Source organism: Zea mays, chromosome 8 (genome assembly GCF_902167145.1).
Source record: "Zea mays cultivar B73 chromosome 8, Zm-B73-REFERENCE-NAM-5.0, whole genome shotgun sequence".
NCBI classification, from domain to species: domain Eukaryota; kingdom Viridiplantae; phylum Streptophyta; class Magnoliopsida; order Poales; family Poaceae; genus Zea; species Zea mays.
In genome coordinates, this window is record NC_050103.1 from 172,424,487 (window position 1) to 172,495,319 (window position 70,833).

At 55.3% G+C, this 70,833-nt stretch overlaps 1 protein-coding gene across 1 annotated transcript; it reads left to right on the forward strand.

The window, feature by feature from the left end:
- Window positions 1–32,579: 32,579 nt before the first annotated feature.
- LOC103636440 (zinc finger MYM-type protein 1-like) lies at window positions 32,580–35,764 on the forward strand. Its single transcript, XM_020542725.3, has 4 exons — window positions 32,580–33,698; window positions 33,805–34,958; window positions 35,043–35,235; window positions 35,477–35,764. The coding sequence occupies exons 1-2, from the start codon at window positions 33,043–33,045 to the stop codon at window positions 34,553–34,555; spliced, it is 1,407 nt and encodes a 468-aa protein (XP_020398314.1). The 5' UTR covers window positions 32,580–33,042; the 3' UTR covers window positions 34,556–34,958; window positions 35,043–35,235; window positions 35,477–35,764.
- The last annotated feature ends 35,069 nt before the right edge of the window (window positions 35,765–70,833 follow it).

The following is a 70,833-nucleotide window of genomic DNA, read 5'->3' on the forward strand; positions in this document are numbered from 1 at the left end:
ATCCCGCTCGCGAGGAATCTCCACAACTTGGAGTCTCTCGCCCTTACACTTTGATGTTCACAAAGAAGCACGGAGTAAGGGAGGGATGAGCAACGCACACAAGACACAAGAATCACAGCAAATACGCACACATAAGACCCAGACTTGAGCTCAAAAGAGTATCACGAGGTTCTCACTAGAACAGAGCTCAAATCACTAAGAATGTCGAACAAGTGCGCAAGAATGAGGTGTGAGTGATCAACAATGCTCAAAGGATGCTTGGTGTGCTCCTCCATGCGCCTAGGGGTCCCTTTTATAGCCCAAGACAGCTAGGAGCCGTTGAGAGCATTCCAGGAAGGCAATTCTTGCCTTCTGTCGCCTGGCGCACCGGACAGTCCGGTGCACCACCGGACACTGTCCGGTGCGGATCTCCTTCCTTATTTGGCGAAGCCGACCGTTGCAGATTCAGAGCCGTTGGCGCACCGGACACTGTCCGGTGCCCCCTTCTAGCCGTTGGCACGACCACGTGTCCAGCGCGGATCGCGCGACCGACTGTTGGCCTGGTCGACCGTTGGCTCACCGGACAGTCCGGTGCACCACCGGACAGTCCGGTGATTTATAGTCGTACGCCGTTAATCACTTCCCGAGAGCGACGACTTCGCCTGTAAATGGCTCACCGGACAGTTCAGTGCACCACCGGACAGTCCAGTGATTTATAGTCGTACACCGCCGTCGAAGTCCCGAGAGCAGCAAGTTCGCCAGAGCCAGCCTGGCGCATCGGACACTGTCCGGGGCACCACCGGACAGTCCGGTGCACCCAGACTAAGCAGACTTTGGCTGAACGAGCCAAGTCATCTCCAAATTGATTTCTCCTGTTTCCAGCACTTAGACACAATACATTAGTTCTCAAAACAATGTACTAAGTCTAGAAACATACCTTTAGACTTGATTTGCACTTTGTCCATCAATTGGCATAGATTTACACTTAAGCACTTGTGTTGGCACTCAATCACCAAAATACTTAGAAATGGCCCAAGGGCACATTTCCCTTTCAATCTCCCCCTTTTTGGTGATTTATGCCAACACAACAAAAAGCAACTAAAAGAAGTGCAACATCAATACAAATGAGAACTCAAAATTGTTTTGATTTAGATTTGGCATATATGGATCACTCTTTGCCACCACTTGGTTTTGTTTTTGCAAATCAACCTCAATTTCCTATCTCTAAGTCAAACACACTTGTTGAGACATAAAAAGAGTTGTTCCAAGAGAAATTGATCAAAGATTTCAAAAACTCCCCCTTTTTCCCATAATCGACTATTCTCCCCCACAAGATGCCAACTTTTGACAAGAGAGACAATAAGAGAGTTTTGACAAACCAAAAGCTCTATTCTACTATTTTCAAAATTTCTCAAGTGGTAGCTGATCCATTTATTGCTTTGGCCTTATTTTCTCCCCCTTTGGCATCAAGCACCAAAACGGGATCAATTTTGGCCCTTTAACCCTATTGCCTCACCAAAATCTTCAAATAAGAGTACAAAGGCAATAAGGATATTGAGATGGACTTGGAGTAAGTTACCCTCTCATCGGAGTGCAGTGGAAGTCTTTCATGGTCCAAGTCCACCTTTCCCTTTCAATCCACCTTTGAGACTAAATCAAGCAAACTCAAACACACGGTTAGTCTCAAAGGGTCAAGTTGTAGCACATCTCCCCCTAAATATGTGCATCACTCACACATGGACTTTTGAGGTCCAGGGAGTGTTTGTACAACTTGAGCACCATAAATAAACACAAAATGCATAAGGAACATGATCAAAGCATAATACACATGTATGCTACAAATCAATCCAAGTTCCACGAATCTAAGACATTTAGCTCACTACGCAGCTTGCAAAAGGTCTTCTCATCTAAAGGCTTGGTAAAGATATCAGCTAGCTGGTTCTCGGTGCTAATATAAAACACTTCGATATCTCCCTTTTGCTGGTGGTCTCTCAAAAAGTGATGCCGGATGTAAATGTGCTTTGTGCGGCTGTGCTCGACAGGATTGTCCGCTATGCGGATAGCACTCTCATTGTCACATAGGAGTGGGACTTTGCTCAAATTGTAGCCAAAGTCCCGGAGGGTTTGCCTCATCCAAAGTAGTTGCGCGCAACACTGTCCTGCGGCAACGTACTCAGCCTCAGCGGTGGATAGGGCAACGAAAGTTTGTTTCTTAGAACTCCATGACACCAAGGACCTTCCTAAGAATTGGCACGTCCCCGATGTACTCTTCCTATCGACCTTACATCCAGCATAATCGGAGTCTGAATATCCAATTAAGTCAAAGGTAGACCCCTTTGGATACCAGATCCCAAAGCAAGGCGTAGCGACTAAATATCTAAGAATTCGCTTCACGGCCACTAAGTGACACTCCCTTAGATCGGATTGAAATCTAGCACACATGCATACACTAAGCATAATATCCGGTCTACTAGCGCATAAATAAAGCAAAGAACCTATCATGGACCGGTATGCTTTATGATCAACGGACTTACCTCCTTTGTTGAGGTCGACGTGTCCGTTAGTTCCCATCGGAGTCTTTGCGGGCTTGGCGTCCTTCATCCCAAACCGCTTTAGCAAGTCTTGCGTGTACTTCGTTTGGGAGATGAAGGTGCCGTCCTTGAGTTGCTTCACTTGGAACCCAAGGAAGTAGTTCAACTCGCCCATCATCGACATCTCGAATTTCTGAGTCATCACCCTGCTAAACTCTTTACAAGACTTTTGGTTAGTAGAACCAAATATTATGTCATCGACATAAATTTGGCACACAAATAAGTCACCATCACAAGTCTTAGTGAATAAAGTTGGATCGGCTTTCCCAACCTTGAAAGCATTGGCAATTAAAAAGTCTCTAAGGCATTCATACCATGCTCTTGGGGCTTGCTTAAGTCCATAGAGCGCCTTAGAGAGCTTACATACGTGGTCGGGGTACCGTTCGTCCTCGAAGCCAGGGGGTTGCTCCATGTACACCTCCTCCTTGATTGGCCCGTTGAGGAAAGCGCTCTTCACATCCATTTGGAACAACCTGAAAGAATGGTGAGCGGCATATGCTAGCAAAATACGAATGGACTCTAGCCTAGCCACAGGAGCAAAAGTCTCCTCAAAGTCCAAACCTGCGACTTGGGCATAACCTTTTGCCACAAGTCGAGCCTTGTTCCTTGTCACCACCCCGTGCTCGTCTTGTTTATTGCGGAACACCCACTTGGTTCCCACAACATTTTGCTTGGGACGAGGCACCAGTGTCCAAACTTCATTTCTCTTGAAATTATTGAGCTCCTCCTGCATGGCCAACACCCAATCCGGATCTAGCAAGGCCTCTTCTACCCTGAAAGGCTCAATAGAAGAGACAAAGGAGTAATGCTCACAAAAATTAACTAATCTAGAACGAGTAGTTACTCCCTTGCTAATGTCACCCAAAATTTGGTCGATGGGATGATTCCTTTGAATCGTCGCTCGAACTTGGGTTGGAGGTGCCGGTTGTGCTTCTTCCTCCATCACATGATCATCTTGTGCTCCCCCTTGATTACACGCCTCCTCTTGATGAACCTATTCATCATCTTGAGTTGGGGGATGCACCATTGTTGAGGAAGAAGGTTGATCTTGCTCCTTTTGTTCCTGTGGCCGCACATCTCCAATCGCCATGGTGCGTATTGCGGCCGTTGGAACGTCTTCTTCATCTACATCATCAACATCAACAACTTGCTCTCTTGGAGAGCCATTAGTCTCATCAAATACAACGTCGCTAGAGACTTCAACCAAACCCGATGATTTGTTGAAGACTCTATACGCCTTTGTATTTGAGTCATAACCTAATAAAAACCCTTCTACAGCTTTGGGAGCAAACTTAGAATTTCTACCTTTCTTTACTAGAATGTAACATTTGCTCCCAAATACACGAAAGTAAGACACATTGGGTTTGTTACCGGTTAGAAGCTCATACGAAGTCTTCTTGAGGAGGCTGTGAAGGTAGACCCGGTTGATGGCGTGGCAAGCCGTGTTCACGGCTTCCGACCAAAACCGCTCGGGGGTCTTGAACTCTCCAAGCATCGTCCTCGCCATGTCTATGAGCGTCCTGTTCTTCCTCTCTACCACACCATTTTGCTGTGGTGTGTAGGGAGTGGAGAACTCGTGCTTGATTCCTTCCTCCTCAAGGTACTCCTCTACTTGAAGGTTCTTGAACTCGGACCCGTTGTCGCTCCTTATCTTCTTCACCTTGAGCTCAAACTCATTTTGAGCTCTCCTTAGGAAGCGCTTGAGGGTCCCTTGGGTTTCAGATTTATCCTGCAAAAAGAATACCCAAGTGAAGCAGGAAAAATCATCAACTATAACAAGACCATACTTACTTCCTCCTATACTTAGATAGGCGACGGGTCCGAAGAGGTCCATATGAAGCAACTCCAAAGGTCTTGATGTGGTCATCACATTTTTGGTATGATGAGAGCTTCCCACCTGTTTACCTGCTTGACAAGCTGCACAAGGTCTATCTTTTTCGAAAGTTACATTAGTTAGACCTATCACGTGTTCTCCCTTTAGAAGCTTGTGAAGGTTCTTCATCCTCACATGTGCTAAATGGCGATGCCACAGCCAGCCCATGCTAGTCTTAGCAATTAAGCATGCATCTAGACGGCCTCCTCTTTTGCAAAGTCAACTAAATAAAGTTTGTCGTCTAGTACACCCTTAAAAGCTAATGAACCATCACTTCTTCTAAAGACAGACACATCTACATTTCTGAATAAACAGTTATATCCCATATTACAGAGTTGACTCACAGACAACAAGTTATATCCAAGCGACTCAACTAAGAAGACATTAGAAATAGAGTGCTCGGATGAAATAGCAATTTTTCCTAACCCTTTCACCTTGCCTTGGTTCCCATCACCGAATATTATTGAATCTTGGTGTCGGCGTTTCGAGACAGGGGGGTCCCTAAGCCGACGAGTGAGTGTGCTGCGTGCCCCAGCCCAGATGGGTCGAGCGCGTGGGCGAGCGCGAAGGGGGGAGAGGCGAGGTGGCCGGAGTCGAGCGTGAGAGAGGTGTAAGTCCCGCGGCCTTCGTGTTCGTCCCGCGCCCAGGTCAGGTGCGCTTGCAGTAGGGGGGTTACAAGCGTCCACGTGGGTGAGGGAAGCGAGCGGCCCCAAGAGAGCGCCTGTCCCGTCCTCGGTCCCGCGCGGCCAACCCTCTCTGAGAAGGCCCTGGTCCTTCCTTTTATAGTCGTAAGGAGAGGATCCAGGTGTACAAATGGGGATGTAGCAGAGTGCTACGTGTCTAGCGGAGGGAGAGCTGGCGCCCTAGGTACATGCCAATGTGGCAGCCGGAGAGATCTGGGCACCCTGCTGGCGTGATGTCGTGGCTGTCGGAGGTGCGGCGGAGCCTGATGGAGGGACAGCTGTTGGAGCGGTCGAGTCCTTGCTGACGTTGTCCTGCTTCCGTAAGAGAGCCGGGGGCCACCGTCGTCACAGAGCTTGCGGAGCGCCATCATTGCCCCTCCGGCGGAGCTGGCCGGATGGGACGCCGGTCTTGTTCTCCGTGACCCGAGTCGATTCGGGGTAGGATGATGATGGCGCCTCCTGTTGACGTGGCGGTCTATGCCCTAGGCAGGGCGACGTGGGGGTTCCTCCGAAGCCGAGGTTGAGTTTGCCTTTTGTTGCCGTGGCCGAGCCCGAGCCAAGGGGTCGGGCGAGGCGGAAGTCGTTCGGCCGAGGCCAGGACGGAGTCCGAGCCCTGGGGTCGGGCGAAGCGGAGTTTCGTCGTCTTCCGGGTGCTAGCCCGAGTCCGAGCCCTGGGGTCGGGCGGAGCGGAGTTCGCCGTCTTCCGGGTCTTAGCCCGAGTCCGAGCCCTGGGGTCGGGCGAAGCGGAGTTCGCCGTCTTCCGGGTCTTAGCCCGAGTCCGAGCCCTGGGGTCGGGCGGAGCGGAGTTCGCCGTCTTCCGGGTCTTAGCCCGAGTCCGAGCCCTGGGGTCGGGCGGAGCGGAGTTCGCCGTCTTCCGGGTCTTAGCCCGAGTCCGAGCCCTGGGGTCGGGCGGAGCGGAGTTCACCGTGGCGCCTTTGGCAAGGCCTGACTGCCTGTCAGACTCACTCTGTCGAGTGGCACTGCAGTCGGAGTGGCGCAGGCGGCGCTGTCCTTCTGTCAGACTGGCCAGTGGAGCAGTGGAGTGACGGCGGTCACTTCGGCTCTGCCGGGGGCGCGTGTCAGGATAGAGGTGTCAGGCCACCTTTGCGTTAAATGCCCCTGCAATTTGGTCAGTCGGTGCGGCGATTTAGTCAAGGTTGCTTCTGAGCGAAGCCAAGGCCTCGGGCAAGCCGGTGATGTGTCCGCCATAAAAAGGGGGCCTCGGGCGAGACGGAAGTCTCTCGAGGTCGGCTGCCTTTGGCCGAGGCTAGGCTCGGGTGAAGCGTGATCGAGTCACTCGTGTGGACTGATCCCTGACTTAATCGTACCCATCAGGCCTTTGCAGCTTTATGCTGATGGGGGTTACCAGCTGAGAATTAGGCGTCTTGAGGGTACCCCTAATTATGGTCCCCGACAGTAGCCCCCGAGCCTCGAAGGGAGTGTTAGCACTCGCTTGGAGGCTTTTGTCGCACTTTTTTGCAAGGGGACCAGCCTTTCTCGGTTGCATTTCGTTCCGGTGGGTGCGCGCGAGCGCACCCGCCGGGTGTAGCCCCCGAGGCCTCGGAGGAGTGGTTACACTCCTTCGAGGTCTTAATACTTCGCTTAACGCTTCGGCTGGTCTGGTCGTTCCCTCATGCGAACTGGCCGTAGCCCGGGTGCACGGTCGGGGCCCAAGCTCTCGGGCTGGTATGTTGACGCTGTCAACGATTTGGCCGGAGCCGGTTTTTGCGAGAGCAGCCCCCGAGCCTCTGCACAGGGCGAGAGGACGATTAGGGACAGACTCGACTTTTTACATACGCCCCTACGTCGCCTTTCCGCAAGGAGGAGGGGGGGAGTGCGCCATGTTACCCTCGATGGGCACCGAACATGGTGTCTCCGGTGAGCTGCAAGCGGGTAATCCGAGTGGACGTCCGTGCCCCGTTCATTGGGGGTCGGCTAGGGGCCCAGAGGCACGCCCAAAAGTACCTGCGGGTGATTTGCCGGACCCGGTCCCCTGGCGACGGGGTCCGAGGGCTCGATGCCTCCCTCCGATGGGATTCCGTTACAAGATCGTTCCCGCTGGTCTCGGAAATGTCCTAGGGTACCTCGGGAGCGCAGCCCGAGCCTTGGTTATGTATCGAACGTACCCCTGGTCATCCCTCGCTCGGTGTCTGAGGCGACTGTGAACCCTTCGGGGGCCAGCCTTCGAACCCCTGATCAGTAATGGGCGCGGAGCCCGAGTAGCCTGAGGCGGCCATGGAGCCCTTCGGGGGGCTGGCCTTCGAACCCCTGACCAGTAGTGGGTGTCGGGCCCACGCGATCTGAGGCGACTGTTGAACCCTTTGGAGGGCCAGCCTTCGAACCCCTGATCAGTAATGGGGGGCTCGGAGCCCGGTTCCTTCGCGGAGAAGGATCCCTTTCGGGGTATCCCCCTTTCCTGGTCCCTGTTGCAAGAGATAGAGAAAGAGGAAAACGGAAAAGGATACGAAATCGGACGACGTGGCGTACCTTTTCTGACGTGGTTATTACGGCGAAGGTGAAGCGTCGCGCGCTCCTCCTGCCAGAGGCGCCGCGTGTCCCGCCGCGGAGTTAATGTGACGGGGCGAGTGGTTGGCGGGGCGGCCGTTACGCGTGTGCGAGCCGTTTCGAGGAACGGCTGTGCCGCTTCGCGCTTTTCGAATCCTGCGTCCGGTCCAGGCGGCGTGCTGGAAACGGTTTCGCCCTGGCCTTCATATACTTGAGAGGGGGTCCGGTGACGGTTCTTCGCTCTGCTCCCTTCTTTTCCCTTTAGGTTTTTGCAACCCGGGAAACTTTAGTCGGAGGAGAGAGAAACCGCCCTCCCTGCCCCCCACGCAGCCATCTTCTCCATCTTGGTGATGGCGGATCGAGTGACCATAATTCCCCCGCGCGATCCGTGGCCCTTCTCCACGGTGACGGCGAGTGATCTGGAAGAGCTGGTCGGCGAAGGTTTGCTCCGCCCCCTCACCGACAAGCAGCGGCCAGAGTGGATTCCTCCCGTGGGCGGAGCCGCTCCGTCCCCGCCGCCGGGGTATGTCGTGAGCTTCGTCTCCTTCCATGAGCGGGGATTTGGCGCGCCGACGGGCCGCTTTATGCGGGCCATTCTATTCCACTATGGGGTGGAGTTGCACAACCTCTCCCCCAACTCCATCTCGCAGGCCGCTATTTTCGTAGCGTTATGCGAAGGGTACTTGGGGATCGCTCCTCATTGGGATTTGTGGACTTACTTCTTTCTCGCCGAGCCATTCGCCTTGTCGACGGGGGAGAGGAGGATCCGTGCGGCGGTGCGGGCCGGCGGCTGCATTCTCTTGTTGAGGCAGTCGCGGGCGTTGCAGTACATTCCTGCCATTCTCGCGTCTTCGAACAAGGGGTGGCAGCGCCGGTGGTTCTACCTCCGGAATGACGGTGAGTTGCTCCCACCGTTTTCCCAGCGAGTAGTTACGGCTGCCACCGACGCCTGGCGCCACGGGACTCCACACGAGAGGCAGAAAAATCTCGAGCCCCTTCTCCAGGCCCTGAAGGAGTTGCGGGAGGGGGGACTTACCGCTGCGGGAGTGATCGCCGCCATCCACCGTCGGAGGGTGCTCCCATTGGCGGAGCGGCGGCTGTCGCTTTGGGAGATGACCCCGGAAGCCGACTGGGAGGGCTCACGAATGTCCCCTGATCCTCTCCCCTTCGACGCCCTCCAATGGCGGGTGTCGGCCGCGATGGGGAAGCCGGACCCCCACGCATACTCCCAGCTTCGGATGCGCCCCGACCAGGGGTGCGTGACTTTGGTGAGCGTTTGCTCCTTCTATCTTCGTATACCTGGTTGCTCCGGGTCCTTATGATCGGGTTCCTTTCTCCCCTCCTTTTAGGATGTGGGGTGTCACAAACCTTCCCTGCCACGGGTCCCGGAGGACGCGGTGGACCGTGCAGCGCGGCGGGTCGCCGCGGAGGAGAAGAAGAAAAAGAAGGACGCGGAGAAGGCCCGGGCCCGCGAGCGGAGGCGGGCTCGGGACGCCTTGGAGAAGCGCCGCCGCCAGCAGGAGAGGGACGGACTCCCGAGGGAGCCGTCGCCGGAGACGCCCGACGACGATGACGACGACGATGATGATGATGATGATGATGATGACATGGCCGCCCGTCTAGGCCTCAGCCTCGGCCTGGGGCGTGGCCAGGAGCCGTCGAGCCAGCCCCCGAGCGAACCGACTCCGTCAGCCCCCGAAGTCGGGGTTTCGGGCTCCCGACCCGAGGCGCGGGGGCGAACCAAGAGGCCACCTGACCCCTCCGCCGGAGGAGCTGAAGTAGTTCCGGAGGTCCAGACCAAGGCGTCTGTTCCCCAGAGGCCGCCGCTTGTGCTGGTGGCGGATGGGAGTGACCCTCAGGTCGTCGCGGCCGTGCCCGGGGAACCTGCCTCCCGGGCACCCCAAGCGCCGGCGAAGCGGACCTCGGCGGCCGTTTCGAGAGCCGGGATCCAAGAAGGCTCTCCCCAGGCGCGGTGGATCATGGCCCGGAGTGGGTGAGTACCTCGGAATGTCTTCGTCTTGGCCTCCCATTCGTATGTTTCGGTTGTGATCCCCTTCCTTTTTTATCCAGCAAGCGAAGTCACGGCCAGACCGACCTGGCACCCCGGAAGGCCCTCAAGACGGCGCCGGACCGTGTGGCCAGCGCCATTCAGCCGACCCTTTCGCGGGGTACTCCGACATCAGGGGCTCGGGAGTCGCCAATCTCGGAGGAGCGGGCTCCCGAGGCCGGCTCTTCAGCCGAGGCGGCGATCGTGGTTGAGGAGGCGGCTGACGCCCACGCGGCTCTGAGTTCGCCTGTCGTGCCGGTCATGCCGGCGCCTGCCACCGCCGAGGTTGCCGCCGTCCTTGTCGAAGGGTGTCCAGCCGCCGCCAGCGCCGGGATGGCTGATGCGTCGGTGCCCAAGACCCCAGGAGAGGTGGGCGCGGTCGCGCAATCCGTCCAGCCGGGCGACAGCCTCATCGCTGTGCCGCGGAGCCCCGAGGCCCGGCGCCCGTTGCTCCGATTCCGGACCCGCGAGGTCTCGGACCCCGTCTTCGTTCTCGATGATGAGCAGGAGGACCAGTCCTGGGGTGAGCTCCGCGAGTGCGCAGAGGCGACGGTGGGGTCGCTCCGGTCGTCGCTGGAGGTTTTCTGCAGAGACGTCCCCAAAATCCTCCAGGTAGCGGTTTCGGGCATACCTTCTTTCCTTCTGTGTGATACTCGCTGTGACGCCCTGTTTCCTTCTCCCAGGATCTGACGGACCGGAGCGCCGCTAAGTCGTCGTTCATCCGCCGTGAGGTTGATGTCTGGGGCTCGCTGCGATCCCTGAGGTCTTCGCTCGCCGGGGCTACCACGCGCCTTTCTCAGCAAGATGCCAAGGTGGCGGACCTCCAGCTGCTATGCGCCGACCTGAGAGCCGAGGCGGCAGCGGCGCGTGCGGAGGCGCAACGGCAGCGATCAGAGCTCGCCCAGGTCGTCGAGGAACGGAACCGACTTCAAGGCCGGGCTGCCGAGGCCGAAAGCCGAGCCGAGACCCTCGCGGCTGACTTAGCTGCGACCCAAGTCGCGGCCTCGGAGCACCGTGCCCGAGCCGGAAGTACGTCTTGGTCCTTCCTAGTTCTTTTTCTTATCCGTTTCCCTTGCTTGTGCTTGAGGTATTTCTCCTGGCTATTTGCAGAGCTTGAGTCCGCCCTTGACGAGTCCGCCAAGGCGCTTGCTGAGGCGCTTGTCGGAGCCGCCGAGCAGAGAGAGGCGGACCTCGCGGCCATGTCCGAGGCTGTCTCGGACTTTTATCGTGCCCTCGGCTCCGATGACGTCCCTTCAGGAAGCTCCCCTCAGAGCCGCCTTCGAACCTTGGGTGGTCACGCCCGCGGCAGAGTCCGCGAAGCGCTACACCACGGCGTCAGGCGGGCCTTCGCCGTGCTCGCTTCTCACTACGTTGTGGATCTGGAGCGGGTTAGTGAGGGGTACTGTCTTCCTGACGAAGACGATGCTGCTCTGGCGGAGGTGCAGCGGCTTGACGCGGTTGCCGCCGGCCCTAGCGCGGTGCTGGCGACCACCTTTGAGGCGGAGGTCCTTCCCCCTGCGACGTCACCGGAGGCCGAGATGGACCCCACCGATGGCGGGGGTGGAGCTGAAGGCGCGGCTCCTTCCCAAGGCGGCGCCTGATTCTCGTTTGAACAGTTTCTTGTTGAACGTGTGTCTCACCACGGCCGCTGAGGCCTGAACACTTTTGTCTTTCTTGCATGGAGTCGTACTCTCCTTTCTTTCCATCTGCATGTTCGTCCTAGCTCGTCAATAATAGAGTGGCTTCTCGAGTTGGGCCATTCTTCGTGGCAGGTGATGAGTGAGGTATCCCTAACCCGGAGGTACGGGAGTTCCTCGGCTCAATCGGCCTTGCCATTTTCATGTACCCGCGTTCGCTCCTCGAGACCCGGCTTCTGACATAGCCAGGAGAACGTAGCTGGGAGAACGCAAGAGGCCCCCTTTTTTGATTTAAAAAAGATCTTGACGCAGAGGGGTTCCCCCTTTTTAGCCCCCGAGGGAGGGTCGGGCTCCGCCATGGCGAGGCCGACCCTTCCTTGATGATCGAGGCGCAGAGGCTGCCTGACGGATCGGGCCCCGGCCCGAATATCCAGCGAGTGCTCGGCGACCTCCCTCGGTATGCCGGGCATGTCCGAGGGACTCCACGCAAAAACGTCGGCGTTTGCGCGGAGAAAGTCGACGAGCACTGCTTCCTATTCGGGGTCGAGCCCGGAACCGATCCGGATCTGCTTGGTGGTGTCGCCACGGGGGTCGAGGGGGACGGCCTTGACCGTCTCCGCTGGCTCAAAGTTGCCGGCATGGCGCTTCACGTCTGGCACCTCCTTGGAGAGGTTCTCCAGGTCGGCGATGAGGGCCTCGGACTCGGCGAGGGCCTCGGCGTACTCCACGCACTCCACGTCGCATTCGAACGCGTGTTTGTACGTGGGGCCGACGGTGATGACCCCGTTGGGGCCCGGCATCTTGAGCTTCAGGTAGGTGTAGTTGGGGACAGCCATGAACTTCGCGTAGCATGGCCTCCCTAGCACGGCGTGGTAGGTTCCTCGGAACCCGACCACTTCGAACGTTAGGGTCTCCCTTCGGAAGTTGGAGGGTGTCCCGAAGCAGACTGGGAGGTCAAGTCGCCCGAGGGGCTGGACGCGCTTCCCAGGGATGATCCCGTGGAAGGGCGCAGCGCCTGCTCGGACGGAGGACGGATCGACGCGCAGGAGCTTGAGGGTCTCGGCGTAGATGATGTTGAGGCAGCTGCCCCCGTCCATCAGGACCTTGGTGAGCCTGACATCGCCCACAACGGGGTCGACGACGAGCGGGTATTTCCCGAGGCTCGGCACATGGTCGGGGTGGTCGGCCCGGTCGAAAGTGATGGGCTTGTCGGACCAGTCTAGGTAGACTGGCGCCGCCACCTTCACCGAGCAGACCTCCCGGCGCTCCTGCTTGCGGTGCCGAGCCGAGGTATTCGCCGCATGCCCTCCATAGATCATGAAGCAGTCGCGGACCTCGGGGAACTCTCCTGCTGGGCGATCTTCGTTCTTGTCGTCGTCGTGGGCCCTGCCACCCTCGGCGGGTGGCCCGGCCCTGTGGAAATGACGCCGAAGCATAACGCACTCCTCGAGGGTGTGCTTGACGGGCCCCTGATGGTAGGGGCACGGCTCCTTGAGCATCTTGTCGAAGAGGTTTGCACCTCCGGGGGGCTTCCGAGGGTTCTTATGCTCGGCGGCGGCGACAAGGTCCGCGTCGGCGGCGTCGCGTTTCGATTGCGACTTCTTCTTGCCTTTCTTCTTGGCGCCGCGCGGAGCAGACGCCTCGGGAGCTTCTTCCGATGGGCGGCCCTGGGGCTGCTTGTCCTTTCGGAAGATAGCCTCGACCGCCTCCTGGCCAGAGGCGAACTTGGTGGCGATGTCCATCAGCTCGCTCGCCCTGGTGGGGGTTTTGCGACCCAGCTTGCTCACCAGGTCGCGGCAAGTGGTGCCGGCGAGGAATGCGCCGATGACATCCGAGTCGGTGATGTTGGGCAGCTCGGTGCGCTGCTTCGAGAATCGCCGGATGTAGTCCCGGAGCGACTCCCCCGGCTGTTGCCGGCAGCTTCGAAGGTCCCAGGAATTCCCGGGGCGCACGTATGTGCCCTAGAAATTGCCAGCGAAGGCTTGGACCAAGTCGTCCCAGTTGGAAATCTGCCCCAGAGGCAGGTGCTCCAACCAGGCGCGAGCAGTGTCGGAGAGGAACAGGGGGAGGTTACGGATGATGAGGTTGTCGTCGTCCGTTCCACCCAGTTGGCAGGCAAGGCGGTAGTCCGCGAGCCACAGTTCCGGTCTCGTTTCCCCCGAGTACTTCGTGATAGTAGTCGAGGGTCGGAACCGGGTCGGGAATGGCGCCCGTCGGATGGCCCGACTGAAGGCCTGCGGACCGGGTGGCTCGGGCGAGGGACTCCGATCCTCCCCGCTGTCGTAGCGCCCCCCACGCCTGGGGTGGTAGCCTCGGCGCACCCTTTCGTCGAGGTGAGCCCGACGGTCGCGTCGATGGTGCTCGTTGCCGAGGTGGCCCGGGGCCGCAGGCGCGGTGTTGCGCGTGCGCCCGGTGTAGACCGAGGCTTCCCGCATGAATCGGGAAGTCGCGGCATGAGGTTCCGAGGGATATCCTTGCCTTCGGGATGCAGTGCTCTCGGCCCGCCGGGCCGCAGCGCCTTCCAGGAGATTCTTGAGTTCTCCCTGGATTCGCCGACCCTCGGTGGTTGACGGCTCCGGCATCGCGCGGATGAGCATTGCTGCGGTTGCCAGGTTCTGACCGACCCCGCTGGATGCGGGTGGCGGCCCGATCCTGACATCGTTGGCGACGCGGTGCTGGAGACCTTGGGGCAGCTGACGTATTTCTCCGGCCAGGGGTTGGCCCACCCATGCCTGTCCGACGTCCCGACGGATCGGCTCAAGCGCTCCTGTTCCCTCGTTGAGCCTGGCCTGCGCCTCGCGGACTTGCTCGAGTTGTGGGTCGTAACCCCCCGCCGGAGCGGGGACCACAGCTAGCTCCCGTGGGATGTCGGCGCGAGGCACCGGCCTAGGGAGATCACCATCCTCCGGCATGCCAAGATGGTTGCCTTCGGTGGGATCCCCTAGCTCGATGTGGAAACATTCGCGGCTTGGGCCACAGCTCTCGTCGCCAAGGCTGCGGCTTCCATCGGAACAGTCGGATAGGCAGTAGTCACATGCGGTCATGAAGTCCCGCACGGCACTGGGGTTGCCAAGTCCGGAGAAATCCCAACCGATGTCGGGATCGTCATCTTCCTCGGACCCAGAGGGCCCGTAGGTCGAGACGTCCGTCAGTCGGTCCCAAGGCGACCGCATACGGAACCTCAGTGGGGTTGCACTCGCCTCAATGAGAGCGCCCGCCAAAACGAGGTCGTTTGGCGGGTTGAGGCCGAGTCGAAATGACGCAAGATGGGAGTTAGTCGTTACCTTTTGGTCGACGAGGAGCGATGTAGTCACATCGGGGACTGGTTGCGCCATCATCTCCGGTTCGAGGGTGACGTCCTGCAGGCTTTCCGCGAGCGCGCCGGCGTCGTCTTCTTGCTCGGGGTCAGCGTGGCGCGGGGGGACGGCGCTTGCCTCCGTCTTGAACGCGAGGTCGACGTCCGGCGTGCCTTCCGTCGGGGCGTCGGGGGCGTCGATTCGCTCGACGGCCGACGAAGCGCGGCCTCCCGTCTGGCCTTGACGGCCCCGCCTCCTCCTCCGTTGGCGGGGGAGGGAACGGAGCGAGCCCGAATGTTGCTCTTCCACCACGCGGGGAAGACGTCGTCGATTCCGCCGCCGGCGGGCGGGTTGTTGGCCGCCATTGTCGTAGTCGCGCGGCGGTGGAAGAAGTATCATGTCGTAGCTGCCGTCGAAGGACATGAACTCAAGAGTCCCGAAACGAAGCACCGTCCCGGGCCGGAGAGGTTGCTGGAGACTGCCCATCTGGAGCTTGACGGGGAGCTGTTCGTCAGCACGCAGCAGGCCCCTATCTGGCGCGCCAACTGTCGGTGTTTCGAGACAGGGGGGTCCCTAAGCCGACGAGTGAGTGTGCTGCGTGCCCCAGCCCAGATGGGTCGAGCGCGTGGGCGAGCGCGAAGGGGGGAGAGGCGAGGTGGCCGGAGTCGAGCGTGAGAGAGGTGTAAGTCCCGCGGCCTTCGTGTTCGTCCCGCGCCCAGGTCAGGTGCGCTTGCAGTAGGGGGGTTACAAGCGTCCACGCGGGTGAGGGAAGCGAGCGGCCCCAAGAGAGCGCCTGTCCCGTCCTCGGTCCCGCGCGGCCAACCCTCTCTGAGAAGGCCCTGGTCCTTCCTTTTATAGTCGTAAGGAGAGGATCCAGGTGTACAAATGGGGATGTAGCAGAGTGCTACGTGTCTAGCGGAGGGAGAACTAGCGCCCTAGGTACATGCCAATGTGGCAGCCGGAGAGATCTGGGCACCCTGCTGGTGTGATGTCGTGGCTGTCGGAGGTGCGGCGGAGCCTGATGGAGGGACAGCTGTTGGAGCGGTCGAGTCTCTGCTGACGTTGTCCTGCTTCCGTAAGAGAGCCGGGGGCCGCCGTCGTCACAGAGCTTGCGGAGCGCCATCATTGCCCCTCCGGCGGAGCTGGCCGGATGGGACGCCGGTCTTGTTCTCCGTGACCCGAGTCGATTCGGGGTAGGATGATGATGGCGCCTCCTGTTGACGTGGCGGTCTATGCCCTAGGCAGGGCGACGTGGGGGTTCCTCCGAAGCCGAGGTTGAGTTTGCCTTTTGTTGCCGTGGCCGAGCCCGAGCCAAGGGGTCGGGCGAGGCGGAAGTCGTTCGGCCGAGGCCAGGACGGAGTCCGAGCCCTGGGGTCGGGCGAAGCGAAGTTTCGTCGTCTTCCGGGTGCTAGCCCGAGTCCGAGCCCTGGGGTCGGGCGGAGCGGAGTTCGCCGTCTTCCGGGTCTTAGCCCGAGTCCGAGCCCTAGGGTCGGGCGGAGCGGAGTTCGCCGTCTTCCGGGTCTTAGCCCGAGTCCGAGCCCTGGGGTCGGGCGGAGCGGAGTTCGCCGTCTTCCGGGTCTTAGCCCGAGTCCGAGCCCTGGGGTCGGGCGGAGCGGAGTTCGCCGTCTTCCGGGTCTTAGCCCGAGTCCGAGCCCTGGGGTCGGGCGGAGCGGAGTTCGCCGTGGCGCCTTTGGCAAGGCCTGACTGCCTGTCAGACTCACTCTGTCGAGTGGCACTGCAGTCGGAGTGGCGCAGGCGGCGCTGTCCTTCTGTCAGACTGGCCAGTGGAGCAGTGGAGTGACGGCGGTCACTTCGGCTCTGCCGGGGGCGCGTGTCAGGATAGAGGTGTCAGGCCACCTTTGCGTTAAATGCCCCTGTAATTTGGTCAGTCGGTGCGGCGATTTAGTCAAGGTTGCTTCTGAGCGAAGCCAAGGCCTCGGGCAAGCCGGTGATGTGTCCGCCATAAAAAGGGGGCCTCGGGCGAGACGGAAGTCTCTCGAGGTCGGCTGCCTTTGGCCGAGGCTAGGCTCGGGTGAAGCGTGATCGAGTCACTCGTGTGGACTGATCCCTGACTTAATCGTACCCATCAGGCCTTTGCAGCTTTATGCTGATGGGGGTTACCAGCTGAGAATTAGGCGTCTTGAGGGTACCCCTAATTATGGTCCCCGACACTTGGGGATCCTTGTTCTTGACGTAGGAAGAGAACATCCTCTTTTCCCCCGTCATATGGTTTGTGCATCCGCTGTCGATAATCCAGCTTGAGCCCCCGGATGCATAAACCTGCAAGGCAAATTTAGGCTTGGGTCTTAGGTACCCAACTCATGTTGGGTCCTGCAAGGTTAGTTACAATAGTCTTAGGGACCCAAATGCAAGTTTTGTCTCCCTTACATTTGGCCCCTATCTTCCTAGCAATTACCTTCTTATCCTTTCTACAAATAGCAAAGGAAGCATTGCAAGCATAATAAATTGTAGAAGGTTCATTCATTACTTTCCTAGGAGCATGAACAATATTTCTTTTAGGCACATGATGAACAGCATTTTTCCTAGTCAAATTTCTATCATACATAATAGAAGAACTAGAAGCAATCATGGCATGAGAGTTAAAAACATCATAACTTCTATAAACATTCCTAGGATGTCTCCTGTCATGATACATGAAAGCATGGTTCTTTTTAGCACTACTAGCCATAGGGGCCTTCCCTTTCTCCTTTGCGGAGATGGAAGACTTATGGATTGTTAAGTTCTTGACTTCCCTCTTGAAGCCAAGACCATCCTTAATTGAGGGGTGTCTACCAATTGTGTAGGCATCCCTTGCAAATTTTAGCTTGTCAAATTCACTCTTGCTAGTCTTAAGTTGGGCATTAAGACTAGCCACTTCATCATTCAATTTAGAAATTGAAACTAGGTGTTCACTACAAGCATCAATGTTAAAATCTTTACACCTATTGCAAATTACAACATTTTCTATACAAGATGTTGATTTACTAGCTATTTCTAACTTAGCATTTAAATCATCATTAACACTTTTTAAACTAGAAATTGAGTCATGGCATGCAGACAATTCACAAGAAAGCATTTCATTCCTTTTAATTTCTAAAGCAAGAGAATTTTGCGCCTCTACAAATTTATCATGTTCTTCATACAAAAGATCTTCTTGCTTTTCTAATAACCTATTCTTATCATTCAAGGCATCAATTAATTCATTAATTTTATCAACCTTGGTTCTATCTAGGCCCTTGAATAAACATGAATAATCTATTTCATCATCATCACTAGACTCATCCTCACTTGAAGAAGCATAAGTAGTATTCCGAGTACATACCTTCTTCTCCTTCGCCATGAGGCATGTGTGACGCTCGTTGGGGAAGAGGGCCGATTTGTTGAAGGCGGTGGCGGCGAGTCCTTCGTTGTCGGAGTCGGACGACGAACAATCCGAGTCCCACTCCTTGCCAAGGTGTGCCTCACCCTTAACCTTCTTGTAAGCTTTCTTCTTTTCCATCTTGTTCCCTTGTTCCTGGTCACTATCATTATCGGGACAATTAGCGATAAAATGACCAATCTTACCACATTTGAAGCATGAGCGCTTCCCCTTCGTCTTGGTCTTGTTAGGATGCCCCTTGTGACCCTTTAGCGCCGTCTTGAAGCGCTTGATGATGAGGGCCATCTCTTCATCATTAAGCCCGGCCGCCTCTACTTGCGCCACCTTGCTAGGTAGCGCCTCCTTGCTCCTCATTGCCTTGAGAGCAATAGTTTGAGGCTCTTGGATTGGACCATTCAATGCATCATCGACGTATCTTGCCTCCTTGATCATTATCCGCCCGCTTACAAACTTTCCAAGGATCTCCTCGGACGTCATCTTCGTGTACCTAGGATTCTCACGAATATTATTCACAAGATGTGGATCAAGGACAGTAAAATACCTTAGCATTAGGCGGACGACGTTGTGGTCCGTCCATCGCGTGCTTCCATAGCTCCTTATTTTGTTGACGAGGGTCTTGAGCCGATTGTACGTTTGGGTTGGCTCCTCGCCCCTGATCATTGCGAATCTCCCAAGTTCGCCCTCCACCAACTCCATCTTGGTGAGCATGGTGACGTCGTTCCCCTCATGTGAAATCTTGAGGGTGTCCCAAATCTGCTTGGCGTTATCCAAGCCGCTCACCTTATGGTATTCGTCCCTGCACAAGGAAGCTAGAAGAACAGTAGTAGCTTGTGCATTCTTGTGGATTTGATCATTAATGAACATGGGACTATCAGTACTATCAAATTTCATTCCACTCTCTACTATCTCCCATATGCTTGGATGGAGAGAGAACAAGTGACTACGCATTTTGTGACTCCAAAATCCGTAGTCCTCTCCATCAAAGTGTGGAGGTTTGCCAAGAGGAATGGAAAGCAAATGTGCATTTGAACTATGCGAAATACGAGAATAATCGAAAGAGAAGTTTGAATTAACCGTCTTCCTTTTCTCGTAGTCATTGTCGTCGTCCTTTTGGGAAGAAGAGGACTCGTCGCTGTCGTCGTAGTAGACGATCTCCTTGATGCGCCTTGTCTTCTTCTTCTTCCCATCTTTTCGTTTATGGCCCGAGCCCGAGTCGGTAGGCTTGTCATCTTTTGGCTCGTTGACGAAGGACTCCTTCTCCTTAAAATTGATCACAATCCCCTTGCCCTTAGGATCCATCTCTTCGGGCGATTAGTCCCTTTCTTGAAGAGAACGGCTCCGATACCAATTGAGAGCACCTAGAGGAGGGGTGAATAGGTGATCCTGTAAAAACTTGAAACTTAATCCACAAAGCTTGATTAGGGGTTAGCACAATTAAGCCAAGTGGCTAGAGAGGAGTTCTTGCAAAACACACCAACCACAAGAAGATCAACACAGATAGACTCAATGGTTTATCCCGTGGTTCGGCCAAGTACAAAACTTGCCTACTTCCACATTGTGGCGTCCCAACGGACGAGGGTTGCAATCAACCCCTCTCAAGCGGTCCAAAGACCCACTTGAATACCACGGTGTTTTGCTTTGTTTACTATATCCCGCTCGCGAGGAATCTCCACAACTTGGAGTCTCTCGCCCTTACACTTTGATGTTCACAAAGAAGCACAGAGTAAGGGAGGGATGAGCAACGCACACAAGACACAAGAATCACAGCAAATACGCACACACAAGACCCAGACTTGAGCTCAAAAGAGTATCACGAGGTTCTCACTAGAACGGAGCTCAAATCACTAAGAATGTCGAACAAGTGCGCAAGAATGAGGTGTGAGTGATCAACAATGCTCAAAGGATGCTTCGTGTGCTCCTCCATGCGCCTAGGGGTCCCTTTTATAGCCCCAAGGTAGCTAGGAGCCGTTGAGAGCATTCCAGGAAGGCAATTCTTGCCTTCTGTCGCCTGGCGCACCGGACAGTCCGGTGCACCACCGGACACTGTCCGGTGCGGATCTCCTTCCTTATTTGGCGAAGCCGACCGTTGCAGATTCAGAGTCGTTGGCGCACCGGACACTGTCCGGTGCACACCGGACAGTCTGGTGCCCCCTTCTAGTCGTTGGCACGGCCACGTGTCCCGCGCGGATCGCGCGGCCGACCGTTGGCCCGGCCGACCGTTGGCTCACCGGACAGTCCGGTGCACCACCGGACAGTCCTGTGATTTATAGCCGTACGCCGTTAATCACTTCCCGAGAGCGACGACTTCGCCTGTGAATGGCTCACCGGACAGTCCGGTGCTCCACCGGACAGTCCGGTGATTTATAGCCGTACACCGCCGTTGAAGTCCCGAGAGCAGCAAGTTCGCCAGAGCCAGCCTGGCGCACCGGACATTGTCCGGTGCACCCAGACTGAGCAGACTTTGGCTGAATGAGCCAAGTCATCTCCAAATTGATTTCTCCTGTTTCCAGCACTTAGACACAATACATTAGTTCTCAAAACAATGTACTAAGTCTAGAAACATACCTCTAGACTTGATTTGCACTTTGTCCATCAATTGGCATAGATTTACACTTAAGCACTTGTGTTGGCACTCAATCACCAAAATACTTAGAAATGGCCCAAGGGCACATTTCCCTTTCACCAGGGCGCCTGTGCAGCCGCCTGATAGGGCGCCGACGGCCCCTGGAATGTCGACGGTGAGGGCACAGCTCCCCCATAGACATACGGTGGGGGCGCAGTGTAGCCGGTGCCGTAGACGCCGCCGTCGGGAGCGCTGCCGAAAGATCCGCCGTACTGTGGAAAGACGGTGAAGGCCGGCTGAGGCGGAGGGCGACCATATGGCCACATCTGCAGCGAGCCCGCCCAAGGCTGTGCGAAGGACGGGTGCATGCCCGAGGGTGCACCGCCCTATCCGGCAGAGGGCGTACCCCTTCCAGGGGGCTGTTGGCCACCACCACGCCCGCCGTAGCCACGACGACGACCATTGGTGCGCTGGCCACCAGTGGGCACACCGTGGGAACGCTGTTGTGTAGCTGACGGGTTCCCATGGCGCGGTGTGGAGGAGGGACCAGACGCGGCCTACTGCTGATGCACGACGAGTGTCGTGGGCGGTGAGGGCGGGTGAGCGTCAATCTCCATCTCCTCCAGTAAGAGGTGCATTCAGGCCTCGGTGAACGTCGGGAACGGACGGTGCATCTCGAGAATTGACACCATGTGGCGGAACTTTCCGCTCAGCCCACGAAGAAGGGTGAGCACCATCTGGCGATCACCGATAGGGTCGCCGAACTCGGCGAGAGACGCGGCCATGGTCTCCAGACGACGGCAGAACTCGGTAATCGTCATGGAGTCTTGGCGGAGATTACGGAACTGCGTCTCGAGCAACAGGGCACGGGACTCCTTCTGGCCGAGGAACTCGTCCTCGAGATAGCACCACGCCTCACGTGCGGGGCGTTGACGGATCAGGAGCGACTGCTGCAGGTCGCCGGAGACGGTGCCGTAGATCCACGTCAAGACGACGCAGTCCGCCTGGAGCCACGCGGGGCGCTCGGGAAACACCTCATCGTCGAGAACGTGGCGAGTCAGCGCGTACTTGCCGAGGACGGTGAGGAATATCCCGCGCCACTTGGTGTAGGTGTTCGTGGCCTTGTCGAGGATGATGGGGATGAGCGCCTTCACATTGACGACGACGGTGGCCTGCGCCCAGACGGCTTCGTGGGCGGCTTCGTACTCGGCGAGGCGACGGTCCTCGGCAGCCTTGGCTGCTGCGGCGGCGGCCTCGTCCATGGCGGGGGCGAGCAGGTCAGTCGAGCGAGACACGAAGCCCGGGAGTCGCCACTCGCCAGGGGACGTCGCGTTGGGTCCGCGCCGATCGCTCAGGAGGGCACGCGCGCGAGGAAGTGGGGGCGAGGAGGGAGCCCGCGGGGTCTGCGAAGACGAGGAGGCCCGGCGGCGCGCGTGGATCCGGGGGCGAGCAGCAGCGGACCAACACGATGCAGACCAACACGAGGTCGGCCTCGAGCTCCACGGACGCGGCGTAACGGAGGGGAGCGAGCCGACGAGGTCGCAGGGGGTCGCAGGGAGGGGAAGACCGCGCAGGCCTCGAGCTCCTCGGGCGGGGAAGACTGCGCGGGCCTCGTGCTCCTCGGACGCGCCGCGACGGAGGGGAGAAGGATCGGCAGCCGCGCTGGCAGGGCACGGCGTGCGATCAGGCGCGGCGATCGGCTCGGCGGCGCTCCAGGCAAGTGAATCGGTGGAGCGGCGAGCGTGGACCGGCGGCGCGCGAGGGATGCGGAAGCGGATCGTAATCCTCTGATACCATGTAAAGTATGAGAATGTTGATTGTATTCCATCTCAATGTACAACGGTATATAAATAGACACCACACAGGCATACATGCCACTAATCAAGGATTGGCTACTATAATTACACATTCTATAATTACAGCAGTCTAACAATTAGAACCCCCCTTAAAACCAAAATTAAAAAAAAAAGAAACAGAGACATGAAACCCAAAAACTACTCAAAACACCAACTGCAGCCTCGTCTCGTCGGAGGGGAGGAGGAGAGCCAGCTTGGCTAGGTTTCTCTTTTGGCAATACCCAAAGTCGATCTCGCCGATATGCAGGGCTGGCCTAGCTGATGTTAGCGAAGGCCAAGAACCGAATCCAAAACAGCCCACCAACCGCGAAATGAAATGTTTCTTTGCATTCCTAAAAGAAAAAAAATCAACGTGCAGTACAATTCAGTGAACGGCTTCTTGTTTCAGGAAACTTTTCTTTGTTGGATTTTTTAATCGGCAACATGTCCTAATCTGCCAATAATCCAACCGTCGTAAGCAATAATCGACATCCATGATGAGAGAAGAATATATATAGAATCCAGCGGTAGGTATGAGGAATGGGAAGCCCATAACCACCTCGTCTGTTGCCAATACTCTTCTATTCTTTGCACTGATCTGGCAAAAAAACAAAAAAAAAACATGCACGAGCAGTTTACTCTCATATCGAAACCAGCCACGCGGTATCTGAAACATTTCTAAGTTTTCTTCCCCTGTTTCTTCTTCTGTCCCCTCATCGACGCTTCATAAATAACGACCCCACTCAACTCTGCGTGCAGAACAAGTCCTGCCTGACTCGTGTAAATAAGAAAAAAAATACGCAGATTAGACTTCCATCCTTACAAAAAAAATTAAAATAGACGGGAATCTGCTAGCCCCTCCTGTGTTCGCAGCCATTAGGCAAGCATTTGACTTGCTCAACCGCTGCACTGACGTAGCTTTCGTCGCATATTCGCGTCGTCCAAATTGCTACGGTTCGGCCATGGCTTTCGCCGCCATTGACATCGACGGGTTTGTTAAGAGTAAGACTCTACCAAGAACAGGTACCACCGTGGCAACGTGCGCAGGTATGCTAAAAAAAAATGTTTGGTATTGCACTGCATATCCGCCGCGTCGAGCCGTATGGATTTCCCTATCATCCTACGTGCGCGCGACTGCGATTGCAGGACTGCAGGCGCATGCAGCTGAATGCCTTGCGGTGATAGTCAGATCCCGCCGGCCTAACCGGACTGACCGCTTCAGCGAGGCCACGGCCTCAAACAGCTGATGGAGATTGTCGTGCGTGATCAAGGGTCAGTTCTGCTGTGCTCTCTCTCTCTCTCTCTCTCTCTCTCTCTATATATATATATATATATATATATATATATATATATATATATATATATATATATATATATTGTATATTAGGAGCTCTGGGCTTCCTTTAGTTATTGTAAGCACAGGCCAGACAGTGCAATCCGGTCGAGCCGGACCAGGTCCAGACGTCTATAAAAGAAAATCCGTAGTGCTAGGGATCAGTTTTTACGCCTCATCTCGATTCATTAGCGGCGGTTGCCAGGCCGGCGGTGGCGACGGTTCCCAGGCCGACGGTGGCGGCCCCCGATCCAGAGGGCGAGCGGCGGCGGCAGCGCCCTTATGCGGTGGCGGCGGTTTCCAGGCCGGCGGTGGCGGCCCCCGATCCAGAGGGCGAGCAGCGGCAGCGCCTTTGTGTGGTGGCGGCGATTCCCAGGCCGGTGGCCGCAACTCCATTACCTCGACGCGCGGTGGCGGAGGTTCCTCGATCCGCAGCGAGGCTCTTGTGCAGGCAAGCGGCGGCGTCCCCGAAGCCCTGAGGAGGCGGCACTTCCAAGGCCGGCGAGCAAGTGACGCCCGTCGACGTGCGAGTAGCGACGGCGACGCATGAGGCGCGATGTTCGAGCGAGCGATGTCACGGAAGGGGCGAGATGCGCGCAGCGATGATCGCGCGTGACATCCTCTGATCCGGCGCATTTTTCTTTTCGTTTATTGTGTTTTATGCCTACCACGTGTATTATTTACGCTAAAAACTGTATGTTTTTATGCTTTAACACAGAGTTCGTATATCAGTTTACTGCATGCACATTTGAAAGACAATTCCTTGATTTATGCTGTTCTTAATTTGCGCGCATGCAATGGAAACTCCCACGATTTTGCCATAATTTTTGGATCTGTATAAAAATAGAAACCGCATGCATGTGGCTGCCATGTTTTTCGGATCTGTCATAAAAATAGGATCGTAATAACAACCTACTAAAGCTATCAACCTCTAATTGACTCGGTATTTACGCTTATAATTGAGGGATTTTATGCTCAAAACTTAAGGTTTTTACGCTCCACCCGGAGATGCGTCCACCAGTGAACAACATGCCAGATTTTTTACGCAGTGTAAGGAATTGCATAAATACCTAAACCGTGTAGTATAATTTGTTTCAGTATACATCATAAACTAGTTCTAATGCGTTTAGTTGCATGACTGTTGGAGGGATCCTATATTTATGAAGGAAATAAAACATTAAATGTGATTTTTTGTTTCTATGCATGCAATTCATTTCCTTTCATTGCATATTCTTTTCATCATAAATTCGTGTGCATGCAGCCTGTAGCAGATTTTTACGCAGTATACCGAATTGCATAATTATCTACACAGTGTAGCATATTTAGTATCAGTATATAGCATAAAATGGTCATTACGAGTTTTAGTTGCATGTCTGTTTCAGCGATCCTAAATTTATGGAGGAAATAAAGCATTTAAAATAGAAACCGCCACACATATCTTTCCTAAATTTACGCGCATGCAAGGAAACGTGATTGACTCATGCATGTATTTTGCCATAATTTTAGGATCTGTATAACCGCATGCATGCGACTGCCATGTTTTTCGGATCTGCCATAAAAATAGGATCGTAATAACAACCTACTAGAGCTATCAACCTCTCATATTGGCTCGGTATATACGCTTATAATTGAGGGATTTTATGCTCAAAACTTAAGGTTATTACGCTCCAACCCGGAGGTGCGTCCACCAGTGAACAACATGCCAGATTTTTTACGCAGTGTAACGAATTGCATAAATACCTACACCATGTAGTATAATTTGTATCAGTATATATCATAAACTAGATTTAATGTGTTTTAGCTGCATGACTGTTGGAGGGATCTTATATTTATGAAGGAAATAAAACATTAAATACGATTTTTTGTTTCTATGCGTGTAATTCATTTCCTTTCATTGCACATTATTTTTATCATAAATTCGTGTGCATGCAGCTGGTAACAGATTTTTACGCAGTATATCGAATTGCATAATTATTAACACAGTGTAGCATATTTGGTCTCAGTATATATCATAAAATGGTTCTTACGCGTCTAGCTGCATGGCTGTTGCAGCGATCCTAAATTTATGGAGGAAATAAAAGATTTTAAAAACAGAAACTGCCGCACATATCTTTCCTAAATCTATGCGCATGCATTGGATCGTGTTTGACTCATGCATGCATTCCTTTTTTGCGCTAACAGACGTGGGGCAGGTGGCGCACCTGACAGCCTGTTTGGGCGCGCTGGTTGAACCAGTTTGCAGGGGTGATCGGCCTGAGCTTCCTTTGACTATTGGAAGCCCAGGGCTCCCGTTATACCTACCCTATATATATATATATATAGATTGTATATTAGCAGCCCTGGGCTTCCTTTAGTTATTGGAAGCCCAGGCCAGACAGTGCAATCCGGTCGAGCCGGACCAGGTCCAGACGTCTATAAAAGAAAATCCGTAGTGCTAGGGATCAGTTTTTACGCCCCATCTCGATTCATTAGCGACGGTTGCCAAGCCGACGGTGGCGGCCCCCGATCCAGAGGGCGAGCGGTGGCGGCGGTTTCCAGGCCGGCGGTGGCGGCCCTCGATCCAGAGGGCGAGCGGCGGCGGCGCCCTTGTGCGGTGGCGGCGATTCCCAGGCCGGTGGCCGCAACTCCATTACCTCGACGCGCGGTGGCGGAGGTTCCTCGATCCGCAGCGAGGCCCTTGTGCAGGCAAGCGGCGGCGTCCCCGAAGCCCCGAGGAGGCGGCACTTCCAAGGCCGGCGAGCAAGCGACGTCCGTCGACGTGCGAGTAGCGACGGCGACGCATGAGGCGCGATGTTCGAGCGAGCGATGTCACGGAAGGGGCGAGATGCGCGCAGCGATGATCGCGTGTGACATCCTCTGATCCGGCGCATTTTTCTTTTCGTTTATTGTGTTTTATGCCTACTACATGTATTATTTACGCTAAAAACTGTATGTTTTTATGCTTTAACACAAAGTTCGTATATCAGTTTACTGCATGCACATTTGAAAGACAATTCCTTGATTTATGCTGTTCTTAATTTGCGCGCATGCAATGGAAACTCCCACGATTTTGCCATAATTTTTGGATCTGTATAAAAATAGAAACCGCATGCATGCGGCTGCCATGTTTTTCGGATGTGTCATAAAAATAGGATCGTAATAACAACCTACTAAAGCTATCAACCTCTAATTGACTCGGTATTTACGCTTATAATTGAGGGATTTTATGCTCAAAACTTAAGGTTTTTACGCTCCACCCGGAGATGCGTCCACCAGTGAACAACATGCCAGATTTTTTACGCAGTGTAAGGAATTGCATAAATACCTACACCGTGTAGTATAATTTGTTTCAGTATACATCATAAACTAGTTCTAATGCGTTTAGTTGCATGGCTGTTGGAGGGATCCTATATTTATGAAGAAAATAAAACATTAAATGTGATTTTTTGTTTCTATGCATGCAATTCATTTCATTTCATTGCATATTCTTTCCATCATAAATTCGTGTGCATGCAGCCTGTAGCAGATTTTTACGCAGTATACCGAATTGCATAATTATCTACACAGTGTAGCATATTTAGTATCAGTATATAGCATAAAATGGTCATTACGAGTTTTAGTTGCATGTCTGTTTCAGCGATCCTAAATTTATGGAGGTAATAAAGCATTTAAAATAGAAACCGCCACACATATCTTTCCTAAATTTACGCGCATGCAAGGGAACGCGATTGACTCATGCATGCATTTTGCCATAATTTTAGGATCTGTATAACCGCATGCATGCGACTGCCATGTTTTTCGGATCTGCCATAAAAATAGGATCGTAATAACAACCTACTAGAGCTATCAACCTCTCACATTGGCTCGGTATGTACGCTTATAATTGAGGGATTTTATGCTCAAAACTTAAGGTTATTACGCTCCAACCCGAAGGTGCGTCCACCAGTGAACAACATGCCAGATTTTTTACGCAGTGTAACGAATTGCATAAATACCTACACCATGTAGTATAATTTGTATCAGTATATATCATAAACTATATTTAATGTGTTTTAGCTGCATGGTTGTTGGAGGGATCTTATATTTATGAAGGAAATAAAACATTAAATACAATTTTTTGTTTCTATGCGTGTAATTCATTTCCTTTCATTGCACATTATTTTTATCATAAATTCGTGTGCATGCAGCTGGTAACAGATTTTTACGCAGTATATCGAATTGCATAATTATTAACACAGTGTAGCATATTTAGTCTCAGTATATATCATAAAATGGTCCTTACGCGTCTAGCTGCATGGCTGTTGCAGCGATCCTAAATTTATGGAGGAAATAAAGGATTTTAAAAACAGAAACTGCCGCACATATCTTTCCTAAATTTATGTGCATGCATTGGATCATGTTTGACTCATGCATGCATTCCTTTTTTTGCGCTAACAGACGTGGGACAGGTGGCGCACCCGACAGCCTGTTTGGGCGCGCTGGTTGAACCAGTTTGAAGGGGTGGTCGTCCTGGGCTTCCTTTAACTATTGGAAGCCCGGGGCTCCCGTTATACCTACCCTATATATATATATCCTGCAGTCGCTTTGCCCCAGCTTCACGGCCCTGATCCATGCGGTCAGATTGGGAGGAAGTCGGGAACGTACGAAAGGCTCTGGGCTCTGTATGTAATCTTTGTTACTAGGAAACATCGTCGTTGTGTTAAGAAAATCTCACCAAGGATTATGTAGTCTAATATCAAACGTACTTCTAAATGACAATGTGAAGGATTTTTCATCGGTGCCACAATAACCAGAGGAAAAGAGAGGAAAACGTTCAAAGCCATAACTATTTTAATCGCACAATTCTTTGCGGTAGAGGTAGTAATATACTTAGGTCCTGTTTAGGACAACTACGGCTCTAAAAAATTTGGTGGAGTTAGTGGAACAGGTCATTAGGCGTTACAGAAAATTATGGAGTTAGAGCTGTAAGTCTGTAAGCCTTTAAAAAATATTTAAATAAATCATTTTGTCTATTATTTAGATCAAAAATATTTTTAAAACTATTTAAACTAATATTATAAATCACAGCTCCACATAGAGCTGGGACCTAGAGGCATCCCAAAAACCCCTTAGTTAAAACCGTAGTTACGTTATAGATAGTTTATCTATTATATATGTTTGACTAGAGCAAAAAATGCATACCATAATTTGATAAGTAAATGTTAGGTTATCATACAATGAGAAAAAAAAATCATACACGCCTATTTAGTCTTGAAACACACGCTGAGTCACGCAGATGTTTGTAGCCCTTCTTCACGTTCTTAACGAGAATTCTTCAAGTCCTGCTTGTCAGCAAAGGAGCATAATGCCTCCATTCTTCAAGTTAAACCTTCTGTTCAACACTGCAGAAATGATCTTCAGGAAATACTTTGCTCAGAATATCCTTAGAGTAAAACAAAAATATAAGCCTATTATCAGTTAATAGCAAAAAGCTTTTTTTTTGTAATCCTGTTAGTTCCTTTATCTCCTTTTTGTTTCATGATTTGTTGTAAGACCATTTATAATTTTCTAAAATAAATTTCAGTAGGGAGCAACCTCTCCTGTTTCCTTAAAAAAAAAACTCTGCAAAATCGTAGCAAACGTTTCGTCAAACACAAGCCATGCTTCCCCAGAAGAGTCTCGGAGACGTCTGGCCCATATGAAAAAGCCTTCCAGCCCAGGGAAAGCGAAGAGGCCTGGGCCGAAATTACCAACGCGACCCACAACACTAACTGGAGTACTGGACCACCAGTCCACCACCGCATCACTCTTGTAGTATGGTCAAATCACCCAGACAAAGTCACAAAGGGGGCTAAATAAGTTTTATCTAAATTATAATTATTAAAATGAAATTCAATTCCAATAAAACAAACAGGGTCTTAGTTTAATGTCAATGGATACTCTCACGGTTCAATCAATAAAAAAGCAAAATAATATAAATAATATATTTAATGTAAAAAAGTAAACAGATAATAAGAATGAGAAAAAAACCATCTGCCCACGCTATTTGTTTTTAACAGTATAGTGTGAGCGCGTGCGGGACAATGGCGCCGGCTAAACGCTGAGGTGCGAGAAGAAGCGGATTGTAAATTTAGGGTGCGTTTGGTTGCAATGACAGGATAGAATGGGATAGAACGATCCCTTGAATTAGGTTGTTTGGTTCTGGGTCAAAATTTGGGGCAGGACTATCCCAGTGTTGTCTCCTGTTGTCCCTTAAAATTGGAGGGACGAGAGAGAACGCCGGGGGACATCCCTGTCCTAGCTGTCCCACAACCAAACACACTCTTATAGTCGGCTTAGACACAAGAACTAAGGGTGTGTTTGGTTGAGGAGCAAAGAGGATTGGAACGACTCCATTCTTATTTTTTTATGTTTGGTTTTCAATAGAGAAGGGCGGAGCGGCTCCTAGAGTCTATATATGGCAAATATTTAGAATGCCCTCGCTCCACCAAAACGACCGGATGCGAGCGTGTTGGAGCGAAGGCAGAAACGCCACCCTTCGCTCGAAGTCTCCGCTGCTTAGCCGCTGCTCCGACAGACGAAGCAGGCAGGGACACCCTTCGCTTGATCGGCACCAGACGAAGACCGGCGACGAAGGCATCCCACAGTGCGGCTTCGTCCAGCTCAGAGGCCCACGTGCGGTCCGGCCCATTGTAACGGGCCCTGCGTGGCCGCCGCTTGTTACAGGCCTAATTTGTAAAGGCATCCCTGTAATTACAGTCTGTAACCCTGCTTTATGGGAATATTCTGGGGATAACCTAGGTAGCTAAGGGCACATGCGTCCTTAACACAAGGCGCTGGGCGTTCAGGTACCTATAAATACCCCCGCACAGTGCCCGTGAGAGGCCTAGTGAATAGAGCTATTTGCCATCTCACGCGTAACCCTACTATCCACACTGTTCACCCCTGTTGGCTTTCTTGCGACTGATAGCAAGTTCCAACATTTGGCGCCCACCGTTCGTGCTACGACAAAACCACCCGCGATGGCACCCAAGAGAGCTAACCCGAAGGCTGACGAGGCTGCGAAGGCAGCACTGCTCGCCGCAAGAAAGGGCAAGGCCCTCGCCCTCACCCAATCCACCCACCAAGAGCCCACTGAAGACAATGTTCCCCGCACCTGCGAAGACGACACCTTCCGCACCTGCGGGCCCGAAGGACAATCGCAGCCGCCCCCAGGTTTCGCCCCACTGGAAGGCGCGGATCTCACGGAGGACGGCGAGGTCCTCGGCGTCTCAACAGAAGAACAGCTACAGCTGCGCGCCCTGTGCCTCAAGAACCGCAATCTCCAGAGGCAGAAAGAGATACTGGAGGCCAAGCGCCAGCGTGTGTCCGCACTAGCCAAGGTGCGGCAAATGATACGCGACGAGGAGCAGAAGGCCCAAGACCTCGAGCGCGAGATCGCGCTGATGCAGCGCGAAGGCCACCTCGGTCTACAGCAAGAGCCGCCCCTCCAGCAGCGCGTGCAACCGGAAGACACGCGCGAAGGCCACCTCGGCCTGCAGCATTGCCCACCCCTGCAACACCGAGCGCAGTCGGAGAACCCGCGTTTCCCCCAGCATGACTACACCTTCCAGCACGGCGCGCCATTCCAAGGGGTCAACTACCTCGACGAGCGAAGTCCCCTGGCGCCACACCTGCAAGTGACGCCTTGGCCAGCTAACTTCCGAGCAGGGACCTATCCCAAGTACAACGGCAGCACCGACCCGGCGCAATACATAATGAGTTATCAGGTCGTCGTTGCATCCGCCGGAGGAGACGACGCCACAATGGCGAAGTCTTTCATCATCGCCCTAGAGGGCCCAGCACTCACCTGGTTCACCAGATTGCCTCCGCTGTCCATTGATTCATGGAGAAGTCTCAGGGACAAGTTCCTGCTCAACTTCCAAGGGTACCGCCCAGACACCGACGCCTTGGCCGAGCTCTCGCTTTGCAAGCAGCTGGAAAAGGAGACTCTGCGGGAGTATTACCGCAAATTCTTAACACTCAAGTCACAGCTGCCCTCCGTCGATGATCAGATCGCTATCCACTACGCCATCAGTGGCCTTCGTGCCGGCGTCCTCTACAGTCATTGTATCAGAGATCCACCCAAAAACCTCCAGGAGCTATATCAGCTCTTTGAAAAATATGCCAAATCCGAAGAGCTCCACCAGCGCAAGGTTGAGTCACAGCGGAAGCCCAAAGATGCCCCGCAGTCCAGCCGCACATGGACGAGGACTCCGCAGCCAGACTCCGGTCGAGACGGCCGTAGTCAGCAGCAAGTGCACAACATCGCCAACCAGCATCCCGCTGCTGACCCCCTCGCCGCCAGGAATATCCCCCCAAGGCCGCGGAAATGGAACTCGTGGCAGGGGCCGGGGGCGCGCACAGCCGCCGCGCCGATTCTACTGCCTTTTTCACGGCGAAGATCCACTCTGCACTCTATTCTACTAACCAAACAACGAACGGAGCGCTCTCCTCCCTCTCCTCCACTCCGCACTCATATGGCTCTCTAACCAAACAAAGAACGGAGCGCCTCCACTCTATTCTACTATTGAACCAAACAAAAAATAGAGTGGTTCCATTCTGATCGCCAAACACAGAATAAAATGACTCAATTCCTAGAAACGGGAATGGAGCCACTCTATCCCAGTTGGCTCCTCAACCAAATGCACCCTAAAAAACTCTGTAAGAGAGATAAGTAGAGTCATACATTAATAACGATGAGCTAAGTACTATACTAATAGATTAAATCAGTGGCGAAGACACAGGGGGACCGGGTGGGCCGGGCATCCTCCAACAGCCCAACCAAGTTAGACCAATACCTAAAGCCCATTATCTTGCTGCCAGTTTATTAAACCCTTAATTTTTCTATCAGCTCACGACAGTCGCCGGACACCGCATCGAGTGAGCCGCGAGGACCATAGAACGCTACCAGAAAATTCTGGGAGACCGTTCCCTAGCAAGAAGAAGAAATCGACTTCGGCACCTGGGCGGCTGCCGGCTGGGCACCTAGCGCAGAGCGGTAGAGCCACTTGAGGTCGTTTTGGTCGACGGCGTCCTTGAGCAGTTGAGCGGGCCGCAGCAGCCAGCAGGTATCCGACGACGTCCCTTCATGTACGGCGATCGGCGAGCACGGGATCAGCTTCTCCGCGTAGTTTGGGGCCGGCCTCCAGTGAGTAGAGCGCCAGGCGCTGCTCGATTCTTTCACCCGTTCTTTGATCCAGCTAGGTGCCTAGGTAAAAGAATGAATTACATAATTAGGTAATTACCATTTACCAGCCGTCAATTGTGTTTATTTAGGGCATTGTTATTATGTAATTTTGCATCTACTTAATTTCAACCTAGATGAAGAGAAAATTCAAGACAATTGATTGTTTTTTCCAACGTGATAATCCTAGAGTTACTCCTGTCGAAAGTCCTAACCTAACCAATGTGCAAGATTCAGATCCAATTAATTTGCATACTGAGGCAACTGAGCTAAATCAACAAGAGACTTTAGCCACGACATTTGAGAGAGACCCAGGTAAACGTGTTCAAATTTTGAGGCTACCTTTTGATCAACAAGATGAAGCTCGGAGATTTTATATATCTGAGGACCCATATCAAGTTATATTAGATGAGTACCCATTGAATGATGCATCTCATGCTCGTCGGTTCCAGAGCAATTGGTTTAAACAATTTAGTTGGCTAGAGTATTCACCTCATACAGATCGTGCTTATTGTCTCCCATGTTTTCTTTTTTCAAAGAAACCAATTGGAAAGTATGGATTAGATACATTCACAGTCAAGGGGTTTAACAATTGGAAAAAGGTTAATGAAGGAAAGGAATGTGCTTTTCTAAAACACATGGCAAATTCTGGTTCTGCCCATAACTATTCTGTTGGCTGTTTCAATAATCTGAAAAATAGTATGGCTCATATTGGCAAGGTGATGGTTAAAGAAAATGAGAAATTAGTTGCAGAAGCAAGACTAAGGCTTACGACTACCATCAATTCCATTAGGTAAAAAAACAGTTTGTTTTTGTATGATGTTTATACCTATGTATACATTATTATCATCATCATCTTCTTAATAATTTAATATCTTACAACCTTGCATGCTGTGTAGGTGGCTAACATTTCAAGGTTGTCCATTTAGAGGCCATGATGAATCTCAGAATTCATTAAATCAAGGTAATTTTCTTGAAATGGTCAAGCTTTTGGCTTCATATAACAAGGAGGTGAAAGGAGTTGTGTTAGAAAATGCTCCAAGAAATTCCAAATACACTTCATCTGATGTCCAGAAGGAAATTCTAAGCATTGTTGCACGGAAAGTGCAAAAATTAATAAGAGAAGAAATTGGCAGTAGCAAGTTTTGCATCATGGTTGATGAAGCTCGAGATGAATCTAAAAAGGAGCAAATGACAATAGTCATCCGTTTTGTCAACAAAGAAGGACTTATCAAGGAACGTTTTCTTGACCTCGTTCATGTGAAGGATACTACTGCATTGACTCTTAAGAACTCAATTTGTGCTGTCTTAACTGCTAATAGGTTGAGTATAGAAGACATCAGAGGCCAAGGTTATGATGGTGCAAGTAATATGAGAGGGGAATGGAATGGATTGAAGGCTCTAATTCTAAACGAGTGTCCATATGCATATTACATTCATTGCATGGCTCATCAACTGCAATTGGCTCTAGTGGCAACATCAAGGGAAGTGCAAGAGGTACACAACTTCTTTCAGCATGCAACTTTCATCATAAATGTTGTTAGTTCATCTACTAAGCGCAATGATGAGTTACTAGCTGCACAAGCTGAAGAAATAGCTCATGAATTGAATTGGGAGAGCTTGACACTAGACAAGGTGCAAATCAGGTGAGCTCTCTACAGAGGCCAGGGGACACTAGATGGAGTTCCCATTACAAGTCAATTCAAAGCTTAAAGAAGATGTTTAGCGCCACAATTTCAGTCCTACGTAGTATTGCAAATGATCGTTCAGTTTCAAAGTATTCTCGTGGTGATGTTGCAGGTGCACTACAAATTATTATCAAATTTGATTTTGTGTTTATTTTGCTCATGATGGAAAAGATTATGAAGATTACTGATGTGCTATGTCAAACACTCCAAAAGAAGTCAATTGATATTTTAAATGCGCTAGATTCAGTTTCCAATACTAAAGTATTACTTGGTAACTTGCGAAACGATGGTTGGGATCCTCTTCTTCAGGAGGTCAATTACTTTTGTGAAAAGAATGACATCGATATTTTGGATCTGAATCACAAGTATGTTTCCTTTGGCTAAATTATTGCACAATTATTATTCATATCATATAAATTGATTTTATTTGCATTTTATCACATTTGTAGGTTTGTTGATGTGACCAAATCTCGAAATAAGAATGATAACACCGGTTTTCATCATTATAAATTTGATGTGTTTAATGTTGCAATTGATCAACAACTGAATGAGATAGAAGATCGATTTGGTGGCCAAGCGACAGACCTTTTATCACTTTGTGCTTCCTTGAATCCAATACTTGGCTCTTTTGACATAGAAAAGGTATGCTCTCTAGTGGAAAAGTATTATCTTGCAGATTTCTCAAATCAAGAAAGAATGCAATTAGAGTGCCAATTGCCACATTTTCAACTTGATGTTTGCAACCATCCAGAACTAAAGGGTTTATCATCTTTGGCCGATTTAACAAGTGGATTAGTTAAGCTGGGTAAATATTCTTCTTATCCGATGGTAGATAAATTATTAAGATTACTCTTGACTCTCTCTGTGTCAACTGCGACCACAGAGAGAGCCTTTTCAGCTATGAAATTTGTGAAGACACGTATTCGAAGCAAAATGGGAGATGCCTATTTACGAGATTATCTGGTCGTTTATATTGAAAGGGAATTAGCGACAATGATTAGTTCTGATGATATTATCAAGGCCTATGATCTAGCTAATACACGCAGAGCTCAATTCAAAATAACTGAGATGTAATTTTATTTTGTTTGACAAAATAGATGCTATTTTATTATACTGTTTTTGTAATGAAAATTATATATCAATATATGCATTATGGTTGGTTCTCTTGTCATTTTTATATTGTGTCCTTGCTGGTTTGGTCGCTTGGAGGCTAAGGCTGCCCCCTCTGTCTTCGGATCCTGGCTTCGCCCCTGGATTAAATGGCAGTCTATAAAGACCCTTACAACTAACATCTAGCTTTATTATTGAACTTGCTCTTATCGATGAACATAGAGCATCTCTAAGTGTCACGTATCACAGGTGTTGTGTCTGGAGTGGTGTGGATCCTTGTGCTGCCAACGGTCCACTCTACCACCATAACACCATTGCAATTTTGCTCTTACATTTAGTATATATAGACTCATTATTATTTACGATCATTATTATTTACGACGACGATGATTCAAGACGGTGCTCACGGAGGCAGCTGGAGGCCGCCGATCGTTCGATATATATAGAGACCGTGGATCGTGTTGCCACCTCCAAAATGTTTCTGACTGGGTCGTCTAACGGGCCCGTAAAACAATGGAGGAATGCCAAGTACGTACGTCCATGCATGTGTCCGAAGCATGGAAATCGAACGGCGTGTACGCCGGTCCGGCCGGAGAAAGACGGAAACTGCGCAGCTGGCATGAAGCGATCGACAACCTCCGGATAAGAGAAGAGAAGCGCCGTGTCGTCGTTTCTGTGGCCCCACACGGCCATGGAGCGCGGTTGGCGGTCGAGTCGTGGCGCCATTGGCCCTCTTTGATTCAGTTTTTTCTGACCAGCTTTTTAAAAAATCTGTCTGCGAGGAGAATCTAACTGTAGAGAGAATCTGAGTATCATTACGATTACGTGTGGAGGAAGATAAAATTGTTCGTAGGGCTCAGGATCTAGAAAGTGATGGATTCCTACTATCGGGGACCATAATTAGGGGTACCCTCAAGGCTCCTAAATCTCAGCTGGTAACCCCCATCAGCACAAAGCTGCAAAGGGCTGATGGGTGCGATTAAGTCAAGGATCAGTCCATTCGAGGGACGCGATCACGCCTCGCCCGAGCCCAGCCTCGGGCAAGGGCAGCCGACCCCGGAGGATCTACGTCTCGCCCGAGGACCCCCTCCAGCAACGGGCACACCTTCGGCTCGCCCGAGGCCCAGTCTTCACCAAGAAGCAACCTTGGCCAAATCGCCACGCCAACCGACCAAATCGCAGGGGCATTTAATGCAAAGGTGGTCTGACACCTTTATCCTGACGCACGCCCTCCAGTCGACAGAGCCGAAGTGACCGCAGTCACTTCGCCGCTCCACTGACCGGTCTGACAAGAGGACAGCGCCGCCTGCGCCGCTCCGACTACTGAGCCACTCGACAGAGTGAGGCTGACAGCAGCCAAGTCCGGTCTCAGGCGTCATAGGAAACTCTGCTTCGCCCGACCCCAGGGCTCGGACTCGGGCTCAGCCCCGGAAGACGACGAACTCCGCTTCGCCCGACCCCAGGGCTCGGACTCGGGCTCAGCCCCGGAAGACGACGAACTCCGCTTCGCCCGACCCCAGGGCTCGGACTCAACCCTGGCCTCAACCGACGGTCTCTGCCTCGTCCGACCCGGGAGCTCGGACTCGACCTCGACCTTGGAAGACAGACTCGACCTCGACCTCGGAGGAGCCTCCACCTCGCCCAACCTAGGGCACGGACCGACCACGTCAGCAGGAAGCGCCATCATTACCCTACCCCGCGCTGACTCAGGTTACGGGGAACAAGACCGGCGTCCCATCTGGCTCACTCCACCATACGAGTAATGATGGCGCCCCGCATGCCCTGTGACGACGGCGGCTCTCAGCCCCCTTACGGAAGCAAGAGGACGTCAGCAAGGACTCGACAGCCCCGACAGCTGTCCTTCCGCCAGGCTCCAGCGCTCCTCCGATGGACACGACATCACACGAACTGGGTGCCAAAACCTCTCCGGCTGCCACGATGGCATGTACTTAGGGTGCTAGCTCTCCACCGCTAGACACGTTAGCACATTGCTACACTCCCCATTGTACACCTGGATCCTCTCCTTACGCCTATAAAAGGGAGGACCAGGGCCCTCTTACAGAGGGTTGGCCGCGCGGGGAAGCACGGGACGGCGCTCGCGCAAGGCCGCTCGCTCCCTCCCGGGTGGACACTTGTAACCCCCTACTGCAAGCGCACCCGACCTGGGCGCGGGGCTAACACGAAGGCTGCGGGTTCCACCTCCCACGCATGTCTCCCTCCGGCTGCTCTCTTCTCCCCCCTTCGCGTTCCGCCTCGTGTCGACCCATCTGGGCTGGGGCACGCGGCGACAATTCACTCGTCGGTCCAGGGACCCCCCGGGTTTCGAAACACCGACACTTGGCGCGCTAGGTAGGGGCCTGCTGCGTGTTGACGAACAGCTTCCCGTCAAGCTCCAGATGGGCAGTCTCCAGCAATCTCTCCAGCCCGGGACGGTGCTCCGTTTCGGGAGTCTTGAGTTCATGTCCTTCGACGGCAACTACGACATGATACTCCTTCCCCCGCCGCGCGACAGCGACAATGGCGGTCGACAACCCGCCCGCCGGCGGGGAAATCGACGACGCCTTCCCCACGTGGTGGAAGGACGACATTCGGGCTTATCCCGTCCCCTCCCCCGCCGACGGAGGAGGAGGCGGGGCAACCAAGACCAAGCAGGAGGCGGCAACTCGTTGGCTGTCGAGCGAGTCGACAGCGCCGGCGCCCCAACGGAGAGCGCGTCGGGCATCGACCTCGCGTCTGAGACGAAGACGAGCGCCATCTCCCCGCAACACACCAACCTCAAGCAAACGGACGACGCCAGCACGCTCGCGAAGGACTTGCTAGGCGTCACCCTCGTACCTGAGACGACGGTGCAGTCAATCCCTGACGCAACTTCGTTACCGCCCGTCGACCAAAAGGTACCGACCGATTCCCATCTCGCGTCTTTTGGATTCGGCCTCGACCCGCCAAGCAACTCCGCTTCGGTGGACACTCCCATAGAGGCGAGTCCAAACCCTCTGGGGTATCGTGTGCGGTCACCCTGGGACCGGCTGACGGCCGTCTCGACCTACGGGCCCTCGGGGTCCGAGGAAGATGGCGAGCCCGACCTTTGTTGGGATTTCTCCAGACTTGGTAACCCTAGTGCCATGCGGGGCTTCATGACCGCATGCGACTACTGCCTTTCCGACTGTTCCGGCGGTAGCCGCAGCCTCGACGACGAGGACTGCGGCCCAAGTCGCGAATGTTTCCACGTCGATCTAGGGGGTCCCGGCGAAGGCAACCATCTTGGTATGCCGGAGAACGGTGATCCCCCTAGGCCCGTGCCTCGCGTTGACATCCTACGGGAGCTAGCTGTGGTCCCCGTCCCAGCGGGGGGGTCCTGACCCACAGCTCGCGCAACTCCGCGAGAGGCAGGCCAGGCTCGACGAGGGAGCAGGAACGCTTGTGCCGATCCGCCGGGACATCGGGCAGGAATGGGCGGGCCAACCTCCGGCCGGAGAAGCATGTCATCTCCCCCAGGGCATCCAGCACTGCATCGCCGACGACGTCAGGGTAAGGCCGCCACCGGACTCCAGTGGAGTCGGCCAGAACCTGGCTGCAGCGGCAATGCTTCTCCGCGCGATGCCGGAGCCATCAACCACCGAGGGGCGACGTATCGAAGGAGAGCTCAAGAATCTCCTAGAGGACGTCGCGGTCCGATGGGCCAAAAGCTCCGCCTCCCAAAGGTAGGGGTACCCCTCGGAACATCGCGCCGCGACTTCCCGATTCATGCGGGAAGCCTCGGTCCACACCGGGCGCACGCACAACACAGCGCCTGCGGCCCCGGGTCGCCTCGGCAACGAGCACCATCACCACAGCCGTCGAGCCCACCTCGACGAGAGGGTGCGCCGAGGCTACCACCCCAGGCGTGGGGGACGCTACGACAGCGGGGAGGATCGGAGTCCTTCGCCCGAACTGCCCGGCCCGCAGGCTTTCAGCCGCGCCATACGACGGGCGCCGTTCCCGACCCGGTTCCGAACCCCGACTACTATCACAAAGTACTCGGGGGAGACGAGACCGGAACTGTGGCTCGCGGACTATCGGCTGGCCTGCCAACTGGGCGGAACGGACGACGATAATCTCATCATCCGCAACCTCCCCCTGTTCCTCTCCGACACCGCTTGAGCCTGGCTAGAGCACCTGCCTCCGGGGCAGATCTCCAACTGGGACGACCTGGTCCAAGCCTTCGCCGACAATTTCCAAGGCATGTACGTGCGCCCTGGAAACTCCTGGGATCTCCGAAGCTGCCGCCAGCAGCCGGGAGAGTCTCTCCGGGACTACATCCGGCGATTCTCGAAGCAGCGCACCGAGCTGCCCAACGTCACCGATTCGGATGTCATCGGCGCGTTCCTCGCCGGCACCACCTGCCGTGACCTGGTGAGCAAGCTGGGTCGCAAGACCCCCACCAGGGCGAGCGAGCTGATGGACATCGCCACCAAGTTCGCCTCTGGCCAGGAGGCGGTTGAGGCCATCTTCTGGAAGGACAAGCAGCCCCAGGGCCGCCCACCGGAAGATGTTCCCGAGGCGTCAACTCAGCGCGGCACCAAGAAGAAAGGCAAGAAGAAGTCGCAAGCCAAACGCGACGCCGCCGACGCGGACCTTGTCGCCACCGCCGAGTACAAGAACCCTCGGAAACCTCCCGGAGGTGCCAACCTCTTCGACAAGGTGCTCAAGTGAGAGCACCTAGAGGGGGGTGAATAGGTGATCTTGTAGAACTTGAAACTTAGGCCACAAAAACTTGGTTAAGCGTTAGCACAATAATCGCCAAGTGGCTAGAGAGTAGTCTTCAACAAAACACAATAACCACAAGAGATCAATCACAGAGATGGCACGATGGTTATCCCGTGGTTCGGCCAAGACCAACGCTTGCCTACTCCACGTTGTGGCGTCCCAACGGACGAGGGTTGCAATCAACCCCTCTCAAGCGGTCCAAAGACCCACTTGAATACCACAGTGTTTTGCTTGCTTTTCTTAATCCCGTTTGCGAGGAATCTCCACAACTTGGAGCCTCTCGCCCTTACACTTGAAGTTCACAAAGAAGCACGGAGTAAGGGAGGGATTAGCAACTCACACAAGACACTAAGATCACAGCAAATACACACACACAAGACCCAGACTTAAGCTCAAAAGACTAGCACACTAGAACGGAGCTCAAATCACTAGAATGTCAAACAAGTGCGCAAGAATGGAGTGTGAGTGATCAAGAATGCTCAAGGAATGCTTGGTATACTCCTCCACGCGCCTAGGGGTCCCTTTTATAGCCCCAAGGCAGCTAGGAGCCGTTGAGAGCAATCCTGGAAGGCAGATCTTGCCTTCTGTCGACTGGCGCACCGGATAGTCCGGTGCACCACGGACACTGTCTGGTGCAGATATCCTTCCTTATTTGGCGAAGCCGACCGTTGGAGTCTGAGAGCCGTTGGCGCACCGGACACTGTCTGGTGCACACCGGACAGTCCGATGCTCCAATGTGACCGTTGGCTCGGCCACGCGTCACGCGCGGAATCCTCGGCCGACCGTTGCCCCGGCTGACCGTTGGCTCACCGGACAGTCCGGTTCACCACCGGACAGTCCGGTGAATTTTAGCCGTACGTCGTTAATCATTTCCCGAGAGCGACGAGTTCGCCTGTGAACGGCCCACCGGACAGACGGTCCGGTGAATTTTAGCCGTACGCCGTTAATCATTTCCCGAGAGCGACGAGTTCGCCGGTGAACGGCCCACCGGACAGTCCGGTGCACCACCGGATGGTCCGGTGATTTATAGCCGTACACCGCCGTGGAACTCCCGAGAGCAGCAAGTTCGCCAGATCCAGTCTGGCGCACCGGACACTGTCTGGTGCACCACCGGACACTGTCCGGTGCACCCAGACTGAGCAGACTTTGGCTGAACAAAGTCATGTCTTCTCTAACTTGATTTTTCCTGTTTCCAGCACTTAGACACAATACATTAGTCCATAAAACAATGTACTAAGTCTAGAAACATACCTTTTGACATGATTTGCACTTTGTCCACCACTTTGCATAGATTAACACAAAAGCACTTGTGTTGGCACTCAATCACCAAAATACTTAGAAATGGCCCAAGGGCACATTTCCCTTTCAATCTCCCCCTTTTTGGTGATTTATGCCAACACAACATAAAGCAACTAGAACAAGTGCAATATCAATGCAAATGAAAACCAAAAGTTGTTTTGAATCAATTTTGGCATATATGGATCACTCTTTGCCACCACTTGGTTTGTTTTTGCAAATCAAACTCAAATTCCTATCTCTAAGTCAAATCCACTTGTAGAGTCATAAAGAGAGGTATTCTAAAGGAAATTGATCAAGGATTTCAAAAACTCCCCCTTTTTCCCATAATCAACACTTCTCCCCACAAGAGGCCAACTTTTGACAAAAGAGACAATAAAAGAGTTTTGACAAACCAAAAGCTCTAATCTACTATTTTCAAAATTTCTCAAGTGGTAGCTGATCCATCTGTTGCTTTGGCCTTTATTTTCTCCCCCTTTGGCATCAAGCACCAAAACGGGATGAATCTTGGCCCTTTAACCCCATTGCCTCACCAAAATCTTCAAATACGAATACAAAGGCAAGGAGATGAACTTGGAATAAGTTACCCTCTCATCGGAGTGCAGTGGAAGTCTTTCATGGTCCAAGTCCACCTTTTTCCTTTCAAACCTCCTTTGAGACTACAACAAGCAAACTCAAGCACACGGTTAATCTCAAAGGGTCAAGTTGTAGCACAACTCCCCCTAAATATGTGCATCACTTGCAAAAAGGACTTGTGAGGTCCAGGGAGTGTTTGTACAACTTGAGCACCATACATAAGCAACAAAATGCATAAGGAACATGATCAAAGGCATAAACACATGTATGCTATAAATCAATCCAAGTTCCGTGAATCTAGGACATTGAGCTCACTACGCAGCCTGCAAAAGGTCTTTTCATCTAAAGGCTTAGTGAAGATATCGGCTAGCTGGTTCTCGGTGCTAACATGAAACACTTCGATATCTCCCTTTTGCTGGTGGTCTCTCAAAAAGTGATGCCGGATGTCAATGTGCTTTTTGCGGCTGTGCTCAACAGGATTTTCCGCTATTCGGATAGCACTCTCATTGTCACATAGAAGTGGGACTTTGCTCAAATTGTAGCCAAAGTCCCGGAGGGTTTGCCTCATCCAAAGTAGTTGCGCACAACACTGTCCTGCAGCAACGTACTCGGCCTCAGCGGTAGATAGGGCAACGGAAGTTTGTTTCTTAGAGTTCCACGACACCAGGGACCTTCCTAAGAATTGGCACGTCCCCGATGTACTCTTCCTATCGACCTTACATCCAGCATAGTCGGAATCTGAGTATCCAATCAAGTCAAAGTTAGACCCCTTTGGATACCAGATCCCGAAGCAAGGCGTAGCGACTAAATATCGAAGAATTCGCTTCACAGCCACTAAGTGACACTCCTTAGGATCGGATTGAAATCTAGCACACATGCATACGCTAAGCATAATATCCGGTCTACTAACACACAAATAAAGTAAAGACCCTATCATAGACCGGTATGCCTTTTGATCAACAGACTTACCTCCTTTGTTGAGGTCGGTGTGTCCGTCGGTTCCCATCGGAGTCTTTGCGGGCTTGGCGTCCTTCATCCCAAACTGCTTTAGCAAGTCTTGCGTGTACTTCGTTTGGGAGATGAAGGTGCCATCCTTGAGTTGCTTCACTTGGAACCCAAGGAAGTAGTTCAACTCGCCCATCATTGACATCTCGAATTTCTGCGTCATCACCCTGCTAAACTCTTCACAAGACTTTTGGTTAGTAGAACCAAATATTATGTCATCGACATAAATTTGGCACACAAAAAGATCACCATCGCAAGTCTTAGTAAAAAGAGTTGGATCGGCTTTCCCAACCTTGAAAGCATTAGCAATTAGAAAGTCTCTAAGGCATTCATACCATGCTCTTGGGGCTTGCTTAAGTCCATAGAGCGCCTTAGAGAGCTTACACACGTGGTCGGGGTACCGTTCATCCTCGAAGCTAGGGGGTTGCTCCACGTACACCTCCTCCTTGATCGGCCCATTGAGGAAAGCGCTCTTCACATCCATTTGGTACAACCTGAAAGAATGGTGAGCGGCATATGCTAGCAAAATACGAATTGGTTCTAGCCTAGCCACAGGAGCGAAAGTCTCCTCAAAGTCCAAACCTGCGACTTGGGCATAACCTTTTGCCACAAGTCGAGCCTTGTTCCTTGTCACCACCCCGTGCTCGTCCTGTTTGTTGCGGAACACCCACTTGGTTCCCACAACATTTTGCTTAGGGCGAGGCACCAGTGTCCAAACTTCATTGCGCTTGAAGTTGTTGAGTTCCTCCTGCATGGCCAACACCCAGTCCGGATCTAGCAAGGCCTCTTCCACCCTGAAAGGCTCAATAGAAGAGACAAAGGAGTAATGCTCACAAAAATTAACTAATCTAGAACGAGTAGTTACTCCCTTGCTAATATCACCCAAAATTTGGTCGACGGGATGATTCCTTTGAATTGTCGCTCGAACTTGGGTTGGAGGTGCCTGAGGTGCTTCTTCCTCTTCAACTTGAACATCTTGTGCTCCCCCTTGATCATGCGCCTCCATTTGAGGTACCTGTTCGTCATCTTGGGTTGGGGTATGCACCATTGTTGAGGAAGACGGTTGATCTTGCTCCAATTGTTCCTGAGGCCGCACATCTCCAATCGCCATGGTGCGTATCGCGGCCGTTGGAACATCTTCTTCATCTACATCATCAAGATCAACAACTTGCTCTCTTGGAGAGCCATTAGTCTCATCAAATACAACATCGCTAGAGACTTCAACCAAACCCGATGATTTGTTGAAGACCCTATACGCCTTTGTATTTGAGTCATAACCTAATAAAAACCCTTCTACAGCTTTGGGAGCAAATTTGGAAGTTCTACCTTTCTTCACAAGAATATAACACTTGCTCCCAAATACACGAAAATAAGACACATTGGGTTTGTTACCAGTTAGCAGCTCATACGAAGTCTTATTGAGGAGGCGGTGAAGGTAGACCCGGTTGATGGCGTGGCAAGCCGTGTTCACGGCTTCCGACCAAAAGCGCTCGGGGGTCTTGAACTCTCCAAGCATAGTCCTCGCCATATCAATGAGCGTCCTGTTCTTCCTCTCTACCACACCATTTTGCTGTGGTGTGTAGGGAGCGGAGAACTCGTGCTTGATCCCTTCCTCCTCAAGGAACTCCTCCACTTGAAGGTTCTTGAACTCGGACCCGTTGTCGCTCCTTATGTTCTTCACTTTGAGCTCAAACTCATTTTGAGCTCTCCTGAGGAAGCACTTGAGGGTCCCTTGGGTTTCAGATTTATCCTGCAAAAAGAATACCCAAGTGAAGCGGGAAAAATCATCAACTATGACAAGACCATACTTACTTCCTCCTATACTTAGATAGGCGACGGGTCTGAAGAGGTCCATATGAAGCATCTCCAAGGGTCTTGATGTGGTCATCACATTTTTGGTGTGATGAGAGCCTCCCACCTGTTTCCCTGCTTGACAAGCTGCACAAGGTCTATCTTTTTTGAAATGTACGTTGGTTAGACGTATCACGTGTTCTCCCTTTAGAAGCTTGTGGAGGTTCTTCATCCCCACATGTGCTAAGCGGCGATGACACAGCCAGCCCATGCAAGTCTTAGCAATTAAGCATGCATCTAGATCGGCCTCTTCTTTTGCAAAATCAACCAAATAAAGTTTCCCGTCTAGTACACCCTTAAAAGCTAGTGAACCATCACACCTTCTAAAGACAAAGACATCTACATTTGTGAATAGACAATTATATCCCATATTGCATAATTGACTAACAGATAAAAAATTATATCCAAGCGACTCAACTAAAAACACATTAGAAATAGAGTGCTCGGATGAAATAGCAATTTTACCTAACCCTTTTACCTTGCCTTGGTTCCCATCACCGAATATGATTGAATCTTGGGGATCCTTGTTCTTGACGTAGGAAGAGAACATCCTCTTTTCCCCCGTCATGTGGTTTGTGCATCCGCTGTCGATAATCCAGCTTGAACCCCCGGATGCATAAACCTGCAAGGCAAATTTAGGCTTGGGTCTTAGGTACCCAACTCTTGTTGGGTCCTACAAGGTTAGTCACAATTGTCTTAGGGACCCAAATGCAAGTTTTATCGCCCTTGCATCTTGCCCCTAACTTCCTAGCAATCACCTTCTTATTCTTTCTACAAATGGCAAATGAAGCATTGCAAGCATGATATATTGTAGAAGGTTCATTAACTTTCCCAGGAATATTAACAACATTTCTCCTAGGCATATTATGAACAACATTTCTCCTAGCAACATTTCTATCATGCATAATATGGGAACTAGAAGCAGTCATAGCATGAAAATCAAAAGCATCATAAGCATTACAACACCTATAAGCATTTCTAGATTGTCTCCTATCATGGTACATAAAAGCATGGTTCTTTTTAGTACTACTAGCCATAGGGGCCTTCCCTTTCTCCTTGGCGGAGATGGGAGCCTTATGGCTTGTCAAGTTCTTGGCTTCCCTCTTGAAGCCAAGTCCATCCTTAATTGAGGGGTGTCTTCCAATCGTGTAGGCATCCCTTGCAAATTTTAGCTTGTCAAATTCACTTTTGCTAGTCTTAAGTTGGGCATTAAGACTAGCCAATTCATCATTCAATTTTGAAATTGAAACTAGGTGTTCACTACAAGCATCAATGTCAAAATCTTTACACCTATTGCAAATCCTAACATGTTCTACACAAGAGTTAGATTTACTTGCTACTTCTAGTTTAGCATTTAAATCATCATTTACACCTTTTAAAGTAGAAATGGTTTCATGACAAGTAGATAGTTCACAAGAAAGCATTTCATTCCTTTTAACCTCTAGAGCAAGTGAATTTTGTGCACTAACAAATTTATCATGCTCTTCATATAAAAGGTCTTCTTGTTTCTCTAAGAGTCTATCCTTTTCATTCAAGGCATCAATTAATTCATTAATTTTGCCAATTTTAATTCTATCTAAACCTTTAAATAAACTAGAATAGTATATTTCATCGTCATCACTAGAATCATCATCACTTGAAGAATCATAAGTAGTACTGTCTCGAGTACATACCTTCTTTTCCTTCGCCATGAGGCATGTGTGACGCTCGTTGGGGAAGAGGGATGACTTGTTGAAGGCAGTGGCGGCGAGTCCTTCATTGTCGAAGTCGGAGGAGGAGCAATCCGAGTCCCACTCCTTTCCGAGGTGTGCCTCACCCTTGGCCTTCTTGTAATTCTTCTTCTTCTCCCTTTTGTTCCCTTTTTCCTAGTCACTTTCATTATCAGGACAGTTAGCAATAAAATGACCAATCTTACCACATTTGAAGCATGAGCGCTTCCCCTTGGCCTTGGTCTTGCTTGGCTGTCCCTTGCGACCTTTTAGCGCTGTCTTGAAGCGCTTGATGATGAGGGCCATCTCTTCATTATTGAGCCCGGCCGCCTCAACTTGCGCCACCTTGCTAGGTAGCGTCTCCTTGCTCCTCGTTGCCTTGACAGCAATGTGTTGAGGCTCATGGATTGGACCGTTCAATGCGTCGTCCACGTACCTCGCCTCCTTGATCATCATTCGCCCGCTTACGAACTTTCTAAGGACTTCTTCGGGCGACATCTTGGTGTACCTAGGATTTTCACGAATATTGTTCACCAAATGTGGATCAAGTACAGTGAAGGACCTTAGCATTAGGCGGACGACGTCGTGGTCCGTCCATCGCATGCTTCCGTAGCTCCTTATTTTGTTGATAAGGGTCTTGAGCCGGTTGTATGTTTGGGTTGGCTCCTCGCCCCTTATCATCGCGAATCGTCCAAGCTCGCCCTCCACCAACTCCATCTTGGTGAGCAAGGTGACGTCGTTCCCCTCATGAGAGATCTTGAGGGTGTCCCAGTTTTGCTTGGCATTGTCCAAGCCGCTCACCTTATGGTATTCGTCCCTGCACAAGGAGGCTAACAACACAGTAGTAGCTTGTGCATTTCTATGAATCTGTTCATTAATAAAAATAGGACTATCCGAGCTATCAAATTTCATTCCATTCTCAACAATCTCCCATATGCTTGGATGGAGAGAGAACAGGTGACTACGCATTTTGTGGCTCCAAAATCCGTAGTCCTCCCCATCAAAGTGTGGAGGCTTGCCGAGAGGAATGGAGAGCAAATGTGAATTTGAACTTTGAGGAATACGAGAATAACCGAAAGAAAAATTCGAATTAACCGTCTTTTGTTTCTCGTAGTCGTAGTCATCCTTTTGGGAAGAAGTGGCCTCATCGCTGTCGTCGTAGTAGACGATCTCCTTGATGCGTCTCGTCTTCTTCTTCTTCCCATCTTTGCGTTTGTGGCCCGAGCCCGAGTCGGTAGGCTTGTCATTCTTCGGCTCGTTGACGAAGGACTCCTTCTCCTTATCGTTGATCACGATTCCCTTCCCCTTAGGATCCATCTCTTCGGGCGATTAGTCCCTTTGTGAAGAGAACATCTCTGATACCAATTGAGAGCACCTAGAGGGGGGGTGAATAGGTGATCCTGTAGAACTTGAAACTTAGGCCACAAAAAACTTGGTTAAGCGTTAGCACAATAATCGCCAAGTGGCTAGAGAGGAGTCTTCAACAAAACACAATAACCACAAGAGATCAATCACAGAGATGGCACGATGGTTATCCCGTGGTTCGGCCAAGACCAACGCTTGCCTACTCCACGTTGTGGCGTCCCAACGGACGAGGGTTGCAATCAACCCCTCTCAAGCGGTCCAAAGACCCACTTGAATACCACGGTGTTTTGCTTGCTTTTCTTAATCCCGTTTGCGAGGAATCTCCACAACTTGGAGCCTCTCGCCCTTACACTTGAAGTTCACAAAGAAGCACGGAGTAAGGGAGTGTCGGTGTTTCGAGACCGGGGGGTCCGTAAGCCGACGAGTGAATGTCGCCGCGTGCCCCAGCCCAGATGGGTCGACGCGAGGCCGAGCGCGAAGGGGGGAAGTGAGGTGGCCGGAGACAGGCGTGAGAGAGGTGGAAATCCCGCGGCCTTCGTGTTCGTCCCGCGCCCAGGTCGGGTGCGCTTGCAGTAGGGGGTTACAAGCATCCACGCGGGAGAGGGAGCGAGCGGCTTCAAGCGAGCGCCTGTCTCGTCCTCGTCCCCGCGCGGCCAACCCTCTCTAAGAGGGCCCTGGTCCTTCCTTTTATAGGCGTAAGGAGAAGATTTAGGTGTACAATGGGGGGTATAGCAGAGTGCTACGTGTCTAGCGGAGGAGAGCTAGCGCCCTAAGTACATGCCGTCGTGGCAGCCGGAGAGATTTTGGCACCCAGCTGGTGTGATGTCGTGGTCGTCGGAGGAGTGCTGGAGCTTGGCGGAGGGACAGCTGTCGGAGCTGTTGAGTCCTTGCTGACGTCCTCTTGCTTCCGTAAGGGGGCTGAGAGCAGCCGTCGTCACAGAGTATGCGGGGCGCCATCATTGCCTATCTGGCGGAATGAGCCAGATGGGACGCCGGTCTTATTCCCCATGGCCCGAGTCAGCTCGGGGTAGGGTGATGATGGCGCCTCCTGTTGACGTGGCTGGTCTGCGCCCTAGGTTGGGCGATGTGGAAGCTCCTCCGAAGCCGAGGTCGAGTCTGTCTTCCGTGGCCAAGGTCGAGTCCGAGCCCCTGGTTCGGGCGAGGCGGAGACCGTCGGCTGAGGCCAGGGCGGAGTCCGAGCCCTGGGGTCGGGCGAAGCGGAGTTCGTCGTCTTCTGGGGCTGAGCCCGAGTCCGAGCCCTGGGTCGGGCGGAGCGGAGTTCATTGTCTTCCGGGACTTAGCCCAAGTCCGAGCCCTGGGTCGGGCGGAGCGGAGTTCGCCGTCTTCCGGGGCTTAGCCCGAGTCCGAGCCCTGGGTCGGGCGGAGCGGAGTTCGTCGTCTTCCGGGGCTTAGCCCGAGTCCGAGCCCTGGGTCGGGCGGAGCGGAGTTCGCCGTCTTCCGGGGCTTAGCCCGAGTCCGAGCCCTGGGTCGGGCGGAGCGGAGGTCGCCGTCTTCTGGGGCTTAGCCCGAGTCCGAGCCCTGGGTCGGGCGGAGCGGAGCTCGCCGTCTTCCGGGGCTTAGCTCGAGTCCGAGCCCTGGGTCGGGCGGAGCGGAGTTCGCCGTCTTCCGGGGCTTAGCTCGAGTCCGAGCCCTGGGTCGGGCGGAGCGGAGTTCGCCGTCTTCCGGGGCTTAGCCCGAGTCCGAGCCCTGGGTCGGGCGAAGCGGAGCTTCCTATGGTGCCTGCGGCCGGTCCTGACTGCCTGTCAGCCTCACTCTGTCAAGTGGCACCGCAGTCGGAGCAGCGCAGGTGGCGCTGTCTTTCTGTCAGGCCGGTCAGTGGAGCGGCGAAGTGACGGCGGTCACTTCGGCTCTGTCGGCTGGGGGGCGCGCGTCAGGATAAAGGTGTCAGGCCGCCTTTGCATTAAATGCTCCTGTGATTTGGTCGGTCGTTGCGGCGATTTGGTCGGGGTTGCTTCTTGGCGAAGACAGGGCCTCGGGCGAGCCGGAAATATGTTCGCCGCTGGAGGGGGGCCTCGGGCGAGACTGAAATCCTCCAGGGTCGGCTGCCCTTGTCCGAGGCTAGGCTCGGGCGAGGCGTGATCGAGCTCGAATGGACTGATCCCTGACCTAATCGCACCCATCAGGCCTTTGCAGCTTTATGCTGATGGGGGTTACCAGCTGAGAATTAGGAGCCTTGAGGGTACCCCTAATTATGGTCCCCGACAGTAGCCCCCGAGCCTCGAAGGGAGTGTTAGCACTCGCTTGGAGGCTTTCGTCGCACTTTTTTGCAAGGGGACCAGCCTTTCTCGGTTGCGTTTTGTTCCGGTGGGTGCGCACGAGCGCACCCGCCGGGTGTAGCCCCCGAGGCCTCGGAGGAGTGGTTTGACTCCTCTGAGGTCTTAATGCCTCGCGTAATGCTTCAGCTGGTCTGGTCGTTCCCTCATGCGAGCTGGCCGTAGCCCGGGTGTACGGTCGGGTCCCAAGTTCTCGGGCTGGTATGTTGACGCTGTCAACGGTTCGGTCGGAGCCGGGTTTGCGAGAGCAGCCCCCGAGCCTCTGCACAGGGCGAGAGGGCGATCAGGGACAGACTCGACTTTTTTACATACGCCCCTGCGTTGCCTTTCCGCAAGGAGGAGGGGGGAGAGCGCCATGTTGCCCTCGATGGGCGCCGAACATGGTGTCTCCGGTGAGCTGCAGGCGGGTAATCCGAGTGGACGTCCGTGCCCCGTTCGTTAGGGGTCGGCTAGGGGCCCAGAGGCGCGTCCAAAAGTACCTGCGGGTGATCTGCCGGACCCGGTCCCCTGGCGACTGGGTCCGAGGGCTCGATGCCTCCCTCTGATGGGATTTCGTTACAAGATCGTTCCCGCTGGTCTCGGAAATGTCCTAGGGTACCTCGGGAGCGCAGCCCAAGCCTTGGTTATGTATCGAACGTACCCATGGTCATCCCTCGCTCTATGTCTGAGGCGGCTGTGAACCCTTCGGGGGCCAGCCTTCGAACCCCTGATCAGTAGTGGGCGCGGAGCCTGAGTAGCCTGAGGCGGCCGTGGAACCCTTCCGAGGGGCCGGCCTTCGAACCTCTGACCAGTAGTGGGTGTAGAGCCCACGCGATCTGAGGCGGCTGTCAAACCCTTCCGAGATGCCAGCCTTCGAACCTCTGATCAGTAGGGAGGCTCGGAGCCTGGTTCCTTCACGAGGAAGGATCCTTTTCGGGGTATCCCCCTTTCCCGGTCCCTGCTGCAAGAGAGAGAAAGAGGAAAAAAGGAAAAGGATACGAAATCGAACGACGCGACGTACCTTTTTTGACGCGGTCATTATGGCGAAGGCGAAGCGTCGCCCGCTTCTCCTGCTAGAGGCGTCGCGCGTCCCGCCGCGGGGTTAACGTGACGGGGCGCACGTTTCGCGGGGCGGCTGTTGCGCGTGCGCGAGCCGTTCGAGGAACGGCTGTTTTGCTTCGTGTTTTTGAATCCCGCGGCCGGTCCGGGCGGAACGTTGAACGGGTCTCGCTTTGGCCTTTATATACTCGAGGGAGGGCCTGGCGGTGGTTTTTTGCTCCGCTTCCTGCCTCCCTCTTAGGTTTTCGTAACCTGAGAGATTTAGCTAGAAAAAGAAACCGCCCACCCTGTCCTTCGCGTCGCCACCCCTTCTGCTAGGTGATGGCCGACCGGGTGACCATCATCCCACCGCGCGACCCATGGCCTTTCTCCACAGTGACGGCGGGCGATCTGGAGGATCTTGTTGCTGAGGGTTTACTTCGCCCTCTCTCCGATGAGAGGCGGCCGGAATGGATTCCTCCCGTGAGCGGAGCCGCTCCGTCCCCACCGCCGGGGTACGTCGTGAGCTTCGTCTCCTTCCACGAGCGGGGATTTGGTGTGCCGGCGAGCCGCTTTATGCGGGCGATCCTACACCATTACGGGGTGGAGTTGCACAACCTCAGCCCCAACTCCATCTCGCAGGCCGCCATCTTTGTAGCGGTGTGCGAGGGGTACTTGGGGATCGCCCCCCATTGGGATTTGTGGACCCATCTCTTTTTCGTGGAGCTTTTCGCTTCGCCGACGGGGGAGAGAAAGGTCCGTGTGGCAGTGCGGGCCGGCGGCTGCACCCTCCTGCTGAGGCAGTCGCGGGCGTTGTTGTATATTCCCGCCATCCTCGCGTCCTCGAACAAGGGGTGGCAGCGCCGGTGGTTCTACCTCCGGAATGACGGCGAGTTGCTCCCGCCGTTCTCCCAGCGAGTAGTCACCATCGCCGCCGATGCTTGGCGCCACGGGACCCCGCACGAAAGACAGAAGAACCTCGAACCCCTTCTCAAGGCCTTGGAGGTGTTGCGGAAGGGGGGACTCACCGCCGCGGGAGTGATTGCCGCCATCCACCGCCGGAGGGTGCTTCCCTTGGCGGAGCGACGGTTGCCGCTTTGGGAGATGACACCGGAGGCTGACTTGGAGGGCTCGCGGATGTCCTCGGATCCTCTTCCCTTCGATGTCCTCCACGGGTGGGTGGCCGTTGCGTTGGGGAAGCCGGACCCCAGCGCCTTCTCCAAGCCTTTGATGCGCCCTGACCAAGGGTGCGTGACTCTGGTGAGTGCCCACTCCTTCTTTCCTCTTGCGTCGGATTGCCCCTGGTTTTTACGGTCGGGATTTCCATCCGTCTTCAGGAGGTAGGGTGGCACAAGCCTTCCCTGCCACAGGTCCCGCAGGATGCGGTGGACCGAGCAGCGCGGCGGGTTGCCGCGGAGGAGAAGAAGAAAAAGAAGGACGCGGAGAAGGCCCGGGCCCGCGAGCGGATGTGGGCTCGAGACGCCTTGGAAAAGCTCCGTCGTCGGCAGGAGAGGGAGGGGCTCCCGAGGGAGCCGTCGCCAGAAACGCCTGACGACGACGACGATGATGAAGATGACGACGAGGAAGACGACATGGCTGCTCGCCTTGGTCTCAGCCCTGGCTTGGGGTTAGGCCAGGAGCTGTCAAGCCAGCCCCCGAGCGGGCTGATGCCGTCAGTCCCCGGAGCCGGGATGCCGGGGTCCCGGCCCGAAGAGCGGGGGCAGTCTGAGAGGGTACCTGACCCCTCGGCAGGGGGAGTTGAGGCGACCCCGGGGAGCCAGGTCGAGGCGTCTGTTCCCCGAGAGCCATCGTCCACGCCGGCAGCGCAGGAGAGCAACCCTCAGGTCGCCGTGGCAGTGCCTGAGCAGTCCGTCCCCCGGGCGTCCAAAGCGCCCAAAGCAAGGGCGGTGCCGAAGCTGCCGGCGAAGCGGACCTCGGCGGCGCCTTCGGGGGTCGAGACCCGAGAGATCTCCCCTCAGGCACGGTTGATCATGGCCCTGAGCGGGTAAGTATCTTGGAACGTCTTCGTCCTGGCTTTTCATTCGTATGTCCCAACCGTGATTTTTCTTTCCCCCTTAGCAAGCGAAGCCATGGTCTGACCGACCTGGCTCCCCAAAAGGCCCTTAAGACGGCGTCGGCTTGCGCAGCCGGCGCCGCTCTGGGCCTTGCCGTTCAGCTGACCTTCTCGCAAGGCGCTCCACAGCAGGGGGCTCAGGCGGCACCAGTCGCCGTGGAGCGAGTTCCCGAGGCCGGCTCTTCTGCCGAGGCGGCCATCGTGCTAGGGGAGGCGACTGACGCGGATGTGGCCCCAGCCCCACCGGACGTGCCGGCGGTGCTGGCACCTGTGGCTACCGAAGCCGCCGCCGTCCCTGTCGGGGAGCGACTGGTCACTGCCGACGCTGAGACGACCGAGGCGTCGGCGCTTGGTGCCTCGGAGGAGGGGGGCGTGGAGACGCGATCTGTCCCGCCGGGCGGCAGCCTTGCCGCTGTGCGGCGGGGCTCCGAGGGTCGGCGCCAGTTGCTCCGGTTCCGGACCCGTGAGGCCTCGGATCCCGTCTTCGTTCTCGACGATGAACGGGAGGAACAGTCCTGGGACGAGCTTCGCGAGTGTGCCGAAGCAATGGTGGGGTCGCTCCGGTCGTCGCTGGAGGTTTTCTGCAGGGACGTCCCCAAAATCCTCCAGGTAGCGGTTTCAGGCATACCTTTTCTTCTTTGTGACCAGGGCGTCTTCTCGTGACGTCCCGCTTCCTTCCCTCAGGATCTGACGGATCTGAGCGCCACCAAGTCGTCGTTCATCCGCCGCGAGGTCGACGTCTGGGGCTCGCTGTGATCCCTGAGGACCTCGCTCGCCGGGGCTACTGCACGCCTCTCTCAGCAGGGCGCCGAGGCAATGGACCTTCGGTTGCTCTACACCGATCTGAGAGCCGAGGCGGTAGCGGCACGCGTGGAGGCGGCAGCGGCACGCGCGGAGGCGGCCGCGGCGCGCGCAGAAGTGCAACGACTGCAGTCGGAGTTCGACCGGATCGTCAATGAGCGGGACCAATCTCGGGGCCGGGCTGTCGAGGCCGAAAGCTGGGCTGGAGCCCTTGCAGCCGACCTAGCCGTAGCCCAGGTCGCAGCTTCGGAGCAGCGTGCCCGAGCCGGAGGTACGCCTTGGCCATCTTCGGTTTTCGTTTCTACTTGTTTCCTCCGCTTGTGTTTGAGATCTTTCCTCTGGCTGTTTGCAGAGCTCGAGTCCACCCTTGATGAGTCCGCCAAGGCGCTTGCCGAGGCACTTGCCGGGGCGGCCAAGCAGAGGGAGGCCGACCACGCGGCCATGTCTGAGGCCGTCTCGGACTTCTGCCAGGTCCTTGGCTCCGGCGACGTCCCCTCAAGAAGCTCCCCTCAAAGTCGCCTGCAGGTCTTGGGCGATCATGTGCGCAGTAGACTTCGCGAGGCGCTACACCACGGCGTCAGGCGGGCCTTCGCCGTGCTCGCTTCCCACTACGTTATGGACCTGGAGCGGGTAAGCGAGGGGTACTGCCTTCCTGACGAAGATGAAGCCGCCCTGGCAGAAGTCCAGAGGCTCGATGCGGTCGCCGCGGGTCCAAGCGCAGTGTTGGCGACCACCTTCGAGGCAGAGATCCTCCCGCCTGCGCCGTCATCCGAAGCCGGGATGGACTTTGCCGAGGCCGGGGACGAAGCCGAAGGCGCGGGTCCTTCCCGGGGCGACGCCTAACTCCGTCGGAGCAGTTTCTGTTGGATGCACGTGTGTCTTTCTGCGGCCGCTGAGGCCTGAACACTTTATTACCGTTGCATGAAGTCATGCTCTTTTCCCTTTTATTTTGCGTGTCCGGCCCCGCCTGTCAGTAGCAGGGTGGGTTCCCCAAGTAGGGGTCACTTTTCGCGGCGGGTGACGAGTGAGGTGTCCATAACCCGGAGGCGTAGGAGTCCCTCGGCTCAGTCGGCCTTGCCACTTACGTGCACCCGCGTTCGCTCCTTGGGGTCTTGCTTCCGACATAGCCGGGGGAACGCAAAAGCCCTTTCGATTGAAAACTTTGACGCAGAGGGGTTCCCCCCTTTTTAGCCCCCGAGGGAGGGTCGGGTTCTGCCGAGGCAAGGCCGACCCTTCCTTGACGACTAAAACCTCGCCTTGACTGTCGGTCAGTTCGTTTGTTCCGGGCTTCAGAACTTTGGCGATAACAAGCGGCCCTTCCCAGGGGTGCATGTAGCCCCCGGGTGTCTTCAACAAGGGCTCGGGGTGCTGCGCGATGGCCGCGATATTCTCCGGGTCGGCTTCGATGCCTCGCTTGGAGACGATGAACACCAAGAGCATGCCTCGGGGCACCCCGAAGACACACTTTTCGGGATTGAGCTTGATGCCTTTCGCCTCTTTGATGAACCCTGCCGCCATTAGCTTGCGGATCTCCTCGCCTATGGCTCTGCTCTTCTCCTCGTCGAATCGGTGCAGAGGCTGCTTGACGGGTCGGGCTCCGGCTCGGATGTCCAGCGAGTGCTCGGCGGCATCCCTCAGTATGCCGAGAATGTCTGAGGGACTCCGCGCGAGGACGTTTGCGCTCGCGCGGAGAAAGTCGACGAGCACTGCTTCCTATTTGGGATCGAGCCCGGAGCCGATCCGGATCTGCTTGGAGGCGTCACCGCTGAGGTCGAGGGGGACGGCCTTAACCGTCTCCGCTGGCTCAAAGTTGTCGGCATGACGCTTCACGTCTGGCACCTCCTTAGAGAGGCTCTCCAGGTCGGCGATGAGGGCCTCGGACTCGGCGAGGGCCTCGGAGTACTCCACGCACTCCACGTCGCATTCGAACGCGTGTTTGTACGTGGGGCCAACAGTGATGACCCCGTTGGGGCCCGGCATCTTGAGCTTCAGGTAGGTGTAGTTGGGGACGGCCATGAACTTCGCGTAGCATGGTCTTCCTAGTACCGCGTGGTAGGTTCCTCGGAACCCGACCACCTCAAACATTAGGGTCTCCCTTCGGAAGTTGGAGGGTGTTCCGAAGCAGACGGGAAGGTCGAGTTGTCCGAGGGGCTGGACGCGCTTCCCGGGAATGATCCCATGGAAGGGTGCAGTGCCTGCCGGGACAGAGGACAGATCGACACACAGGAGCCCGAGGGTCTCGGCGTAGATGATGTTGAGGCTGCTGCCTCCATCCATGAGGACCTTGGTGAGCCTAACGTCGCCGATGACGGGGTCGACGACGAGCGGGTATTTCCCCGGGCTCGGCACATGGTCGGGGTGGTCGGCTTGGTCAAAAGTGATGGGCTTGTCGGACCAGTCTAGGTAGACTGGCGCCGCCACCTTCACCGAACAGACCTCCCGGCGCTCTTGCTTGCGGTGCCGAGCCGAGGCATCCGCCGCTTGCCCACCGTAGATCATGAAGCAGTCACGGACCTCGGGGAACTCTCCTGCTTGGTGATCTTCCTTCTTGTCGTCGTCACAGGCCTTGCCACCCTCCGCGGGTGGCCCAGCCCTGTGGAAGTGGCGCCGAAGCATGATGCACTCCTCAAGGGTGTGCTTGACGGGCCCCTGGTGATAGGGGCACGGCTCCTTGAGCATCTTGTCGAAGAGGTTGCCACCTCCGGGGGGTTTCCGAGGGTTCTTGTACTCGGCGGCGTCGCGTTTCGCTTGCGACTTCTTCTTGCCCTTCTTCTTGGTGCCGCGCTGAGTTGACGCCTCGGGGGCATCTTCCGATGGGCGAACCTGGGGCTGCTTGTCCTTCCGAAAGATAGCCTCGACCGCCTCCTGGCCGGAGGCGAACTTGGCGACGATGTCCATCAGCTCGCTCGCCCTGGTGGGGGTCTTGCGACCCAGCTTGCTCACCAGGTCGCGGCAGGTGGTGCTAGCGAGGAACGCGCCGATGACATCCGAGTCGGTGATGTTGGGCAGCTCGGTGCGCTGCTTCGAGAATCGCCGGATGTAGTCCCGGAGAGACTCTCCCGGCTGCTGTCGGCAGCTTCGGAGGTCCCAAGAATTCCCGAGGCGCACGTACGTGCCCTGGAAATTGTCGGCGAAAGCTTGGACTAGGTCGTCCCAGTTGGAGATCTGCCCCGGAGGCAGGTGCTCCAACCAGGCGCGGGCGGTGTCGGAGAGAAACAGGGGGAGGTTACGGATGATGAGTTTGTCATCGTCCGTTCCACCTAGTTGGCAGGCCAGACGGTAGTCCGCGAGCCACAGTTCCGGTCTCGTCTCCCCCGAGTACTTTGTGATAGTAGTCGGGGGTCGGAACCGGGTCGGGAACGGCGCCCGTCGTATGGCCTGGCTGAAGGCCTGCGGACCGGGTGGTTCGGGCGAAGGACTCCGATCCTCCCCGCTGTCGTAGCGTCCCCCACGCCTGGGGTGGTAGCCTCGGCGCACCCTCTCGTCGAGGCGGGCTCGACGGTCGCGGTGATGATGCTCGTTGCCGAGGCGACCTGGGGTCGCAGGCGCTGTGTTGCGCGTGCGCCCGGTGTAGACCGAGGCTTCCCGCATGAATCGGGAAGTCGCGGCATGAGGTTCCGAGGGGTACCCCTGCCTTCGGGAGGCGGAGCTCTCGGCCCGTCGGACCATGGCGCCTTCCAGGAGATTCTTGAGCTCTCCCTGGATTTGCCGCCCCTCGGTGGTTGATGGCTCCGGCATCGCGCAGAGGAGCATTGCTGCTGCAGCCAGGTTCTGGCGACCCCACTGGACGCGGGTGGCGGCCTGAACCTGACGTCGTCGGCGATGCGGTGCTGGAAGCCCTGGGGTAGATGACGTATTTCTCCGGCCGGAGGTTGGCCCGCCCATGCCTGCCCGACGTCCCGGCGGACCGGGTCAAGCGCTCCTGCTGCCTCGTCGAGCCTGGCCTGCACCCCGCGGATTTGCTCGAGATGTGGGTCATGACCCCCCGCCTGAACGGGGACCACAGCTAGCTCCCGTGGGATGTCAACGCGAGGCACCGACCTAGGGAGATCACCGTCCTCCGGCATGCCGAGATGGTTGCCTTCGGAGGGACCCCCTAGATCGACGTGGAAACATTCGCGGCTTGGGCCGCAGTCCTCGTCGCCGAGGCTATGGCTACCGTCGGAACAGTCGGAAATGCAGTAGTCGCATGCGGTCATGAAGTCCCGCATGGCACTGGGGTTGCCAAGTCCAGAGAAATCCCAACAGAAGTTGGGCTCATCGTCTTCCTCGGACCCAGAGGGCCCGTAGGTCGAGACGTCCGTCAGCCGGTCCCAAGGTGACCGCATACGAAACCCCAGAGGGTTTGGGCTCGCCTCTACGAGAGCGCCCGCCAAAGTGAAACCGCTAGGCGGGTTGAGGCTGAATCCAAATGACGTGGGATGGGAATCGGTCGGTACCTCTTGGTCGACGGGCGGTGATGAAGTCACGTCGGGGACTGACTGCACCGTCGTCTCAGGTACAAGGGTGACACCCAACAAGCCTTCCGCGAGCGTGCTGGCGTCGTCCGTTTGCTCAGGATTGGCGTGTCGCGGGGAGACGACGCTCGTCTTCGTCTCAAGCGCGAGGTCGATGCCCGATGCGCCCCCCGTTGGGGTGCCGGCGCTGTCGACTCGCTCGACAGCCGACGAGGCGCTGCCTCCTGCTTGGCCTTGGTTGCCCCGCCTTCCCCTCCATCAGCGGGGAAGAGGCGGGATGAGCTCGAAGGTTGTTCTTCCACCACGCGGGGAAGACGTCGTCGATTCCGCCGCCGTCGGGCGGGCTGTCGGCCGCCATTGCCGCTGTCGCCCGGCGGTGGAATGAGTATCATGTCGTAGCTACCGTCGAGGGACATGAACTCAAGACTCCCGAAACGGAGCACCGTCCCGGGTTGGAGAGGTTGCTAGAGACTGCCCATCTAGAGCTTGACGGGAAGTTGTTCGTCAACACGCAGCAGGCCCCTACCTGGCGCGCCAACTGTCGGCGTTTCGAGACCGGGGGTCCCTAAGCCGACGAGTGAATGTCGTCGCGTGCCCCAGCCCAGATGGGTCAAAGCGAGGCTAAGCGCGAAGGGGGAAGTGAGGTGGCCGGAGACAGGCGTGAGAGAGGTGGAAATCCCGCGGCCTTCGTGTTCGTCCCGCGCCCAGGTCGGGTGCGCTTGCAGTAGGGGGTTACAAGCGTCCACGAGGGAGAGGGAGCAAGCGACTTCAAGCGAGCGCCTGTCTCGTCCTCGTCCCCGCGCGGCCAACCCTCTCTAAGAGGGCCCTGGTCCTTCCTTTTATAGGCGTAAGGAGAGGATTCAGGTGTACAATGGGGGGTATAGCAGAGTGCTACGTGTCTAGCGGAGGAGAGCTAGCGCCCTAAGTACATGCCGTCGTGGCAGCCAGAGAGATTTTGGCACCCAGCTGGTGTGATGTCGTGGCCGTCGGAGGAGTGCTGGAGCTTGGCGGAGGGACAGCTGTCGGAGCTGTTGAGTCCTTGCTGACGTCCTCTTGCTTCCGTAAGGGGGCTGAGAGCAGCCGTCGTCACAGAGTATGCGGGGCGCCATCATTGCCTATCTGGCGGAACGAGCCAGATGGGACGCCGGTCTTGTTCCCCATGGCCCGAGTCAGCTCGGGGTAGGGTGATGATGGCGCCTCCTGTTGACGTGGCTGGTCTGCGCCCTAGGTTGGGCGATGTGGAAGCTCCTCCGAAGCCGAGGTCGAGTCTGTCTTCCGTGGCCGAGGTCGAGTCCGAGCCCCTGGTTCGGGCGAGGCGGAGACCGTCGGCTGAGGCCAGGGCGGAGTCCGAGCCCTGGGGTCGGGCGAAGCGGAGTTCGTCGTCTTCTGGGGCTGAGCCCGAGTCCGAGCCCTGGGTCGGGCGGAGCGGAGTTCATTGTCTTCCGGGACTTAGCCCAAGTCCGAGCCCTAGGTCGGGCGGAGCGGAGTTCGCCGTCTTCCGGGGCTTAGCCCGAGTCCGAGCCCTGGGTCGGGCGGAGCGGAGTTCGTCGTCTTTCGGGGCTTAGCCCGAGTCCGAGCCCTGGGTCGGGCGGAGCGGAGTTCGCCGTCTTCCGGGGCTTAGCCCGAGTCCGAGCCCTGGGTCGGGCGGAGCGGAGGTCGCCGTCTTCTGGGGCTTAGCCCGAGTCCGAGCCCTGGGTCGGGCGGAGCGGAGCTCGCCGTCTTCCGGGGCTTAGCTCGAGTCCGAGCCCTGGGTCGGGCGGAGCGGAGTTCGCCGTCTTCCGGGGCTTAGCTCGAGTCCGAGCCCTGGGTCGGGCGGAGCGGAGTTCGCCGTCTTCCGGGGCTTAGCCCGAGTCCGAGCCCTGGGTCGGGCGAAGCGGAGCTTCCTATGGTGCCTGCGGCCGGTCCTGACTGCCTGTCAGCCTCACTCTGTCAAGTGGCACCGCAGTCGGAGCAGCGCAGGTGGCGCTGTCTTTCTGTCAGGCCGGTCAGTGGAGCGGCGAAGTGACGGCGGTCACTTCGGCTCTGTCGGCTGGGGGGCGCGCGTCAGGATAAAGGTGTCAGGCCGCCTTTGCATTAAATGCTCCTGTGATTTGGTCGGTCGTTGCGGCGATTTGGTCGGGGTTGCTTCTTGGCAAAGACAGGGCCTCGGGCGAGCCGGAAATATGTTCGCCGCTGGAGGGGGGCCTCGGGCGAGACGGAAATCCTCCGGGGTCGGCTGCCCTTGTCCGAGGCTAGGCTCGGGCGAGGCGTGATCGAGTCCCTCGAATGGACTGATCCCTGACCTAATCGCACCCATCAGGCCTTTGCAGCTTTATGCTGATGGGGGTTACCAGCTGAGAATTAGGAGCCTTGATGGTACCCCTAATTATGGTCCCCGACAGGGAGGGATTAGCAACTCACACAAGACACTAAGATCACAGCAAATACACACACAAGACCCAGACTTAAGCTCAAAAGACTAGCACGCTAGAACGGAGCTCAAATCACTAGAATGTCAAACAAGTGTGCAAGAATGGAGTGTGAGTGATCAAGAATGCTCAAGGAATGCTTGGTATACTCCTCCACGCGCCTAGGGGTCCCTTTTATAGCCCCAAGGCAGCTAGGAGCCGTTGAGAGCAATCTTGGAAGGCAGATCTTGCCTTCTGTCGACTGGCGCACCAGACACTGTCCGGTGCAGATATCCTTCCTTATTTGGCGAAGCCGACCGTTGGAGTCTGAGAGCCGTTGGCACATCGGACACTGTCCGGTGCACACCGGACAGTCCGGTGCTCCAATGTGACCGTTGGCTCGGCCACGCGTCACGCGCGGAATCCTCGGTCGACCGTTGCCCCGGCTGACCGTTGGCTCACCGGACAGTCCGGTGCACCACCGGACAGTCCGGTGAATTTTAGTCGTACGCCGTTAATCATTTCCCGAGAGCGACGAGTTCGCCTGTGAACGGCCCACCGGACAGTCCGGTGCACCACCGGACCGTCCGGTGAATTTTAGCCGTACGCCGTTAATCATTTCCCGAGAGCGACGAGTTCGCCTGTGAACGGCCCACCGGACAGTCCGGTGCACCACCAGACGGTCCGGTGATTTATAGTCGTACACCACCGTCGAACTCCCGAGAGCAGCAAGTTCGCCAGAGCCAGTCTGGTGCACCGGACACTGTCCACCCAGACTGAGCAGACTTTGGCTGAACAAAGCCATCTCTTCTATAACTTGATTTTTACTGTTTCCAGCACTTAGACACAATACATTAGTTCATAAAACAATGTACTAAGTCTAGAAACATACCTTTTGACATGATTTGCACTTTGTCCACCACTTTGCATAGATTAACACAAAAGCACTTGTGTTGGCACTCAATCACCAAAATACTTAGAAATGGCCCAAGGGCACATTTCCCTTTCATCAAGGAGCCATGTCCCTATCATCAGGGGCCCGTCAAGCACACCCTTGAGGAGTGTGCCATGCTTCGACGACACTTTCACAAGGTCGGGCCACCCGCGGAGGGTGGCAAGGCTCTCGACGACGCCAAGAAGGAAGATCACAAGGCAGAAGAGTTCCCTGAGGTCCGCGACTGCTTCATGATCTACGGCGGGCAAGTGGCAAACGCCTCGGCTCGGCACCGCAAGCAAGAGCGTCGGGAGGTTTACTCGGTAAAGGTGGCAGCGCCAGTCTACCTAGATTGGTCCGACAAGCCCATCACCTTCGACCAGGCCGACCATCCCGACCATGTGCCGAGCCCGGGGAAATACCCGCTCGTTGTCGACCCCATCATCGGCAACGTCAGGCTCACCAAGGTCCTCATGGACGGAGGCAGCAGCCTCAACATCATCTACGCCGAGACCCTCGGGCTCCTGCGGATCGATCTGTCCTCGGTCCGGGTGGGCGCTGCGCCTTTCCACGGGATCATCCCCGGGAAGCGCATCCAACCCCTCGGACGACTCGATCTACCCGTCTGCTTCGGGACACCCTCCAACTTTCGAAGGGAGACCCTCACGTTCGAAGTGGTCGGGTTTCGAGGAACCTACCACGCAGTGTTGGGGAGGCCATGCTACGCCAAGTTCATGGTCGTCCCCAACTACACCTACCTCAAGCTCAAGATGACGTACCCCAACGGGGTCATCACCGTCGGGCCCACGTACCGACACGCGTACGAATGCGACATGGAGTGCGTGGAGTACGCCGAGTCCGAGGCCCTCATTGCCGCCCTGGAGAGCCTCTCTAGGGAGGCGCCAGGCCGCCAGACGTGAAGCGCCACGCCGGCAACTTCGAGCCAGCAGAGACGGTTAAGTCTGTTCCTCTCGACCCCTGCAGCGACGCCTCCAAACAGATCCGGATCGGCTCCGAGCTCGACCCCAAATAGGAAGCAGTGCTCGTCGACTTTCTCCGCGCAAACGCCGACATTTTCGTGTGGAGTCCCTCGGACATGCCCGGCATACCGAGGGAAGTCGCCGAGCACTCGCTGGATATCCGAGCTGGAGCCCGACCCGCGAAGCAGCCTCTGCGCCGATTCGACGAAGAAAAGCGTGGAGCCATAGGCGAGGAGATCCACAAGCTAATGGTGGCAGGGTTCATCAAAGAGGTATTCCATCCCGAATGGCTTGCCAACCCTGTGCTTGTGAGAAAGAAAGGGGGGCAATGGCGGATGTGTGTAGACTACACTGGTCTAAACAAAGCATGTCCGAAAGTTCCCTACCCTCTGCCTCGCATCGATCAAATCGTGGATTCCACCGCTGGGTGCGAAACCCTGTCTTTCCTCGATGCCTACTCAGGGTATCACCAGATCAGGATGAAAGAGTCCGACCAGCTCGCGACTTCTTTTATCACACCCTTCGGCATGTACTGCTATGTTACCATGCCGTTTGGTTTGAGGAATGCGGGTGCAACGTACCAGCGATGCATGAACCATGTGTTCGGCGAACACATCGGCCGAACGGTCGAGGCCTACGTCGATGACATTGTAGTCAAGACGAGGAAAGCCTCTGACCTCCTTTCCGACCTTGAAGTGACATTCTGATGTCTCAAGGCAAAAGGCGTGAAGCTCAATCCCAAAAAGTGTGTCTTCGGGGTCCCCCGAGGCATGCTCTTGGGGTTCATCGTCTTCGAGCGAGGCATCGAGGCCAACCCGGAGAAGATCGCAGCCATCACCAGCATGGGGCCCATCAAGGACTTGAAGGGCGTACAGAGGGTCATGGGATGCCTTGCGGCTCTGAGCCGTTTCATCTCGCGCCTCGGCGAAAGAGGCCTGCCTTTGTACCGCCTCTTAAGGAAGGTCGAGTGTTTCACTTGGACCCCTGAGGCCGAGGAAGCCCTCGGGAACCTGAAGGTGCTCCTCACGAACGTGCCCATCTTGGTGCCCCCCGCTGCCAAAGAAGCCCTCTTGATCTACGTCGCCGCGACCACTCAGGTGGTTAGCGCCGCGATTGTGGTTGAGAGACGAGAAGAGGGGCATGCATTGCCCGTCCAGAGGCCAGTCTACTTCATCAGTGAGGTACTGTCCGAGACCAAGATCCGCTACCCGCAAATTCAGAAGCTGTCGTACGCGGTGATCCTGACGCGGCGGAAGTTGCGACACTACTTCGAGTCTCATCCGGTAACTGTGGTGTCATCCTTCCCCCTGGGGGAGATCATCCAGTCCCGTGAGGCCTCGGGTAGAATTGCAAAGTGGGCGGTGGAGATCATGGGCGAGACGATCTCGTTCGCCCCTCGGAAGGCCATCAAGTCCCAGGTCTTGGCGGACTTCGTGGCTGAATGGGTCGACACCCAGCTCCCGACAGCTCCGATCCAACCGGAGCTCTGGACCATGTTTTTTGACGGGTCGCTGATGAAGACAGGGGTCGGCGCGGGCCTGCTCTTCATCTCGCCCCTCGGGAAGCACCTACGCTACGTGCTACGCCTCCACTTCCCGGCGTCCAACAACGTGGCTGAGTACGAGGCTCTGGTAAACGGGTTGCGAATCGCCATCGAGCTAGGGGTCCGACGCCTCAACGCTCGCGGTGACTCGCAACTCGTCATCGACCAAGTCATGAAGAACTCCCACTGCCGCGACCCGAAGATGGAAGCCTACTGCGATGAGGTTCGGCGCCTGGAAGACAAGTTCTACGGGCTCGAGCTCAACCACATCGCCCGACGCTACAACGAGACTGCAGACGAGCTGGCTAAAATAGCCTCGGGGCGAACAACGGTTCCCCCGGACGTATTCTCCCGAGACCTGCATCAACCCTCCGTCAAGACCGACGACACGCCCGAGCCCGAGAAGGCCTCGGCCCGGCCCGAGGCACCCTCGGCTCAGTCCGAGGTACCCTCGGCACGGTCCGAGGTACCCTCGGCACGGTCCGAGGTACCCTCGGCACGGTCCGAGGTACCCTCGGCCCCCGAGGGTGAGGCACTGTGCGTCGAGGGGGAGCAGAGCGAGGTCACGCCTAACCAAAACTGGCAGACCCCGTACCTACAATATCTCCACCGAGGAGAGCTACCCCTCGACCAAGCCGAAGCTCGGCGAGTGGCGCGGCGCGCCAAGTCGTTCGTCTTGCTGGGAGATGGGAAGGAGCTCTACCATCGCAGCCCCTCGGGCATCCTCCAGCGATGCATTTCCATCGCCGAAGGTCAGGAGCTCTTACAAGAGATACACTCGGGGGCTTGCGGCCATCACGCAGCACCTCGAACCCTTGTTGGTAACGCCTTCCGACAAGGTTTCTACTGGCCGACGGCGGTGGCCGACGCCACTAGGATTGTCCGCACCTGCGAAGGGTGTCAGTTCTACGCAAGGCAGACTCACCTGCCCGCTCAGGCTCTGCAGACCATACCCATCACCTGGCCGTTTGCTGTGTGGGGTCTGGACCTCGTCGGCCCCTTGCAGAAGGCACCCGGGGGCTACACGCACCTGCTAGTCGCCATCGACAAATTCTCCAAGTGGATCGAGGTCCGACCCCTAAACAGCATCAGGTCCGAACAGGCGGTGGCGTTCTTCACCAACATCATCCATCGCTTTGGGGTCCCGAACTCCATCATCACCGACAACGGCACCCAGTTCACCGGTAGAAAGTTCCTGGACTTCTGCGAGGATCACCACATCCGGGTGGACTGGGCCGCCGTGGCTCACCCCATGACGAATGGGCAGGTAGAACGTGCCAACGGCATGATTCTGCAAGGACTCAAGCCTCGGATCTACAACGACCTCAACAAGTTCGGCAAGCGATGGATGAAGGAGCTCCCCTCGGTGGTCTGGAGTCTGAGAACAACGCCGAGCCGAGCCACGGGCTTCACACCGTTCTTTCTAGTCTATGGGGCCGAGGCCATCTTGCCCACAGACTTAGAATACGGTTCCCCGAGGACGAGGACCTACGTCGACCAAAGCAATCAAGCTAATCGAGAAGACTCACTGGACCAGCTGGAAGAGGCTCGGGATATGGCCTTACTACACTCGGCGCGGTACCAGCAGTCCCTGCGACGCTACCACGCCCGAGGGGTTCGGTCCCGAGACCTCTAGGTGGGTGACCTGGTGCTTCGGCTGCGACAAGACGCCCGAGGGCGGCACAAACTTACGCCTCCCTAGGAAGGGCCGTTCGTCATCGCCAAGGTTCTGAAGCCCGGAACATACAAGCTGGCCAACAACCAAGGCGAGGTCTACAACAACGCTTGGAACATCCAACAGCTACGTCGCTTCTACCCTTAAGATGCTTTCAAGTTGTTCGTATACCTCGTTCACACACAAAGTCTGGTTGTCAAGGAAGGGTCAGCCTTGCCTCGGCAAAGCCCGACCCTCCCTCGGGCTAGAAGGGGGGGAACCCCCTCTGCGTCGAAATTTTCCTCGAAAAAAGAAAAAAAATCTTTTCTGCCAGAATGCCTTTCGTGCTTTTCGACTACTTTGAAAGTGGATCCTGAAAACGACGGAGTACACGTAAGCAGCCAAGGCTGACCGAGCTGAGGGACTCCTACGCCTCCGGGATACGGATACCTCACTCATCACCTTCTGCGATAAGTAACTCGCGCTCGGATAAGTGATTCTGCGGACCGAACAAGTCTTCACGCTCGAATGCTTCTCTGCCGGAACGGTTTTTCGGGCCTTCTCGACTGCGTCGGTGACAGAACCCTATGGACGAGTAAGAGTGCGCGTAAGCGGCAAGGTCGACCGAGCCGAGGGATTCCTACGCCTCCGGGATACGGATACCTCACTCATCACCTTCCGTGAAAAGCAACTCTCGCCCGCACAGACAATTCCGTTACCGACAAATAAGTCCGGATACTCCAACAAGAGGAAAAGAAACGCAACTTTACAACACGACGATGGTGTGTTTGGGCCTCGGCGGCCGCGGAAAACACACACACACTACAAGACAACCCGATCCTGCAGGCTCGGACGTCGACAGTTGAAGGGGGCAGCAGCACCCTCAGCGTCAACTACACCTTCGGCGGGGTCTGACCTAGCCTCGGACGGTGACGCGGTTGGAGGATCCCTGCTCTGAAGGACGACATCAGCACCACACCCGGGCCATCGCCGCCAGGGTCTTCTCCAGGAATCCGGCTCGAGCAGATTGCTCGGCTGGCCACCCCGAGGCCTCGGCCAGCTGTCCCCCGAAGACATCAGCCTGGCTTGTGGCCTCGGCAGCTCAACGCGGGCGTCGGTCCCGCCAGTGGATGACCCGGCCAGGCTCCGGCCGACCACATCTTCTTTTCGAAGCCAACTCTGCCTCTGTCCGTACTGACACTGCTACCTCCGGCTTCGGCTCATCAAAGAGCGGCCGAGGGGTTCCTTTAACTAAGCAAGAGAAGCCTCGGACAGCAAGGCCGACCGAGCCGAGGGATTCCTACGCCTCCGGGATACGGATACCTCACTCGTTACCTTCGCACGAGGCGACTCACGCTTGGTGAAGCGGTTCAGATAACCAACATGCGAGTCTTAGTGCTCGAAATGAAGAAAAAACACGGCTCCGCGCCGAAAATACATACGTGTTCATGCCTCGACAGCCGCAATGAACAAAACACCGGCATTCAAGGTGCCAATACAAACGGAACTCCGGTTCCGTCCCCACGGCAGCAGCGATGGCCCCAGGGCGGACGCCGCTGCAACCTTGCCCTCGCCCACACCGACGCTCGAGGGGCGAGGACAAGTACAAAGAGCCGGAGGCCCGGAGCGCGGATGGTGGCAGTGATCTCGTCGGCGACGGGGACTTCTCAAGCCGCATCCACCTCAGCACCAACGACCGGAGCGTCAGCCCATCGGCAGATCCCCACTCGGATCCTCCCGGACGAGCGGAGCACCGACCTCCGCATGGAGGCCCTGTACCGTTGCAAAGGCAGCACAGCCCCAGAACACGAACGCCGCTCTAGCGGCGCGCGATGTCTTGGGCGGTCCACCCGTGCGCACGGCGCGACAACCGCCCTTGCGGCGGGAGGGGGCATCGAGAGCCAAGCCGGCAAGCCCAACGTGCTGAAGCTGGCGACACCCGCCGTCGACCAACCCCGCGTTGTCGAAGTCTGCCCTGCACGCAGGGCCAGTGAGCGCTCTCTCCCTTGAATGCTGAAGGGGAGGCTGACCCACGAACCCGCGCGGGAGGTAGAGCTCCGGCTCGGCCCGGCCTCCGCCCCAGCAAGGATGATGAACATCCTTGAAGCTGAGGGCGGGACCAAGATCGCAGCCTGGCTTGCTCCTCCCCACCCAGAGGCTGGTGGTCACCATCTTGGGTGACCACCGGCGAGGGGATGCAGCCGGGCCGCGTGATGAAAATCCTTGAAGCCGAACGATGGCTGAAAGGTACCAACTTCCATGAAGTTGCGTTCCTCCGACGACAAGACGGAAGGATTGCGGGCGTCCCCCATCCGGGGGCTCGGAAGGTGAAAAGACACGATGCATAAGGGAGCGCGAAGACATGGTCGTCTTTCAAGGGGGTCACCCTCCTTTTAAAGGCAACTCTCCCCACTTGCGTCCTCAGCCGTTGCGGGCTGAGTCTTCTCCAACACGCTCCAAGGTCCTCCCCCTATGGCACGGGGGCTGGGCCCCACGCGTCATGCAAGCTGGTCCAGGGTAGAAGGAGCCAAACCGCCGCGCGTAGGGCATGCAATTGCCCAGCGGTTACAAGCATTCCTCCACTTTCGCCCAGACCAACGGGTGAAAGGGTGGACAACCATGCAGTCGGCATGCAACCGCGCCAAGTAGGCGCGCCCCTTCGACTCCAACGCGCCCAGCATGGAGGCCCAGGCCCACACGTCATGCAACCGGCGCGCCGGTTGCTACGTGCGAGCAACTGCACCGCCACTCGCACCACTACCGCGCCTCCTCGACTGCGAAGCCAATACCGCGACTCGAGGTAACCCTGCGCGTGACCCAACAGTGCCAGCCAGGCGCGACGGTCAAGTACGGTAAAAAATGGGCCGACAGTAATGGCGGTGGCAGGCGGGCAGGAGCAGCAGTCACGTCGTCAGCCAAGCTTACGTCCCATCCAGGGGCAGCGAGAGAACCCTCTCTCACGGCGTGAAGACGGCGCGCCCGTGATCCGTTCCTCGAACGGCTCGCACACGCGCAACGACCGCCTCGCGAACCACTCGCCCCGTCGCATTAACTCCGCGGCGGTACAGGCGACGCTTCAGGCGGGAGAAGCAAGCGACGCTTCGCCTTCGCCATAATGACCGCGTCGAAAAAGGTACGCCACGTCATTCGATTTCGTATCCTTTTCCTTTTCCTCTTTCTCTCTCTTACAACAGGGACCGGGAAAGGGGGATACCCCGAAAAGGATCCTTCTCCGTGAAGGAAACAGGCCCCGAGCCTCACTACTGATCAGAGGTTCAAAGGCTGGCCCCTCGGAGGGGTTCAACGGCCGCCTCAGAGCACCTGGGTTCTGCGCCCACTACTGGTCAGAGGTTCGATGGCCGGCCCCTCGGAAGGGTTCAACGGCCGCCTCAGGCCACTCGGGCTCCGCGCCCACTACTGATCAGGGGTTCGTAGGCTGGCCCTCGAAGGGTTCACAGTCGCCTCAGACACAGAGCGAGGGATGACCCTGGGTACGTTCGATACATAACCAAGGCTCGGGCTACGCTCCCGAGGTACCCTAGGACATTTCCGAGACCAGCGGGAACGATCTTGTAACAGAATCCCATCAGAGGGAGGCATCGAGCCCTCGGACCCCGTCAAAGGGGACGGGTCCGGCAGATCACCCACAGGTACTTTTGGAGCGCGCCTCCGGGCCTCTAGCCGACCCCTAACAAATGGGGCACGGGCGTCCGCTCGGATTACCCGCCAGCAGCTCACCGGAGACACCATGTTCGGCGCCCTCCGAGGGCAACATGGCGCTTTCCCCCCTCCTCCTTGCGGAAAGGCGACGCAGGGGTGTATGTAAAAAAGTCGAGTCTGCCCTAGACCGTCCTCTCGCCCTGTGCAGAGGCTCGGGGACTGCTCTCGCAAACCCGGCTCCGGCCGACCCGTTGACAGCGTCAACATACCAGCCCGAGAACTTGGGACCCGACCGTGCAACCGGGCTACGGCCAGCTCGCATGAGGGAACAACCAGACCAGCCGAAGTGTTGCGAGACGCACTAAGACCTCGAAGGAGTCAAACTACTCCTCCGAGGCCTCGGGGGCTACACCCGGCGGGTGCGCTCGCGCGCACCCACCGGAACAAAATGCAACCAAGAAAAGGCTGGTCCCCTTGCAAAAAAGTGCGGCAAAAGCCTCCAAGCGAGTATTAACACTCCCTTCGAGGCTCGGGGGCTACTGTCGGGGACCATAATTAGGGGTACCCTCAAGGCTCCTAAATCTCAACTGGTAACCCCCATCAGCACAAAGCTGCAAAGGCCTGATGGGTGCGATTAAGTCAAGGATCGGTCCATTCGAGGGACGCGATCACGCCTCGCCCGTGCCTAGGCTCGGGCAAGGGCAGCCGACCCTGGTGGACCTACGTCTCGCCCGAGGACCCCCTCCAGCAACGGGCACACCTTCGGCTCGCCCGAGGCCCA

Bases quoted from the DNA above. Each gene is read 5' to 3' on its own strand.
- LOC103636440 (XM_020542725.3), top strand. From the start codon at position 33,043: ATGAAGAGAAAATTCAAGACAATTGATTGTTTTTTCCAACGTGATAAT. The intron at 33,699-33,804 runs GTAAAAAAACAG...CATGCTGTGTAG, and splicing joins ACTACCATCAATTCCATTAG to GTGGCTAACATTTCAAGGTT.